Raw genomic sequence first — 68,598 nt, forward strand, 5'->3', positions numbered from 1 at the left:
TGAAAAAAACAGATCCGGCGAAACCTGTCGCCGAATCCGTTTTTTTCTCATAGACTTGTATATGCGCCGAATTGCGCCGGATGGCCTCACGTTTCATCTGTTTTTCGCAGGAAACTGTTTTTCCAGCATCTAAAAAAAAGTACAAATTTATGTGTTTTGTCTGTGGCGAAAATCCGGACACCGCCGGATCCGGCGCTTCCGGCTTTTTGCTACAATGGAAGCCTATGGGCGCCAGAAGGCGAGGGATACGGCAAATAGCTGATCCGGCGCCGTGTCATTTTTTTTTTCTATTTTAGTCTTCGGATTCTGTGGCTCAATCTAGAGGTCCTCAAAGCGCCTCCCAGGGTCTTCGGCATGAGCGTCATGGCGGTCATCATCGAGTAAATATTTTAAATTTTTTTTCCTCTTTATGTTGTTTTGAGTCTAATGTCTTTGTTTTTTGTCTTTTTTAACAGGCTTCACAGCGTGCTCCTGACTCTTACGGTGAGGAGGCCGGGCTAGATATCGACCTCCTCATTGATCTGATCCGAGAGCGAGAGCCGCTGTGGAACATGGAGGACCGCCGCCACGCAAATCTTGGTGTGACCCGACGGCTCTGGAAGGAAGTATGCCAACAACTTGTGGACATCTGGGAGGACCTCGATGTTTGGGCCCAGAATCAATTGTAAGTAAGTATTCACAGTTCAGTTATGTTCCTGGATGTTATGTTGTATACTAAATAATTTGTGCTTTCACTTTTCAGGCGAGAGAGTTGTCAAGCGGTGGCGGTCAGTCAGGGATCGCTTCAAGAACGAGTTTAACAAGGAGATGCGGGCCCCGAGTGGACCAGGAGGACGCAGGAGCAAATATAAATATGCTAGAGCCCTGTCGTTCCTCCGGTCAACGATGGTGAGCCGAAGGTAAATATTACCCACCCCATTCAATAAAAAATGTTTACATGTCTAACACTTTTTTTAGGGTTTCAGCCAGGGCCAAGCAATACCAATATATTAATTACATTTATTTCTTTTTTCCATAGCACTGTCTGCAGCACTCGGGAGCCTGCAGTGTTGAACCCTTCTGGGGCGATCCCTCAGGAGTCCGCCACTGAGGGACACTTTGAAAGTCCCGACCCCTCTGCACCTTCCCAGCCTTTCCTCACAGCTGATCCCTCGGTCCCATCCATCAGCGCTGGAGCATCCTGGCCGACTGCGTTACATGAAACTGCTGGTGAGAATATAGCTTTTCCTTTACCCCACCCCGCTGACACTGCTACCACCTCTAGAGCACCTGTGGGTTCTGGGCAGCAGCACCAGAGGGGTCAGGAAAAGAGCTATGCGCCCGAGTTCTTGCATCTGAATGCAGCCTTCCAGAACTGTCTGAAAATGTTGTCTGAGCAAATGACTGCAGGATTTAATTTGTTCACTAACAGTATTCTTGAGTTGCGCACACGCCTGGATAGGATGCATTCAGATGCAAGTAAATTGCCAAACCACTCCTTTGCAAGGCAGTACTCGAGCGCATGGACAAGCTATCTCCTGATCAGCAGATGCATGTAATGCAATCGTGCCACTTTGCTCTAGTGCATGTTATCTCCCAAGCCCCTCCACCCGCCCCGGTAGTTCCTCCACCACCTGCCCCCTACAGCCACTGTCCCTCCTCCCCCTCCTATACAATACCATAATTCTGCCCCATACCAGCACTGCCCCGTACCAGTACGCTGCCCCGTATCAGCACTCTGCCCCGTACCAGCAATCCGCCCCATACCAGCAATCCGCCCCGTACCAGCAATCTGCCCTGTACCAGTTCCCAACCACATCACCTGTGCCTCCACTCCCTGCCCAACCTCTACTCCCTGCTTACCACTAGTCTCCTTCCATGCTCATCATGCCCCCAACACAACCCTCTTCTCCACCCACCACCTCTTCTGCCTCCCAATCCTTCCACTCCACCCCTCAAAACTTACAAAATCCCAACACTACTCCCGCTTTTATGTCCACACATTCTATTTCTTTCTCCACCCCTTCACCTTCTGTTTTTCCTCCTGATCCGTCACCACCACCACAATCCTCTCTCCACACTCCCACTGTCGGTGTCCCAATCTGACAGCTCCTCAAGTATTATCTCCACCCCACACTATTTAAATTTATGAAACTTTTGTAAATTTGTAAATAAAACAGTTTTTTGGTTTTAACATTTTTGTCTTTCATTTATTAAATTATAAGGTCAAATACTTTGGGTAAAAGAAGGTACAATACTTTGGGTAAATCCCAACCAGGTACAATGCAACCAAACAGGTACAATACTTTGGTAAAACATGTAAAAAAAACTTTGGGTGAATCCCAACCAGGTACAATACTTTGGGTTAAAAAAATGTCAAATACTTTGGGTAATAAGGTCCAAGACAATTTTTCACACTCTCTCATCCTGCAGTCTACCTTTCCTTGAGGTGAAATAAAATGTTCAGCAACTTTGTCCCTCAGTCTGGAAACTGACACAGAACTTCTATAGGTAATGTTCTGATAATCAGGCAAGGTGGTTTCTTCAAAGTTGACATTAATGGAAATCTGTTCCTTGCATATAACAAAATTGTGCAGGACCACACAAGCTTTAACTACTTTGTCAACAGTTTCAGTCTTCAGGTTGATAGCAGTTAACAGAACGCGTCACTTTGCTGTTAGAATCCCAAAAGCGCACTCCACCATTCTTCATGCTCGTGTGAGGCGGTAATTAAAAATTCTTTTAGTTGGCGTCAATCCACTACTTGCGTAAGGCTTAAGCAGGTGTTCCGAGAGTTGGAAGGCTTCATCTCCAACATATACAAATGGCATTGGTGGCCCAGAGGTTTCAGGCAGCGGTCTTGGTGGTGGAAATTGGAATGTGTTTCCATAGAGATGACGCCTCATTGCAGATACTTTAAATACTTGGGAATCATTTGAGCGGCCATAGGCCCCTATATCAACCGCTATAAATTTGTATTCTGCGTCAGTGATGGCCATGAGCATAATGGAGAAATATTTTTTGTAGTTAAAAAATTCAGATCCAGATGCAGCAGGTTTCACAATGTGGATATGTTTCCCGTCCACTGCACCCAAGCAATTGGGAAGCTGACAAATATCTCGGAATTTTTCAGCAATCTCCAGCCAACGCTCCGTTATGGGATGTGGTCTAAACTCGCCATGTAAAGAGTCCCACAATGCACGGCAGGTGTGCTTCACAATTCCCGATACTGTAGAAATCCCAAGTCTGAACTGAAAATGTAGTGAGGAAAGGGATTCTCAAGTTGCAAGGAATCTGTGAAAAAGCAAGCCAAAAATTAATACAAAATACCAGCAATAACATTACAGTTATGTCGGCTTTAACAGTAGGAAATACAATAAAAATAGCTTACTGAAGAGTCACCATCAGACACTCCGCTGGTGAAACTGAGAAGCGGCAATATGTGTCACTTCTGGCGATGAGGGGTCCAATCCGCTCCACCAAAAACGCTGACGCATGATGCACTGCTGTCTCTCTCGCTCCTTCTCCAGAACAATCGCTTTCAGACGATTCGCCTCAACAGTAAAACCTACATTAATCTTCAGAATGTTTGCTATCACGCCTTCCATCTTCGCAACTTGCTCCTCTACAACCTGTCAAATATGGGCTGTAGGAGCACTGTATATACAGTGGGGCAAAAAAGTATTTAGTCAGTCAGCAATAATGCAAGTTCCACCACTTAAAAAGATGAGAGGCGTCTGTAATTTACATCATAGGTAGACCTCAACTATGGGAGACAAACTGAGAAAAAAAAATCCAGAAAATCACATTGTCTGTTTTTTTAACATTTTATTTGCATATTATGGTGGAAAATAAGTATTTGGTCAGAAACAAAATTTCATCTCAATACTTTGTAATATATCCTTTGTTGGCAATGACAGAGGTCAAACGTTTTCTGTAAGTCTTCACAAGGTTGCCACACACTGTTGTTGGTATGTTGGCCCATTCCTCCATGCAGATCTCCTCTAGAGCAGTGATGTTTTTGGCTTTTCGCTTGGCAACACGGACTTTCAACTCCCTCCAAAGGTTTTCTATAGGGTTGAGATCTGGAGACTGGCTAGGCCACTCCAGGACCTTGAAATGCTTCTTACGAAGCCACTCCTTCGTTGCCCTGGCGGTGTGCTTTGGATCATTGTCATGTTGAAAGACCCAGCCACGTTTCATCTTCAATGCCCTTGCTGATGGAAGGAGGTTTGCACTCAAAATCTCACGATACATGGCCCCATTCATTCTTTCATGTACCCGGATCAGTCGTCCTGGCCCCTTTGCAGAGAAACAGCCCCAAAGCATGATGTTTCCACCACCATGCTTTACAGTAGGTATGGTGTTTAATGGATGCAACTCAGTATTCTTTTTCCTCCAAACACGACAAGTTGTGTTTCTACCAAACAGTTCCAGTTTGGTTTTATCAGACCATAGGACATTCTCTCAAAACTCCTCTGGATCATCCAAATGCTCTCTAGCAAACTTCAGACGGGCCCGGACATGTACTGGCTTAAGCAGTGGGACACGTCTGGCACTGCAGGATCTGAGTCCATGGTGGCGTAGTGTGTTACTTATGGTAGGCCTTGTTACATTGGTCCCAGCTCTCTGCAGTTCATTCACTAGATCCCCCCGCATGGTTCTGGGATTTTTGCTCACCGTTCTTGTGATCATTCTGACCCCACGGGGTGGGATTTTGCGTGGAGCCCCAGATCGAGAGAGATTATCAGTGGTCTTGTATGTCTTCCATTTTCTAATTATTGCTCCCACTGTTGATTTCTTCACTCCAAGCTGGTTGGCTATTGCAGATTCAGTCTTCCCAGCCTGGTGCAGGGCTACAATTTTGTTTCTGGTGTCATTTGACAGCTCTTTGGTCTTCACCATAGTGGAGTTTGGAGTCAGACTGTTTGAGGGTGTGCACAGGTGTCTTTTTATACTGATAACAAGTTTAAACAGGTGCCATTACTACAGGTAATGAGTGGAGGAAAGAGGAGACTCTTAAAGAAGAAGTTACAGGTCTGTGAGAGCCAGAAATCTTGATTGTTTGTTTCTGACCAAATACTTATTTTCCACCATAATATGCAAATAAAATGTTAAAAAAACAGACAATGTGATTTTCTGGATTTTTTTTTCTCAGTTTGTCTCCCATAGTTGAGGTCTACCTATGATGTAAATTACAGACGCCTCTCATCTTTTTAAGTGGTGGAACTTGCACTATTGCTGACTGACTAAATACTTTTTTGCCCCACTGTATAGGTTTTCAGTAACCAATCAAGTTGGGGAGCCTCCCATGGGCGTTTTTCAAAACTGGATCCGTCATGAGATGGATCCTCTTTTTAGCCGGATCCACTAGACGGTTCTGGCAAAAAACCGATCTGTCACATCAGTTTTCCACAATTTATGCCAGATCCGTTGCTTCGGCGCGACGTCGGATTTAGCCTGACAGCTAAAACCTGATGTGTGAAACAGGCCTTAAATGAACTCACATATTGACATTTATTTAATATTAGATGGTGGCCCGATTCTAACGCATCGGGTATTCTAGAATATGCATGTCCTCGTAGTATATTGCCCAGCCACATACTATGTTGCCCAGCTACATACTATATTGCCCAGCCACATACTATATTGCCCAGCCACGTACTAAATTGCCCAGCCACGTAGTATATTGCCCAGTCACGTAGTATATTGGCCAGCCACGTAGTATATTGCCCAGCCACGTAGAATATTGCCCAGCCACGTAGAATATTGCCCAGCCACGTAGAATATTGGCCAGCCACGTAGAATATTGGCCAGCCACGTACTATATTGCCCAGCCACGTAGTATATTGCCCAGCCACGTAGTATATTGCCCAGCCACGTAGTATATTGGCCAGCCACGTAGTATATTGCCCAGGCACGTAGAATATTGCCCAGCCACGTTGAATATTGGCCAGCCACGTAGAATATTGGCCAGCCACGTGGTATATTGCCCAGCCACGTAGTATATTGCCTAGCCACGTAGTATATTGCCCAGTCACGTAGTATATTGGCCAGCCACGTAGTATATTGCCCAGCCACGTAGAATATAGGCCAGCCACATAGAATCTTGGCCAGCCACGTAGTATATTGGCCAGCCACGTGGTATATTGCCCAGCCACGTAGTATATTGCCTAGCCACGTAGTATATTGCACAGCCACATAGAATCTTGGCCAGCCACGTAGAATATTGGCCAGCCACGTAGTATATTGCCCAGCCACGTAGAATATTGCCCAGCCACGTAGTATATTGCCCAGCCACGTAGTATATTGCACAGCCACGTAATATACAGCACAGAGCCACGTGGTATATTGCCCAGCCACGTAGTATATTGCACAGTGACGTAGTATACAGCACAGAGCCACGTAGTATATTGCCCAGTCACGTAGTATACAGCACAGACACGTAGTATATTGCACAGCCAGATAGTATATTGCCCAGTCACGTAGTATACAGCACAGACACATATATTGCCCAGCCAAGTAGTATATTGCCCAGTCACGTATGTAACAGGTTAAAAAATAAAAAAGAGACATACCACCCGAAGAGCCCGTTGTAGTTCCGGCGCTTGTGTGCGGTGTCCGGTCCCAGGATTGGTATGAGCGCAGGACCTTCCATGACGTCGCGGTCACATGACCGTGGCATCGCGGTCACATGACCGTGATGTCATGGAAGGTCCTTCTCCCATAGCATCTTTGGAAGCGGAACCTTCCGCTTGCAGTGCCGAGGAGAGGACGCGACGGCGGAAGGTAAGAATAAGGTTTTGTTTTTTTATTATTATTATTTTTAACATTAGATAACGCGGTCCGTTACCGCCGGCATTAACCCTGTGTTAGCGGTGACCGGAGGGGAGTATGTGGGTGACAGGCACTGACTGCGGGGAGTAAGGAGCGGCCATTTTCTTCCAGACTGTGCCCGTCGCTGATTGGTTGCGGTAGCCATGACAGGCAGCTGCCGAGACCAATCAGCGAATGAATAACCGTGACAGAAGGACAGACAGAGGTGACCCTTAGACAATTACGGTATATAGTAGATCAGCCCGGTCCTTCTTAATTTTAGCTCTAGTTGTGTGTATCAATGCACCTCTGAGAAGAGTGATTCCATAGACAGGTCCTTAATTCATTTTAAAGAGGTTTAGTTTCCACAAATGCATGCCCAGTGACAGGGCAAGATATTGGGCAAGAATACTACATGGTATACCCACAGATATAAAGTTTACAAAGGGAAGGATGCCATGATTGGATCCCCAGAATGCTCCCTCACTGGGAAATTGAGGAAAATGGTGCCCCCGCTCTTAGACTAAGGTTACCACCTCTACGTGGATAGCTTCTACAAGTGGTCTTTGATTTGCTTAATTTCCATGAAACACCTACAGGGTTAACAAATTAAATGCCATTCTAAATACAGTGGCGGCAAAAAAATCTTTACATTTGCGCAGCAAAAAAAAAACTTTACATATAAAATCCACATCATAATTTCACTTTTTAAAAGTGTACACAATGGGGGAGATAATAAAAAACTGTCTAATATTAAAGCTGGCTTTGTTGCAAATATCAACCAATCAACGCTCAGTTTTCCCTTCTCTGGTAAAGCGAAAGCTGCACTCTGATTGGTTGCTATGTGCAGCTCAGCCGGTTTTGCTATTTGGCAGTCTGGTAAAGATTTTTTTTTGCCGGCACTGTACTTTGAGGGGTGAAGTTTATAAAATGGAGTGATTTTATAGGAGTTTCTAATATATGGCCCCTGAAAGCCCCTACAAAAATAGCTGAACATTTTTGATGCCTTCAAACAGCCTTAAAAATTGAGAGAATCTTAAAAAAAACTATACCTACATGGAATGGTCAAGGTAAATTTGAAACATTTTTTTGTAGTATGACTATCTGTCTTAAGACATGTAAATTCAAATTTTGAAAACTTCCAATGTTACCATTTACCATTGTAAATTAATTTTTCTTTAAATAACGTAATGAAAAACATATCAGTCAAAATAGACTCCTAAAATAACAAGCAATGTGACATAAAAAAAAGAAAAATCTAAAAATCACTGGGATATGTAGAAGCATTCTAAAGTTATTATCACATAAAGTGACATATGTCAGATTTGAAAACTTGGGCTGGGTCTTGAAACCTAAAATAGAAAGTCTGCTTTAAGGGGTTAAAGTATAATTCCTACTTCAAAGTCACTTGTCATAGGGCATGGGAGATTCATGTATCAGTCATATGCTATATTTGAGGGCAAAGATGGACACTGGTACAGTATGGGGCACAAAGGGGAATTTTCTATTATATTAGGGACATATGGATTAATACTGTATGGAGGCCACAGAGGAAAGAGGGTATTTTATTTTTTGGGGATACTGTTACTGTACTGGGCAACAGGATAGATCTATGGCACTTATATTCTTCTTCTGGCACAGTCTGAAAGTTGGGGAAAAGTGTGGAGAGTTCTATATAAGTTTATCAACCATAGATATCTGTGTGTTACTTTGTACAGAGGCAAGTCTTGGCTGGGCATAGCATAGAAGGTATAGCGAGCTGCACCGGATGAAGAACAAAAGCGAAAATTAATTACCCGTATATAGTTGAGTATAAGCCGACCCGAGTATAAGCTGACCCCCCTAATTTTGCCACAAAAAACTGGGAAAACTTATTGACTCGAGTATAAGCCTAGGGTAGAAAATGCAGCAGCTACCGGTTAATGTCAAAAATAAAAATAGATACCAATAAAAGTAAAATTAATTGAGACATCAGTAGGTTAAGTGTTTTTGAATATCCATATTGAATCAGGAGCCCCATATAATGCTCCATACAGTTCATTATTGCCCCATAGATGCTCCATATAAAGCTGTGCCCCATATACAATGCTCTGCGCCGTTCATTTTTGTCCCATAGCTGTGCCATATAGTGCTCTGCACCGTTCATTTTTGTCCCATAGCTCTGCCATATAATGCTCTGCACCGTTCATTTTTGTCCCATAGCTCTGCCATATAGTGCTCTGCACCGTTTGTTTTTGTCCCATAGCTGTGCCATATAGTGCTCTGCACCGTTCATTATTGCCCCATTGATGTACCATAGAAAGCTGTGCCATTGCTGCTGCTGCAATAAAAAAAACACATACTCACCTCTCTTGCTTGCAGCTCTTCAGCGTCCGGTCCCGGTGTCTCCCCGCACTGACTAATCAGGCAGTGGGCGCCGCGCACGCTATATGCGTCATCGCGCCCTCTGACCTGCACAGTCAGCGCGCAGAGACGCCGGGAAGATAGAGCGGCGCCGGGAAGATGGAGCGACGCCCGGCGTGTGGAACGGGGATAGGTAAATATGACATACTTACCTGCTCCCGGCATCCCGCTCCTTCTCCCGGACAGCTGGTCTTCGGTGCCGCAGCCTCTTCCTCTATCAGCGGTCACCGTTACCGCTCATTAGAGAAATGAATATGCGGCTCCACCCCTATGGGAGTGGAGTCCATATTCATTTTTCTAATGAGCAGTCCCACTTGACCGCTGAAGAGGGGAAGAGCTGCAGCACCCGAAGACCGTGGGACTGCAGGGACAGCATCAGGAGCGCCGGGACTAGGTGAGTATGCCTCAGCGCCCTCTCCCCCTCACCCGCCCACCCTGCCGCCGACCGTGACTCGAGTATAAGCCGAGAGGGGCACTTTCAGCCCAAAAATTTGGCTTATTATTATTATTTATTATTATTTATTGTTATAGCGCCATTTGTTCCATGGCGCTTTACATGTGAGGAGGGGTATACATAATGAAAACAAGTACAATAATCTTAAACAATACAAGTCATAACTGGTACAGGAGGAATGAGGACCCTGCCCGCGAAGGCTCACAATCTACAAGGGATGGGTGAGAATACAGTAGGTGAGGGCTTATACTCGAGTATATACGGTACTTCAATTGGAGATATCACTATACACTAAATACTATATGTTACACTATATACTATCTATACAGCTCTTGTGTATAATGTCACAAGTGATCACTGTATTACCTGTACAGTAACACTATATACATATCTCCTATGTATAATGTCACCAGTGATCACTGTATTACCTGTACAGTATATACTATATACAGAGCTCCTGTGTATAATGTCACTGTTGATCACTGTATTATGTGTACACTTACACTATATTCTATCTGTAGAGCTCCTGTGTATAATATCACCAGTGATCACTGTATTATCTGTACACTTACATTATGTACTATCTATAGGGCTCCTGTGTATAATATCACTGGTGATCACTGTATTACCTGTATACTATACACTATATACAGAGCTGTGTATAATGTCACTGGTAATCACTGTATTACCTGTACACTATACACAGAGCTCCTGTGTATAATATCACTGATGATCACTGTATTACCTCTACACTATACAGAGCTCCTGTGTATAATATCACTGATGATCACTGTATTACCTATACACTGACACTATACACTGTATATTATATACAGAGTTCCTGTGGATAATATCACCAGTGATCACTGTATTACCTGTATACTATACGCTATATACAGAGATCCTGTGTATAATGTCACTGGTGATCACTGTATTACCTGTACACTTACACTATATACAGAGCTCCTGTGTATAATGTCAACACTGACACTATATACTATCTATACAGCTGTGTATAACTGTCACTGGTGGTAATATTAGTGTTAACGTTCATTCAAATGTCAGTGATCTATCTTGCATCAGTGTTTGTATGCCAAAATCAGTAGTGGAACTTACAGAGAAAAGCTTTAATTGAAAAATTGACACCTGTTCTGTGTTTAGGAGACACTCCTGGTTTTGGCATAGGGTGATTTCATATTGCATTTAGGCACCCGTGGCTCACAACAGGTCTTGTGTCTGAAACCTCCGCAAAATAGGATTCGGACGTATGCGCCGATGGAGCCATAGACTATAATGGTGTCCACAGAGCAAATGTTGTCTTTTCCGTACACCTACTGGAGGCGGATATTCAGATGTAATAGACTGTGTCTGAGTGTCCACCTCCAGTAGGCGTATATGACTGAAAATGTGAAAGCGCTCTATATACAAATACTGGTGAAAAATCAATGACATCTGAATTAACCCTTATTGCTGTGTTTTTTGCTAATGATCAGAATGGTAGTATTATTTGGTCATTATATGGTAGTAATTTGTGGTCTTATGATGTGGTACTATTTATCCCTTTTATGTCATATTATTGGTATATTGTGGTAGGCTCAAATTTTGCACTGGGGCCCATAGGACTCTAGTTACACCTCTGCTGGATGAGGCATCATAGAGTGTGTGTGGAACTGTGGGGGGGGGGGGTATCATACTATGTTGTAGAACTGTGGGGTTATCTTACTGTATTGTGGGACTTTGGGGACATCATACAATGTTTATGTTTCTATGGTGAGTGTGGGGGGCATCATATCGTGTGTGCATGGGTCTTTAAGGGCATCCAATATTGTTGGCGGCGTTATGCTGTATTGTGGGGACATTATACTCTGTTGTGGGACTGTGGATGCATCATACTCTGTTGTGGGACTGTGGAGGCATCATACTATGTTGTGGGACATCATACTAACTTTATGTTTTTATGGCTGTGGAGGAATTCTACAGAGTTGGGGGAATACGGTGGCATCATACTGTATGAGAATGAGTGTGGGGGGCACCATATTGTGTGTAGGAGACTGTAGGGCCATCATACTGTTGGGGGTGTCATACTATATTGTAGGGACATTATACTGTGTTGTAGGACTTTGGGGGCGTAACACTATGTAGCGAGTTCTGTGAGGCATTGGACTGTGGAAGGCTGAGGGGCATCATAGTTTGGGGGGGACAGTGAGGGTATCACTGTTGTGGAACTGTCGGTGCATCATACTATGTTGTAGAGACTGGGGGCAACACATTATGCGTGCGTTGGGTGGCAGCATTATTCTCTGAAGAGTTGCTATGGGGGCATCATACTGTGTGTGAAGGAATGTTGGCATTATACTGTTTGTGGGAATCATATTGTGTGGAAATCTACTTTTTGGATCATCATACAGTGTTCGGGGGTCCTAAGACGGTTTCTTAATGTGTGTGGGGGGCATTGTGTGGGAATACTTGAAGGCTTTACTAAATCATTATTTCTCTATGGACACATATAAAGTATTGTCCAAAATTAGGGCAGTGACTAAGGCTATGTGCGGATCCGCAGCGTTTCCGCAGCTGCGGGTCCGCAGCAGTTTCCCATGAGTTTACAGTATAATGTAAACCTATGGGAAATGAAAACCGCAGTGCACATGCTGCGGAAAAAACGTGCGGAAACGCAGCGGTTTACATTCCGCAGCATGTCAATTCTTTGTGCGGATTCCGCTGCGGGTTTACACCTGCTGCAATAGAAAACTGCAAGTGTAAACCCGCAGTAGAAACCGCAATAGAATCCGCGATAAATCCGCAGTAAAAACCGCAGCGGTTTTGAACTGCGGTGTTACGTGTTACGGAACCACTCAGCACCCAGAATATGTTGTGCAGTTATATGTATGTGTAATAGGTTCATGTATAATAGGTTCCATGTGAGATGCATGTCCCTAATGCATCAGCCCACAGGCTGCGCCCCTGGGCAGAGGGGACACGATATTCCCCTTTTGTCCGCCCCTCCCCCCACCTTTGTAATTCCCACAGTAAATATCGACAGGCTCCGGCCACCTGCGGTTATTGTATGTCTGGCCTGCCGCTTTTCAATTGGCCTGCCCTCTGTATCTGTGTGATATATTCTGTGTCCTGTGAGTAAAGTGTTGTCAGACTAGAAATACGTGGAGAAGCAGTGATCTTTTATGTGCATCCATGTAACCAAGGAATTCCAGCAAGCGTCCTTCATTCAGACTCCAGCCAAAGCAGAGTGGACCTCCGGAAACACGGGGTGGTACTGAAAGAGGTACCCCATATTGGTAGACCTCGTTACACTGGTGGCAGACAGCGGGATATGATACCCCTTCTAAAGGAGGAAAGGAATGAATGGAAAACAACTACTAGAAGTTAAAGATGACTACATTAAAAGATCTGGTGGAAGCCCAAGGGTTGATCGCCAGCAACAAAACAAAAGTGGATTTGATAGCAGCCATCATGGAACACGACAGTGCTGCGCCCCCAAATGTGAATGTGGAGGAGACTGAATTCCAGAGGGAGGTAAAGAACAGACTGGCGTTCTATTGCCCAAACCCTGCAGTAGCGATCATACGAGAGGTGATGGCTGATGTGCGTACTGATCTGAAGGAAAAGATGGCCGAGCGGACCAGGATAGAGCTAGCCAAGATGGAGATGACAGAGCGGACCAAAGTGGAGCTGGCCAAGATGGAGATGGCAGAGCGGAGAGAGGAGAGTCAGCGAGCAGGGGGAGCTCTGGCCTTCGACCAGGTACCTTCAACAGTTAGCCACAAAAAGATCCAGTATAATGCCTTCTGACAGTTGGGGGAGGCAGAGGAAGACATTGATGGCTTTCTGCAGGACTTTGAGCGGCAGTGTGCCCTTCATCAAGTGAAGCCGGCGGAACGGGTTCAGATTCGGGCCAGCAAGCTGACAGGCCGGGCAGCGGACACCTATCGCACGGTACCTTATGAGGACTGTATGGACTATGAGCGGATCAAAGTGATCTTGGCCCGGTATGTGCTGACACCAGAGGCATACCGCCAAAAGTTCCGCAGACTTATAAAACGCGTAACCGATACCCATGCTGAATGGGCCTGTAAATTACGGCAGTCACTGCTACAGTGGGTACAAGGGAGCCAAGCACCCACTAAGGAGGACGTCCTCCAGCTCTTCTTTAATGGACTAACCCCCGAGACACAGGAATGGCTTCGGGACAGGCAGCCAACGACTCTTGAGGAAGCCGCTCGTCTGGCCGATGAACATCATGATGCCAGGAGGCCACAGTTGTCCGGATCAAAGATGGTCACTAGGGGCCCGCCCATGGACCTGGAGGGCCCCAAACCACCGAAGATTGTAGGCGGACCAGCTAAAAACCCGGCCTACCACAGTCCCCCTGGGGCGCAATGCCACACCTGCCGTCAGCTGGGCCACCTGCAAAGACAATGTCCCAACCGGACTCAGCATACCCAGTGGCCAAAGGCGGGAACAGCTACCTTCAGCCGGGCTGCTGTGCACTGCTACCAAGGCGAAGCTGACCCGGCATTGGGGGCTACGACTAACCAAGGGGTGGAAGAGATGGAGGAAGTGCTGCATGAAGTAGACCCCGTGCAGGCAGCCCGGGCAGATAATCGACAACCGCATCGACAGGTCGTGTGGGTTAATGGGAAACGCATGCAGGGACTAAGAGATTCCGGAGCAACTTTGACCCTTGTGAAGCCTCATCTCGTCCGGGACCAAGAGAAGATGGACCGGACAGTGGCAGTCCGTGTCGCAGGGGGAGCTATACATCGACTGCCCACTGCCAGGATTCACCTGAACTGGGGAGTCGGGGATGGCCTTGTTGAGGTCGGCTTGATGGAGGATTTGCCTGCAGACGTCTTGCTGGGAAATGACTTGGGGCCCATGTTGTCTGCATTCTCGGTTGCCCCTCTGGCTGAGATATGTCTTGTGACTACCCGGAGACAAGCTCGATCTGCGGAGGCGGAATCACACTCAGAGGAGGCCCAGGTAAGACATGCCAGCCCTACACGTATTCCCATAGCCAGACACATTTCTTGGGTCACCCCAGATGAATTTAAGAGGGAGTTACTTGAGGATCCTTCATTGGAGGGATATCGTGGGAAGGCACAGGAGGGGAGAGGGGTACTGGAAGGGTTACAGTTTGTATGGAAGCAGGGACTACTCTACCGGATCACAGAGCAGCACCACACAGGGACGAGCCCCACTATAAAACGACAGCTGGTAGTTCCCAAGAAGTATAGGCAGGAGTTACTGCGAATCTCTCATGATATAACCTTGGCCGAGCACTTCGGCGTCAGTTGCACCAGGCATCGTCTGACAAAACTTCTTTTGGCCGGGGGTAACCTATGATGTTCGTCAGTACTGCCAGACATGTGACAGTTGCCAGCGCATTGGCAAGAGGGGGGATCGATGCAAGGCCAAATTACGCCCCCTCCCCATTGTGGAGGAACCATTTAGCCGAGTAGAGGTCGATCTGATATGGCCGTTAGCCAAACCCAGTCCGTCAGGGAAAAGGTATACTGTATATTGACAGTGGTAGATTATGCCACACGGTATCCAGAGGCGGTTGCACTACCTAACATACTGGCAGAGACGGTGGTGGCCGCCCTGCTCCAGGTTTTCTCACGGGATGGATTTCCCCGGGAGATTATCTCGGACCAGGGTACCCAGTTTACAGCAGAGGTGACCAACCAACTGTGGAAGCTGTGCGGCGCAGAGTCCATTAGAAGCGCCCCGTACCACCCGCAAACCAATGGGTTGTGTGAACGCTTTAACGGGACATTAAAACAGCTCATTGGGACTTTTACCAGGACCTACAGGGACTGGGAGAAATTCTTGCCACACTTCCTGTTTGCCTATCGGAAGGTGCCCCAAGAATCCACGGGGTTCTCCCCGTTCGAGCTGGTATACGGGAGACGGTAAGGGGACCCCTAGACTTAGTGCTAGAACTCTGGGAAAGGGAGGGCCTCATAGAAGGGGTACCTATTGTACCCTATGTGCTGGAATTCCGGGACCGCCTACAGGAGCTGACCCAGGCTGTACGTGAGAACATGCAGGTGACCCAGTGGCGCCAGCGCGTATGGTACGATCGGAGGGCCAGAGAGCGCACCTTGGAAATAGGACAGAAGGTCCTGGTGTTAGAGCCCACTAAGCAGAACAAGTTCCAAGCTGCATGGCAGGGGCCCTACCAGGTAGTGGGGAAAATAGCCAACACAACCTATAATGTCGCCGATTGTGACGACCCCAGGGTTATCCGCATGTTCCATGTGAATATGCTGAAGCCCTACCGGGAGCGCCCTGAAGAGGTAGTGGCCATCTGTGCACCTGAAGCAGAGGATTTAGCCGGACTTCCCTTGCCGGATGTCTTAGGGGAAAGGACTCAGTCTAAAACATGGGACCAGGTACACTTGGGTGAAGACCTAGGCCCCCCGGGAGAGACAGCAGGCGGAGGAGATGTTGAGGCAGCGACAGAGGATGTTTTCGGGGAGACCAGGGTACACCCGCCTGGCACAACACAAGGTTGAGACCCAGGATCAGACCCCCGTGTGACAAAACCCCTTCCGCGTCCCTGAGTCTATACGAGAGGCGATGCGACAAGAGATACAAGAGATGTTGCGTTTAGGGGTCATTGAAGAGTCAGATAGTCCCTGGGCATCCCCCGTAGTGTTAGTGCCCAAGAAGGATGGGACTACACAGTTTTGTGTAGACTATCGTAAGCTCAATGAGAGAACAGTGACAGATGCATATCCCATGCCGCGTGTGGATGAGTTGTTAGACCGGCTGGCGGGGGCAAAGTATTTGACCACCATCGATCTATGCAAAGGCTACTGACAGATTCCCCTTAGTCCTGACGCTATTCCCAAGTCGGCATTTGTCACCCCGTTCGGCTTATTCCAGTTTCGAGTTATGCTATTCGAGATGAAGAATGCCCCGGTGACCTTCCAGAGGCTGGCTGACCAGTTTCTGGATGGTCTCCAGGATTATGCTTGTGCCTACCTGGACGACATCGCCATCTACAGTGCGACATGGGAAGAGCATCTAAATCACCTAGAGATAGTATTGGACAGAATCCACCAGGCCGGAATCACCCTGAACCCAAACAAGTGTCACGTGGGCAAAGCAGAGGTTCAGTATTTAGGGCATAGGGTGGGAAGAGGGAAACAGTGACCAGAACCAGCCAAGATTGAGGCCATAGCCAAATGGCCCACCCCACGCACTAAAACCCAGGTTATGGCGTTTCTAGGGACAGCGGGGTATTACAGGAAATTTGTTGCCAATTACAGCAGCGTAGCCAAGCCCGTCACTGATCTGACCCGTAAGAACCAACCCCGCCAGGTAACCTGGACCCCAGAGTGTGAGGAAGCCTTCCGCCAACTAAAGGACGCCCTCACCAATACCCCAGTATTGGCCGCACCCGATCCAACTAAACGTTTCCTTGTTCACACAGACGCTTCTATGTTTGGATTGGGGGCAGTACTGAGCTAAGTCGGGCCGGACAGTCAAGAACACCCGGTAGCTTACCTGAGTCGGAAACTACTGCCCCGTGAAGTAAGCCATGCGGCCATCGAGAAGGAGTGCCTGGCGGTAGTATGGGCACTCAAAAAGTTGCAACCATATTTGTATGGACGACAGTTTTCCCTCCTAACGGCCCATAATCCCCTAGTCTGGCTTAATCGGGTCTCCGGAGACAACGCCAGATTGCTGCGGAGGAGTTTCGCCCTACAACCTCTGGACTTCACCATCCACTACAGACCCGGCAAACAAAACGGTAACGCCGATGGACTAAGTCGACAAACTTGTACCAACCCCATAAACTTTGTCATCCCCAAACCGATCCGTTAAGGATCAGACTGTGTATGCCGATCACGTTGCTGAAAAGGGGAGCCATGTTACGTGTTACGAAACCACTCAGCACCCAGAATATGTTGTGCAGTTATATGTATGTATAATAGGTTCATGTATAATAGGTTCCATGTGAGATGCATGTCCCTAATGCATCAGCCCACAGGCTGCGCCCCTGGGCAGAGAGGACACGATATTCCCCTTTTGTCCTCCCCCCACCTTTGTAATTTCCACAGTAAATATCGTCAGGCTCCGACCACCTGCGGCTATTGTAATGTATGTCTGGCCTGCCGCTTTTCTATTGGCCTGCCCTCTGTATCTGTGTGATATATTCTGTGTCCTGTGAGTAAAGTGTTGTCAGACTGGAAATACATGGAGAAGCAGTGATCTTTTATATGCGTCCATGTAACCAAGGAATTCCAGCCAGCGTTCTTCATTCAGACTCCAGCCAAAGCAGAGTGGACCTCCGGAAACACGGGGTGGTACTGAAAGAGGTACCCCATATTGGTAGACCCCGTTACATGCGTTTTTTCCAAATCCGCAGTCCTCCAGAATACGTGAGCACATACCCTTAGCATAAAACAGAGATTACCGTGCCTTGGTCGCCTCAGTATATGTCTCTCTTTTTCCAGTCTTTCAATGTTGGGAGAGTTGAGGGCACGTAACTACTGTTAATGTATCTCTCTAGCTCTTGGTTGCCTAATGGTGGACTTACAGTGAGTTAATAATAGCGCTACCATTTGCTTTTGTTTGTTATGCCTTTTTATGGCGACTGCTCAATTCTAGTTTAGATGACAGATTTATTAGTATTGGATGGGGGACATAATATGGGATTTGTTTAAGGAATCATGTAATCTTGGATTATAAGTAGCAAAAATATTAGGAAAGAAAAATCGCCATCTCCCCCATCCTGGAGGGATTAGGTTTATATATAGAGAGAGTTGTGGAAATAACTTGGCAGACATCTGAATGTAGGGCATCATACCCAAATCCACAGACAAATTGGAACCATATAGTCAAATGAAAAGCCGTTCAATTCTCTTTATTATGAACACAATACTCTAAAATGTGTAATAAAAAATTATAGGGAATGACATCGGGGATTGCCCCCTGGAAACACAGACACTTAGAATATTTGGAGCCTGAACAATACCAGTTCAGTTGTCAGATGTTCTTGAGGTTACTGAAATAGCTTTGTGTTCATTGCGTTCACTACCCCCACCATAATCACACAGCATTTGGTGCTACCCACGATATATCCAACAGGATTAGAAGGGGAATATACTGAGCTGGTATCAAATATTCCTGGGTTCATTACTTCAGGGGGAAGGGGAGGGCGGTATTATGTGTTATTGTGTGTGATGGACATAGCAGGCAGTAATACGTGTAGGTATATAAGGCGGTGGACACAGAGATCCTAATTCAGCATCTCTGAGACTTCACAGCGTGCCAGACCTCATTATGGAGAATAAACGGGTATTCTTTACCATATCGGCAGACGAGATCCCCTTGGGCCAAGTGGTGTTTGAGGTACGGTGTGTACGATATAGCGCGGGTCTATTGGGCTCGGGGAAGTTGGGTTCAAGGATTAGAATAAGTTGGGGTTAGTTTTTAGTCCTTGGGTGTTGAGAAATGAATAGACCACTGCATGTATAGATACTTGGCTACTTAATATATACGTTTGCAATTCTGTTGGCGTGAAGGTATGGATGCTGTTGGGTATAAACGGCTGGGTTTCCAAAGTTATGGTTCAGTTTCTGGTTCTTTTCCCCTGGATAAATACTATATTTATACGCAATCATAGTGTCCTCGACGCAGTGGCTGGTCCATCACTCAATGGACATCGATGGCAACCGATGGGCCATACTTACTTATAACAGGATCTGTTTTTGTCATGGCTTGTTCCATCTCAACGTAAAACAGCACCACATGCAGGGCTATTCTACCCATCCAAACCAATGTAATGTGCGCTGGAGGTGCCCGTAGCCTTGCTGACGACACACAACATGCATTCCTCATCAGCTTATCTGCGTGCCTTGCATAGCCTAGGCCCTTCTTTATGGATTACACTACTTGAGTGCTTTTGAAGAGTCATTAATTACGGTATATTGCAATGTTTTTAATCATTACTAGTATAAATCAACATCATCTACTAATTGCTAAACTAAGTACCCAAATCAGATGCATGCAAACTGTGTGCATACATATACTATGTGTATAGAGTATACCGTACAAATCCTGGAGGCAAGTTACATATAAAGGCTATCTGTATGTGATATACCGAGGAAACACAACATGGCTACCTCCCAATATCCTCAAGATGTTTATGTATTTTATGGTAAGCCCTACAGTTCTGTTCTTGCAAAATCAAAAGGGGGACTTACATTTAAACGAAAAACATTATAGAGGCCAGCGTTTAGGCAAAAAAGTGACACCTGACGATACAGCTTCACACCCAAACAATCCCAGGTCTGGAGGACTCACTTTCCCGTCTTCTGGAAGAACTGGTGCTTCCTTTAGCTAGTGTTCTTTTCCTTTAGGCCCTGTAGCACCACATACTAAGTGCTAGAGTTGACCTTGATCCAGTTGCCACATTGTTAGTCTATGGCCATAAGACCAAAGTCTTGCAAATCTCCTTCGACCTGCTGGCATTTCCAATACTTCTTCTAATTAGAAGACCTGGGTCAACGTCATCAGTGGGTCAACGTCATGAGTGCGTCACACTGCAACGATGATGCTTGCAGAGCCATGGTCCAGCGCCCATAGACTACTGCCGTGGCTGTTGGAGCAGGGTGCTGCAAATATTTTTGCTCAACTAAACTAGGTGCAGAACCTTTTCTATTCTGAAGGCCTTATTGTCGGACTGAGCCAATCCCTTGGGTTGCAATAAGATTTAATGGGGTATGATCATTCGAGATATTTTTGGCATATTGAAAGTTTGTCATAATTGTCCAACCGGTGCTGGTTCCACTTTCAGGATTCCCACCCATTGAAAGAATCACTCAGATCATGTATGACTGTGGCTCTCCATTGTAGCTTATGTGAGTTAAATGCTGTTTGTTCTTTCTTTAAATATAATATTGCATATTTTTGATACCACAGTGTGGATATGGGACGTTGATCCAGGCAATTAGTTTGAGTGCCAATCAAATGCGGTGTTGGCAGTAATTTTTCACCTAATATGGGGCAATTAGCATTTGCCTCACGTGAATTTTACCTTCACCAGGATGTCAGGTTTTACGATGAACTCAATGGACTTGTGTGTTTTTTTTCATCCTCAAAACTATGAAATGTTTAGTTTTTTCACTATTCCGTTTCTGGATCCATGCATGCCCCATCTTCACCTTGACTGCTCTTTTCTGGACTGCAGGTGATGTCATGAGTCCTCAATTTTACCAATATATGTCGAATACATAAAGGACCACTGTGCGCCATACAGTGGCACGTAAACGTTTGGGTACCCTTCATCAAAATTACTGTTATTGTGAACAGTTAATCAAGTTGAAGATGAAATAATCTCTAACAGGCCTAAAATTAAAGATGACACATTTCCTTTGTATTTTAGGCAAAAAATGTTTGCATTGGTCCATTTCCCTTTTTGTAATTTTTAAAATGTAAATGATGAAAATATATATATTTTTTTGCCTAAAATACAAAGGAAATGTGTCATCCTTAACTTTAGTCATTTTAGAGATCATTTCATCTTCAACTTCCTAAATTGTTCACAATAACAGTAATTTTGACCAGGGCTGCCCAAACTTTTACATGCCACTGTAAGTAATTGTCTCACCCTGCTCCATTGCAACGGGCCATCCCTCTCTGGTGTGAGAACATTATGTGAGCCACCATACACACATGAGCATGTCCATAACTAGGTGGTTGGCAGCCTCACTAAAGGGCACCATGGACCTCATGTGGCCCGTAGACGGGTGTTTCTTGCCTTCAAGCCCCATATCATGTCCAATGGTCTATCTGCATGACTTATTGTCCGCTGGTCTCAATAGCTGCCACGTGATCTGCCGCCATCGTGCCATTTGGTACATCTACCCTCGCCTCCACCTGTTGTCCGCCGTCACAAACTAGACACATCAATCATTATCACAGCTCATTCTTGCCGGCTCTCATAGTCGGCCTCCAGCTATCCAATTGAGCTTTACTGTTTACATAGGAAGGTCTTATGGTGATTCCTTCATAAGTAACAGGGGATAACTGGGATAGTTACATGGGCGCTGTTAATTTACGAAGCAGCTGTCTAGATCCGGATGATCCATCCGTCTGTGTCACATGACTCATTCTTAAAACATCCCATGGAGCAATGCATAAGCAGTACGGGGAACGTCAAAGGGAGGAAGAGCTCCTAGAAGCAGCTTGTTTCATGCTGATTATCTACACAATGTGCTCTTTATTCCGGTGGGCGATTCTCTTTCTCGATAATCCGGAGTGGAGCATTGTACTACGCTATATCTGCATCGATGAGCATGCGCGTCTCCTAATAACCACTATGAGCATACGGATAGAAAGCACTTTAGTATCACCCGGTGGTCTTCTGGACTGAGTAATTGGGCTGAGTCGGCCAGCGGGGCCAGTAAGGTCTCTAAATGGGTCTACTGAGGTGACGGAGTTGAACACAAGTCACTGCTTGTTTCCCGGCACCATTCAGTCCAGTATAATCTGTGTCTAATGTAACAGATGACATCCTAAGAAGGAAATCCCATTATTAGGCTCACATTACACTCTAGCTATTCATCCTAATCTCTGTTCAATATTTGCCAAAATTGTAACATTACCGGACCAGAATACAATGTGGCAATAAATATTTCCTCTCCCTTAACCTTTTTTTTTTTTTTCCAACAGACTACTTATCTCCATTATGATAGTAATCATTATTTTTATTTATTTTGCTTACTTACAGTAGATATAAAAAGTCTACAAAGTTTCACATTTTTGTCATTTCAAAAACCAATCATACCAAGAAGAATCATTTCAGAACTTTTTCCACCCTTAATAATGTCAGCTCTAATCTGTACAACTGAATGTAAAAAATAAACTGAAAAATAAATATCTAGAAATAAAAAAATGTTGTTGCATAAATATGCACACCCTTAAACTAAGACTTTGTTCAAGTGTCCTTTGAATTTATGACAACATTCAGTCTTTTTGGTAGGAGTCTGCCAGCATGACACGCGGCACTCTTCCTTGAAGTTGTAATCTACATCTGTCAGATTGTGAAGGAATCTCCTGTGTACAGCGCCCTCTTCACGTCACCCAGAGATTTTCTATTCGATTCAAGCCTGGGATCTGGCTGGGCCTTTCCAAAACTTTGATCTTCTTCTGGAGAAACCATTCTTTTGTTGATTTGGAATTATGCTTAGGGTTATTGTCATGCCAAAACTTAAAATTTCTCTTCATCTTTAGCTATTTAGCACAGGCCTGAATTTTGTGTTGAAAAATTGACTAATATTTGGAACATGTTAATTCCCTTAACCTTAACTAAAGCCCCAGTTTTAGTGGCTGAAAAATAACCCCAAAGCAAAATGCTGCCTCCACCCTGTTTCACTCTGGGTATGGTGTTCTTTTGGTGATAAGAAGTGTTAGATTTGCACCAAACATATCTTTTGGAATTATGGCCAAAACATTCAACCTTAGTCCCATCACACCATAACACATTTTCCTCACACGCTTTTGGCAGACTTGATGTTGGTTTTGGCAGAACATAGCCGGGCTTGAATATTTTTCTTTGTAAGGAAAGCTTTTGCCATCTAAGGCTAGGGTCACATTGCGTTAGTGCAACCCATTTAGCGCTAGTGGGTTGCGCTAACGCAATGTTTTTAATGTGGCCGCGTCCCGGGGTCGCGGTAACGTCCCCGCTCTCGCAGATCCCCGATCTGCGAGAGCGGGGAACGGACCGCGGGCGCGCCTCGGACGCTGCAAGCAGCGTCCGCGGCGCGCCAGGAAACACCGGCGCGTCACTAGCGCGTGCCGAACATGGCACGCGCTAGTGCTGCGCGTTCCCATTGCCGTGAATGGGTGCGCTAACGGACGCGTTGCACGGCGTTAATTTCGCCGTGCAACGCTGTCCGTTAGCGCGTTCCCATTAACGCAATGGGAACCAAGCCTTACCCCACACACCAGACATATAAAGAATATGGGAGACTTTTATCACTTGCAATACAAAACCAGTATATTCCAGAAAATTCTACACTCTTTTATTGTTGCTGTAGGACTCTTGGTAGCTTCCAGAACCATTTTTCTTCTTGTCTTTCCATTAATTTTTGAAGGACATCCAGTTCTAAGTAATGTCACTGTTGTGCCAAATTAAAGCCACTTCTTAATGACCGTCTTCACAGTTTTCCATTGCATATCTAATGACGTGAAAATTATTTTGTACCCTTCTCCTGACTGATAACTTTCAACAATGAGATCCCTTTGCTGTGTCGCCAGCTGTTTATGATCATGGGTTTTGCTGTAAAATGCAACGAAGAAAATATATATAAAAAAAATCCTACTAGAACAGTTAAACTTTATATAGAGTTAACCGGAATCACTGTAAATGAAGGCGGCTGTGTACTGACGACTAACATGAGTTTCAATCTGTTTTGGCTAATTCTGATCACAGCCACATCCCCAATTAGAAGAGGGTATTCAAACTAATGGAACCATATTATTTAAATTTTATGTTTTCATTTCCCCCTCAAAAATTTTTTTTTCAATGGATTTGCACAGATTGTGGGTGACATTAAAGACAGTGCACGGACTGGCTGGCGGCTCTCCTGAAATGCATGGTATCATGCTCGGCTATCTTTTTGCACCCTAAAGGTTGAAAAAGTTTTTAAATAATTTTACTTTGTATTATTTTTTTGCATGCCTTGCAATTTAACAGAGGAAAAAGGTGATGGGGTGGGGGAGAAAGGCTTTTTATATCCACTGTATCTAGCACCACCATATTCCGTGACACTTTACCGACATTATTATCATCACTGTCCCCATTGGGGTTCACATCTAAATTCCCTACCAGTATTTTTCTGGAGTGTGGGAAGAAACCAAAAGAAACATGGTAATGTGTAACTATAAAGGGGTAATCCAGCGCATCTCACTTCCAGAGACTCTGTTGGCATTACACCCTCAGTCCTTGCCAGATATAACACAGTCAACAGGTATTGTTATGACTAGGACTAGTGCGCAATACCTGGAAAGCAGGCACAAGCTTTGCTGATACCTGTCAGCCACCTCTCTACACAGTATCAGGGGTCTTTAATTTTTACGTATGGTTACGACTTCCCCGTCTTCAGAGTGGCTGATCAGAAAATGGCAATTTAAGAGCCCGGTGGGCATTCTGTTCATGTGCCGCTGCCCCTGCTATCTCATCAATGATAACAGCACTGTGGCCAATGCTACACGTGGTCTTTCTTAACTCCGTTGTACGAGGCGGCTCACTTCTTCAACCTCTTCCATCGCTCCAGGCGGTCTCATCAGTCCTCCCTTTTCTCCCTGCTGTTCAGATGAGTCTTGTGAGTCACCGCAGCCTGCTGTGTGACATCTGAGGGAGAAATCAACTGCACAACCACTCGAGAGACCACCATATTCTTCTTCTTATGTCACTTGTTTGATTCTTGCAGGGATTGCCTGTTTGTTAGGGAATGCCCACATGTATTCAGGCTGTCTACCAGCCACAAATCATGCAGCTGCGGGGACTCGAACGTACAGTAATATAAGAGCACGGCCAAGATACTCGGATAACACCGGAGCATGCTTGGACAAGACGTTATCCGAGCACGTTCATTTATCACTAGTCACTTCATTAACACAGGTCCGTGAACAGTCCAAATTGAAATTGTGCCTGTCTGAACTGGCCCTAAATACAGAATTCTGTTCACCAGAAATGAAACAGGACTAAGGGAAGCAGAAAAGGTAATAGAGATACATTACAAAGCAGTGGATTTTTAAATTTTATATCTATTGGCATCAATTTACGTAGCAGCGAACTTGCACTTTAAAGGGTTCCCTAGTATAGATAGGTTATTACCTATCCAATGAATAAGTGATAACTAAAAGATCGATGGTGGGCTAGCCACTGGCACCAGCACTGATCAGCAGAATTGTGAACGCTCTACTGGTATGTGCACCCAACATCTTTTTCATCCAGAACCTGTCTAAGAAAACAAAAAGCGCCATAGAAAGCCAAAAAGAATGAACATGTGCAAAGCAATGTCAAAACAACCTGCTATGCACATGTTCCATCTTTTGTAACTTCCTTTAACAGCTTCAGACTTCATAAGCTGTGAAGCGGCTAAAAAAAAGTGACCAGCCTGTTCTACTGGTGGCTGCAGCTATCTAAGACATTAAATTAAAAAAAATAGTTTTCTACTATAGAAAACGAACAGATCATAGGAGTATAAACAAAGGAGGTGACTGCTGGGTGGCTGAGAGGAAACAACAATGCAAAGACTGCACAGCTATAACAACATCTGCAGTTTTATAACAGATCATTAAAGGGTCTAAGTTGACAAGTCTGCAGTCAATCTGTGTCCCCTTCGACCACAAGTCCAGCACTCTACACCCCATTTCTCTGGTGCACGACTCGATTTGTGCGGTTAGCCATGGAAGAGAGAAATTCCTGTTCTGATGTCTCCTCATACTAGGTCTCAGTGCTGAGTGTTGCAGTATTAGTGGGGGTTCCTCTGATGCTATGTAATTCTCCCCGAATGTCTCATAGATCTTGCTGTAATTCTCAGGCTCAGTCCAGCATTTGGCAACTCGGAGACTGTTATTTCATGGCTTCATACTATACCTGTCATGACTGGGTCCTCTCGTTCTTGAACCATGGCTTCCACCCCAACCTCCAGGAAACTCATATTGAGGTTATAGCATAGGTGCTCCTTCGGGGCCTATCTCAGGTAGCTGTCTCTCAGGCCTGCAACTAGTTGGTCTCTCAGCACCTCGTCCAACATTTCCAGCCCTCGATACTCTTCTTGAGTCTTCTTACTGATATGAGCCATTACTTCCCGCAGAGCGGTACCATACTGGGCCACTGTTTCACCCTTCCTCTGAACCCAATGGAATAGACATATGCATAAGTTACCCATGTCAGTGATGTCACCATTCATGTCCTCTAGAATTTTGATCACTTTGTCTATCATATCATGGTCCCTTGGCTGGTAGAACAACCGTTTGTTGTGCCTCTCCATCTAGGCTCTGCAGGTTCATCTCCCCCTGTAAGGCAGGTGTCATGAGGTGTATGCGTACACACTCCTCAGTCGCTCCACCCAATCCCATAGTAACAAATTGCTCTCCGTAAACTTTGGGAGGTTGCTAAGCATAGCCCCCAGGGGAATGCTTCCACTTGTGGACTCGGTTACTAACTGATCTGCCATTTCTGTGCTGCATATTTGCATCCAGCCGGCCACACCAAATCTGAACAGGTTACTAGAATGCAACGTGCACATAGAAATGAGGCAGAAGTAACCAACTAAGCTCTTTATTTTGCTAACATGAAAATCAAGGTGCTAGTTATGGAAACAATCAGTTGTTTGGGTACAGGGTATGAAATCACACAATATTAGCAGTAATGGCAATAACAATTCAACAGTTTTAATATCTTATCCTCTATTCTAACTATGTTTCAGTGTTACCGGCGCTTTAATGTCCTTCTGCTTTAACTTTCACGGGCAGTACTCGCAACAATAGGCTCGTCATTACAATAGTCCTTCAAGGGGTTTTGATTATTATACTGGCATTAACGGGGGTCATCGTTCTTTCCCGTTAGGCCACAAGTTTTTATTAACCAGTCACTTAATACTCTATGTGCGCTCCTCACACTGACCAGCCCTGGTCCCTTCTGTTTCACGGCCCTGGCCCACATCCTGTACCGGATCATTCTCGTCTCCAACTTCAGACTTCCGGCCCCATACGATAATCAGAGTTCGACATTCGTTGATTTACCTGCAGCGTCCGGACATCAAGTCTTGACCAGCACAGTTTGGACTTCGGGTCTTAACTGGCACAGTCTGGGCTTTGGGTCTTGACCGGTGTAGTTAGTCCCGCTGGTCTTGGTCATCAACCAATGCCCGGTCGCTCTGCCTCTGCAATCCACCGTTCACGCGTCGTTACTCTCTAACTCGTAGGCGTTGACTCCCAGCAGTAATCTAACTTGTTTTGGGGCCCTTTGGCTCATAACAGCACCCAATCCCTAAACTGGGGTCACATCCGGATGTTCCAGCTTCCGAAATTTTTCATCCTCTAGTCATTTCATTGTCTGGAGCCAATGTCTATGCTCCAAGAGCCAGGTGCTGGGACTGTTCCTCATGCAATTGTCCTCGGGAACAAGTTCTAATTCAAGGATTTCTCGATCATTCCGACCAAACAGCAACATATACAGTGTGTACCCGGTGGTAATAATAATAATAATCTTTATTTATATAGCGCCAACATATTCCGCAGCGCTTTACAGTTTAACAGTTTCAAACACAACAGTTATAGGTAACAATGTTAACAATACAGTAATAAAGCAAAATAAGACAAAATAAGACAACCCTGCTCGTGAGAGCTTACAATCTACAATGAGGCGGGGGAGATACAAAGTACAGGTGTGTATTTACAATTATGTATTTACAATGATGGTCCAGCCATCTTCATGGAGTGGGGGGTAGATGGAGATACTGAATGGGCTACACACACACACAAACATAAAATGAGTTTGATTAGGGAACGTGATAGGCCGCTCTGAACAAATGAGTTTTGAGCGAGCGCCTAAAACTATGCAAGTTGTGGATGGTCCTAATATCTTGGGGTAGAGCATTCCAGAGGATTGGCGCAGCACGGGAGAAGTCTTGGAGTCGGGAGTGGGAGGTACGGATTAGTGCAGAGGTTAGTCAAAAGTCGTTTGCAGAGCGCAGTGGTCGGCTAGGCCGATAGACAGAAATGAGGGAGGAGATGTAAGGGGGTGCCGCACTGTGGAGAGTTTTGTGGGTGAGAACAAGTACTTTGAATTGTATCCTGTAATGAATGGGCAGCCAGTGTAACGACTGGCGAAGAGCAGACACGTCCGAGTAACGATTAGCCAGATGGACGACCCTGGCTGCTGCATTAAGGATAGACATCCTTGGTGGTAGCATGGACTCGAGTGTTGTACGACCACACCAACTCCGAAATGAATTTGGGCCACCTTATCTTCCGATCTTCCTCCAATGTTCATAACATTTGAAGCAACATTGAAGCATTTCTGGAGGACGAATTTGAAGAGAGCACTGGATCAGGTGTTAGCTATGCCACAATTATCAAATATAAAAGGGCGGAGCGGCAAGGCGGGAAAGCAGTTGGCGCCAACCAGTTAGACAATAAGGACGTGTGAACGGTGGAACACAGAAGCAGAGCCACCAGAGAGTGACTGGGGACCAAGACCACTGAGACATCGTGGGTCAAGCACGAAAGTCAAGACTACGCCGGTGAAAATCTGAAGCCCAGACTATGCCAGTCAAGACCTGATGTTTGGAAGCCACTGGTCAAGTCCTGAAGGTCCAACTCTAATCATTGTACTGGACCAGAAGTCTGCTGTGATGAAAAGGAAACATGAGTCAACCGGGTCGTCACTTTCATTGTAGACATACAGTACAGGGTGTGGGCTGGAGTTGTGCAACGGAAGGGACAAGGGCCAGTCAGCGTGATGAACACACATAGAGTATTAAATGACTGGCTACTAAAGACTTGTGACCTACCAGGAAAGACAGGTGACCCCGTTAGCTTAGTTGATTTCATCCGTCTCATTTCTATCTGTGAGTTGCATTCTAGTAACCTGTTAACACATGTAAAACAGATCATGAATAGTGTTGGACAGATTCATTCACAGGACTCAAGTCCAGTGACTTGGTCAGTAGTCTCTGGCAGCTGGATGGAAAGCTAGCTAATCTCTAACCTTCTTGGCTCTACAATGCCACTTTTGATTAGTCGGGCTGGTGCAACTTCATCATTGCCCATGTCATGTGATGCACAGATGATGTTGCGCAAACCTGGCTAATCTATGTCGGTGCTGGGGTTCCTAGAAGGTAAGAGATTCGCAAACCTCCAGCCTAGTGGCCAGGGACTACTGACTTGGTAAATGGATTAGGGTCCTGTAAATTGATCCTTCAGGTTGTTGCCATGATTGATGCCTGGGCTGACCACGGGTCTCCTGATCTGAACTTGACAGCCTCATATACTCCTTTGAGGCTGTAAAGTTCAGGTCAGGAGACCTGAGGTCAGTTTTACATTGATGTCTGAACTTTTTTCTTGGCTTGACAAAGGCCATGCGTGGCCGAAGTGTTGCTAATTTTCATGTGTGTATACTGGTGTCAACAAAAATAATAGTTTTGGAAGGAAGATACCGGGTGCCTTGGATTTTTGGAGTATGAGGATGTCTGAATTTCAGTCTTTGTGTTTTATTAAGGTGTTCCAAAGTGTTTGTAAAATGATAATGGCTGTTTGTGATTTTTTTTGTCAAGCTATCGAGAAATAAAAACTAAAGTTGGCATCCCTGTTGTACCTGCATAGTAAGTAAGGCAGCAATTAAAGTGATAACAGTTCCAGAGATAGCGGATAGAGCACATATGTTTATATGATATAATAAATCGCATGATATTAATATCCACATATTCAACATATATGCAACATGAAGACATTGGGATTCCAGACCACACACTGCCCAAATACAAAGGGTCCTCGTAAATTCCTTTGCATTATCTAATAATAGTAGCAGCGTCGGCTCCAATGATCCATAGTCGCATGGACTTAACACAAAGTCATATGTGTCACGAAGACTATGCCAATGCTCTAAATCCTATAACGCTACAGAAGACAAATAAATTCCATCCTTTATCAGGGATGTCCCTGTGGCTGCTTAAGCCTTGAAATAATTGGGAATACATTCTTTTCAAGGATCAAAGGCATGTCAGTGTGAGCTCTGTGATACCTGCTCCTCAGCTATCTGTTACACATCCCTAATAAAATGTAAGCTCCTGGGGACAGGAATCTGAGCCACGGCTCTTTTATCTCGATATGTCTCTGCTTTTGTAGTTTATAATATAAGGTATATAGATGTGAAATAGTTTTGTCCTGTACATACACATATGAGGAGGGGGACTTGTCTCATAAAATGTCTCATAAAGCTAGATGACTGGGTCGCATACGGCATTACTTATGACTACATGAAAGTCTAGTAAATAGGATGAATGAATATATGGAAATTTAATTTGTTGGATTCAGTAAAATTCGCAAATCAAATTTATTTGAATTAGATTTATCTCTCCAGATCCCAGAACATAATTATTGGAGGGGTTAAAAAATAAAAATCATTATACTCACCTCATCCCTCACTTATTGGGATCACTGGATCTCTTCCTTACTCACGCTTCAGTCTTTTATATTCCATCTTCAGTCTTCTATTCCATCTTCAGTCTTCTATTCCATCTTCAGTCTTTTGTATTTCATCTTCAGTCTTCTATTCCATTTTCAGTCTTGTATTTCGTCTTCAGTCTACTATTTCATCTTCAGTCTACTATTCCATCTTCAGTCTTCTATTCCATCTTCAGTCTTCTATTCCGTCTTCAGTCTACTATTCCATCTTCAATCTTCTATTCCATCTTCAGTCTTCTATTCCGTCTTCAGTCTACTATTTCATCTTCAGTCTTCTATTCCGTCTTCAGTCTTCTATTCCATCTTCAGTCTTCTATTCCATCTTCAGTCTACTATTCCATCTTCAATCTTCTATTCCATCTTCAGTCTTCTATTCCGTCTTCAGTCTTCTATTCCATCTTCAGTCTTCTATTCCGTCTTCAGTCTATTATTCCATCTTCAGTCTTCTATTCCATCTTCAGTCTTCTATTCCATCTTCAGTCTTCTATTCCATCTTCAGTCTTCTATTCCGTCTTCAGTCTACTATTTCATCTTCAGTCTTCTATTCCATCTTCAGTCTTCTATTCCATCTTCAGTCTACTATTCCATCTTCAGTCTTCTATTCCATCTTCAGTCTTCTATTCCGTCTTCAGTCTATTATTCCATCTTCAGTCTTCTATTCCATCTTCAGTCTACTATTTCATCTTCAGTCTTCTATTCCATCTTCAGTCTTCTATTCCATCTTCAGTCTTCTATTCCGTCTTCAGTCTTGTATTTCTTCTTCAGTCTTCTATTCCATCTTCAGTCTTTCGTATTCCTTCTTCAATCTTATTTATTCCTTCTTCAGTCTTATATTCCTTCTTCAGTCTTCTATTCCATGTTCAGTCTTTTGTATTCCTTCTTCAGTCTTCTATTTCATCTTCAGTCTTGTATTCCATCTGCAGTTTTCTATTGCATCTTCAATCTACTATTCCATCTTCAGTCTTCTATTGCATCTTCAGTCTTCTATTCCATCTTTAGTCTTCTATTCCATCTACAGTTTTCTATACCATCTTCAGTCTTCTATTCCATCTTCAGTCTTCTATTCCATCTTCAGTCTTTTGTATTTCATCTTCAGTCTTCTATTCCGACTTCAGTCTACTATTCCATCTTCAGACTTGTATTCTATCTTCAGTCTTCTATTCCATCTTCAGTCTTTTGTATTTCATCTTCAGTCTTCTATTCCATCTTCAGTCTTCTATTCCATCTTCAGTCTTCTATTCCATCTTCCGTCTTCTATCCCATCTTCAGTCTTCTATCCCATCTTCAGTCTTCTATTCCATCTTCAGTCTTTTGTATTTCATCTTCAGTCTTCTATTCCGACTTCAGTCTACTATTCCATCTTCAGACTTGTATTCTATCTTCAGTCTTCTATTCCATCTTCAGTCTTTTGTATTTCATCTTCAGTCTTCTATTCCATCTTCAGTCTTCTATTCCATCTTCAGACTTGTATTCCATCTTCAGTCTTCTGTTCCATCTTCAGTCTTCTATTCCATCTTCAGTCTTCTATTCCATCTTCAGTCTTTTGTATTTCATCTTCAGTCTTCTATTCCGACTTCAGTCTACTATTCCGTCTTCAGTCTACTATTCCATCTTTTTTTTTTAATCAGATATTTTTATTGAACAGTAAGGATAGTACATGAAAATTGCATTACTGTTAACAGTAAACATATATAATGTTTAAATTTTTAAAACCTTTTAGCCCCGAGCCAAACTCCCACCCTCCCTCCCCTCCACCCTATAGAGACCTGTCGTGAGCCGCACTCGTTTGCAACATCGTACATGGAGAAAAATGGAAGATGACATATTAATAACACTCCCAGGAGGACCAAAAGGCCCAAGCATGCGAATAAAGCCCCTTAAATTAAATTGACTCAAGCCAAGGATTCCACAACCTGTGGAAGAGGTCCATCTTGTTTCTCTTGAAGTAGATACTTTTCTCCAAAGCAATAATATGGTCCGCTTGTATCAGAAAGTCTCTCCTTGTTGGTGGTTCTTCCCTGATCCAGAACTTGGCGATCAGCTTCTGCGCGATAAACAGCAATCTGGCGATAGCCATTTTGTACATATTATCAGTTACAATCTCTTCTACATAACCCAGAATACTCACCAAGGGATCTCGTGGTATAGAACAATTGTATGACAGTCCCACTCTATTCAACACCACAATCCAAAAGGAGGATAGCCTGGGGCATTGCCACATCATATGAAGGATACCCGCCTCGGACTGCGAGCACCTAGGGCATTCTGAATTAGGTCTCAGACCAGCCTTGAATAACATGTCCGGAGTTCTGTAGGTCCTATGGATAACAAACACTTGTGACAACCTCCCAGGCTCACTCATTGAGATTCTGGGTACGTATTCCAATATTGAATCCCATCGGTCGTTATCGATCACCCCCAGGTCCTTTTCTCATTTCGCTCTGATAGGGTGGCCCTCCAAGAAAGAGTATAAAAGGTATTCGTATATACCCGAGATCACCCCCTTCGTACCGCCACCCATAAGAATAAAATCCAACATGAGATCTACCTGTATCTCCACAGGCCCTCTCTTACACTGTGCTTGGAACTTCAGTCTTCTATTCCGTCTTCAGTCTATTATTCCATCTTCAGTCTTCTATTCCATCTTCAGTCTTCTATTCCATCTTCAGTCTTCTATTCCATCTTCAGTCTTCTATTCCATCTTCAGTCTTCTATTCCATCTTCCGTCTTCTATCCCATCTTCAGTCTTCTATCCCATCTTCAGTCTTCTATTTCATCTTCAGTCTTCTATTGCATCTTCAGTCTTCTATTCCATTTTCAGTCTACTATTCCATCTTCAGTCTTCTATTCCATCTTCCGTCTTCTATCCCATCTTCAGTCTTCTATCCCATCTTCAGTCTACTATTCCATCTTCAGTCTTCTATTCCATCTTCTGTCTTCTATCCCATCTTCAGTCTTCTATCCCATCTTCAGTCTATTATTCCATCTTCAGTCTTCTATTTCATCTTCAGTCTTCTATTCCATCTTCCGTCTTCTATCCCATCTTCAGTCTTCTATCCCATCTTCAGTCTTCTATTCCATCTTCCGTCTTCTATCCCATCTTCAGTCTTCTATCCCATCTTCAGTCTTCTATTCCATCTTCAGTCTTCTATTCCATCTTCAGTCTTCTATTCCATCTTCAGTCTTCTATTCCATCTTCAGTCTTCTATTCCATCTTCAGTCTTCTATTCCATCTTCAGTCTACTATTCCATCTTCAGTCTACTATTCCATCTTCAGTCTTCTATTCCATCTTCAGTCTTCTATTCCATCTTCCGTCTTCTATTCCATCTTCCGTCTTCTATTCCATCTTCAGTTTTCTATTCCATCTTCAGTCTTCTATTGCATCTTCCGTCTTCTATTCCATCTTCAGTCTTCTATTCCATCTTCAGTCTTCTATTGCATCTTCCGTCTTCTATTCCATCTTCAGTCTTCTATTCCATCTTCAGTCTTTTATATTCCATCTTCAGTCTTCTATTCCATCTTCAGTCTTCTATTCCATCTTCAGTCTTCTATTCCATCTTCAGTCTACTATTCCATCTTCAGTCTACTATTCTATCTTCAGTCTTCTATTCCATCTTCAGTCTTCTATTCCATCTTCCGTCTTCTATTCCATCTTCAGTTTTCTATTCCATCTTCAGTCTTCTATTGCATCTTCCGTCTTCTATTCCATCTTCAGTCTTCTATTCCATCTTCAGTCTTCTATTCCATCTTCAGTCTTCTATTCCATCTTCAGTCTTCTATTCCATCTTCAGTCTTTTATATTCCATCTTCAGTCTTCTATTCCATCTTCAGTCTTCTATTGCATCTTCCGTCTTCTATTCCATCTTCAGTCTTCTATTCCATCTTCAGTCTTTTATATCCCATCTTCAGTCTTCTATTCCATCTTCAGTCTTCTATTCCATCTTCAGTCTTCTATTCCATCTTCAGTCTTCTATTCCATCTTCAGTCTTCTATTCCATCTTCAGTCTTCTATTCCATCTTCAGTCTACTATTCCATCTTCAGTCTACTATTCCATCTTCAGTCTTCTATTCCATCTTCAGTCTTCTATTCCATCTTCCGTCTTCTATTCCATCTTCCGTCTTCTATTCCATCTTCAGTTTTCTATTCCATCTTCAGTCTTCTATTGCATCTTCCGTCTTCTATTCCATCTTCAGTCTTCTATTCCATCTTCAGTCTTCTATTGCATCTTCCGTCTTCTATTCCATCTTCAGTCTTCTATTCCATCTTCAGTCTTTTATATTCCATCTTCAGTCTTCTATTCCATCTTCAGTCTTATATTCCATCTTCAGTCTTCTATTCCATCTTCAGTCTACTATTCCATCTTCAGTCTACTATTCTATCTTCAGTCTTCTATTCCATCTTCAGTCTTCTATTCCATCTTCCGTCTTCTATTCCATCTTCAGTTTTCTATTCCATCTTCAGTCTTCTATTGCATCTTCCGTCTTCTATTCCATCTTCAGTCTTCTATTCCATCTTCAGTCTTCTATTCCATCTTCAGTCTTCTATTCCATCTTCAGTCTTCTATTCCATCTTCAGTCTTTTATATTCCATCTTCAGTCTTCTATTCCATCTTCAGTCTTCTATTGCATCTTCCGTCTTCTATTCCATCTTCAGTCTTCTATTCCATCTTCAGTCTTTTATATTCCATCTTCAGTCTTCTATTCCATCTTCAGTCTTCTATTCCATCTTCCGTCTTCTATCCCATCTTCAGTCTTCTATCCCATCTTCAGTCTTCTATTCCATCTTCAGTCTTTTATATTCCATCTTCAGTCTTCTATTCCATCTTCAGTCTTCTATTCCATCTTCAGTCTTTTATATTCCATCTTCAGTCTTCTATTCCATCTTCAGTCTTCTATTCCATCTTCCGTCTTCTATCCCATCTTCAGTCTTCTATTCCATCTTCAGTCTTTTATATTCCATCTTCAGTCTTCTATTCCATCTTCAGTCTTCTATTCCATCTTCAGTCTTTTATATTCCATCTTCAGTCTTCTATTCCATCTTCAGTCTTCTATTCCATCTTCCGTCTTCTATCCCATCTTCAGTCTTCTATCCCATCTTCAGTCTTCTATTCCATCTTCAGTCTTCTATTCCATCTTCAGTCATGTATTCCATCTTCAGTCTTCTATTCCATCTTCAGTCTTCTATTCCATCTTCCGTCTTCTATTCCATCTTCCGTCTTCTATCCCATCTTCAGTCTTCTATCCCATCTTCAGTCTTCTATTGCATCTTCCGTCTTCTATTCCATCTTCAGTCTACTATTCCATCTTCAGTCTTTTATATTCCATCTTCAGTCTTCTATTCCATCTTCAGTCTTCTATTCCATCTTCAGTCTTTTATATTCCATCTTCAGTCTTCTTCACTTTTGAGTTCTTGCATGGCATCATGTTGGCACCAAAGAGTGAAGATGGAAGAGAACACTGGATGCGGAGGTAGGAAGCAAGCTAGCAGAGAAACGGGCAAAAAGCAGGGACACAAGGACAGGCAAGAGGTGAGGAAAGTATAATGTATTTTTTTTAAAACTACTTTCAAGACCTTTAAAAAAAAATTGAGCAAATCTCAAAAAATTAGGTTGTGGAAAAATCTGGATTATTGGTGAAATTTTAAGCAAATTTAATTAACCTCAAATCGATTCCCTTATCTCTAAGGGCAAGTGCAGATGAGCTTATTTTCGGTCTGAGTGCGATCCGACAAAACATTCGTATCAGACTCGGACCAATGTATAGAGCTGTGCGCATGCGTAATATTTTACTCAAACGGCGTCTGTCCGAGGAAAAAATTGCTGTATGCCCGAGTTTGATCCAATATTCAGATCGCACTCGGTCATGCAAGTCAATGAGTCCATGGAAGACACTGCACTCAGATGACATCTGAGTGCAGTCTGATTTTCACAGACTAGCAGAATGGAGAAGATGGAGACATTTTTTTCCCATCTTCTCCACATCTGAGAAAATTGGATCACTCTATGATCACACTGTGATCAAACTCTGATCAGAGCGTGATTAGCACTGTTGGACCGATTTTCTCATATGGTCGTGTGACCCTAGCTTAATAGTGAAGCAATTCTATGAATAGGGCATATGCTTATATCTCAGTTTTAAGTTAAGAATTAGCCAACCCTCTCCACAATGACAAATTTTATAGATGAGCTCCATAGTAATAGATGCTGTAATAACAGGATGATCTACGGTGATGAATATAGTAAAGTAGCGCTTGCAAGGGATATAGAGGTGCAGAAGATTTAAGGAGGACCAGCATTCTATTGTAAGTGCATGCTCATTGTAGGTATCAAATAAGAATCGCAGTGATATAAGAGCAGACATCAACTGATTAAAACAAGGGACAAAGGGAATTACGTCCCAAATCTGACTAATCCCCAGACAGACGCATTGGAGCCGTTTTTAAACTCCTACTGCCGAAGCATGCCTCGTTACAATCCCAGGATTATTGTACTAGCAGATCAAGGGTTAAATAATTGTTGCCCCATCCAGCCGTGTGCATCTAGGTCTCGGTGGCATACGTTCTTATGATGTGTGAGTTTTATGGTTTCCACCCACAATGATGGGTCATTTGACTTCCTATGAGACTGGTTTGTGAACCCCACTGGGGACAGGGACTGATGTGGGTGAATGCACTGTGTATACGACTGTAGAATATAAGGGAATAATGGAAAATAATGAAATAAACCATGACAGCATGAAATATCTCTGCAGCGAGCAGGCGGCTGCCTGTACGCTTACTGCAAGATGTAGGCCGAGCACGCTGCAGAGTCTGTCGCCCCAGGGATGCTGCGATGGCACAAAGCTGTCCGCGGGTGGAGTAATGACGTCACCGTGTGTGGGAGCAGAACGCCGCACTGCAAGATGTGCGAGCGTCTGACAAGGCAAGACACCCAGAATGTGTCATCGCCAGAGAGACAGCAAGACCAGAAATATGGTCAGCAGTGAGAATATCTTGTCTTTATTGTAAGCCATATAAAAATATCAAGCCATTCAGTGCAAATGTGAGGAGATGGACATGCTGCCCACGTTTCCCTCTTGAAAAAAACAAGTTTGTTGTTATAAAATGTTATGCAATGTGAACTGTGATGTATAGTGTGACTTGTGATGTACGTTAAAGATGTTAGCAATACTGAAAGTGTGTGCAGTTCGACCATGGGGACATGTTATGACCTGGTGGTAAGGACAATAATGGACCTGGTGGTTAAGAGCACACGGAATGACCTGATAGTTACTAATAATATAGGACGAGCTCTGAGACGTGGGAACTCTGCTGACCGCAATCCCTGATCCTATCACACACACTAGAAATAGCTGTGGATTGCTCCTAACGCTCCCTATGCAACTCGACACAGCCTAAGAAACTACCTAGCCCTAGAGATAGAAAAATAAAGCCTACCTTGCCTCAGTGAAATTCCCCAAAGGAAAAGGCAGCCCCCCCACATATAATGACTGTGAGTAAAGATGAAAATTACAAACACAGAGATGAGATAGATTTAGCAAAGTGAGGCCCGACTTACTGAACAGACAGAGGATAGGAAAGGTAACTTTGCGGTCAGCACAAAAAACTACAAAAAGACCACGCAGAGGGCGCAAAAAAAACCTCCACACCGACTCACGGTGCGGAGGCGCTCCCTCTGCGTCCCAGAGCTTCCAGCAAGCAAGACAAAAATCAAAATAGCAAGCTGGACAGAAAAATAGCAAACCAGAGAAAAACAAGTGGAACTTAGCTTCTGCTGGGAAGACAGGTCACAAGAACGATCCAGGAGTGAACTAGACCAATGCTGGAACATTGACAGGTGGCATGGAGCAATGATCTAAGTGGAGTTAAATAGAGCAGCCAGCTAACGAATTAACCTCGTCACCTGTGGAAGGAAACTCAGAAGCCGCAGCTCCACTCACAACCACCAGAGGAAGCCCATGGACAGAACCAGCCGAAGTACCATTCATGACCACAGGAGGGAGCTCGACAACAGAATTCACAACAGTACCCCCCCCTTGAGGAGGGGTCACCGAACCCTCACCAGAGCCCCCAGGCCGACCAGGACGAGCCAAATGAAAGGCACGAACCAGATCGTAAGCATGAACATCGGAGGCAAAGACCCAGGAATTATCTTCCTGACCATAACCCTTCCACTTGACCAGGTACTGGAGTTTCCGTCTCGAAATACGAGAATCCAAAATCTTCTCCACCACATACTCCAACTCCCCCTCAACCAACACCGGGGCAGGAGGATCAACGGATGGAACCACAGGCGCCACGTATCTCCGCAACAATGACCTATGGAATACATTATGGATGGCAAAAGAAGCTGGAAGGGTCAAACGAAACGACACAGGATTGAGAACCTCAGAAATCTTATACGGACCAAGGAAACAAGGCTTAAACTTAGGAGAGGAAACCTTCATAGGAACATAACGAGACGACAACCAAACCAAATCCCCAACACGAAGTCGGGGACCCACACAGCGCCGGCGGTTAGCGAAACGTTGAGCCTTCTCCTGGGACAATGTCAAATTGTCCACCACATGAGTCCAAATCTGCTGCAACCTATCCACCACAGTATCTACACCAGGACAGTCCGAAGACTCAACCTGCCCTGAAGAGAAACGAGGATGGAAACCAGAATTGCAGAAAAACGGCGAAACCAAAGTAGCCAAGCTGGCCCGATTATGAAGGGCGAACTCAGCCAAAGGCAAAAAGGACACCCAATCATCCTGATCAGCAGAAACAAAGCATCTCAGATATGTTTCCAAAGTCTGATTAGTTCGTTCGGTTTGGCCATTTGTCTGAGGATAGAAAGCCGAGGAAAAAGACAAATCAATGCCCATCCTATCACAAAAGGCTCGCCAAAACCTCGAAACAAACTGGGAACCTCTGTCCAAAACGATGTTCTCCGGAATGCCATGTAAACGAACCACATGCTGGAAAAACAATGGCACCAAATCAGAGGAGGAAGGCAATTTAGACAAGGGTACCAAATGGACCATCTTAGAGAAGCGATCACAAACCACCCAAATGACCGACATCTTTTGAGAGACAGGGAGATCCGAAATAAAATCCATAGAGATATGCGTCCAGGGCCTCTTCGGGACCGGCAAGGGCAAAAGCAACCCACTGGCATGAGAACAGCAGGGCTTAGCCCGAGCACAAGTCCCACAGGACTGCACAAAAGAACGCACATCCCGTGACAAAGACGGCCACCAAAAGGATCTAGCCACCAAATCTCTGGTACCAAAGATTCCAGGATGACCAGCCAACACCGAACAATGAACCTCAGAGATAACTCTACTAGTCCATTTATCAGGGACAAACAGTTTCTCCGCTGGGCAACGGTCAGGTCTATCAGCCTGAAATTTTTGCAGCACCCGCCGCAAATCAGGGGAGATGGCAGACAAAATTACCCCCTCTTTGAGAATACCCGCCGGCTCAGGAACACCCGGAGAGTCGGGCACAAAACTCCTTGACAGGGCATCAGCCTTCACATTCTTAGAGCCTGGAAGGTACGAAACCACAAAATCAAAACGGGAGAAAAATAGTGACCAACGAGCCTGTCTAGGATTCAACCGTTTGGCAGACTCGAGATAAGTCAAATTCTTGTGATCCGTCAAGACCACCACGCGATGCTTGGCTCCTTCAAGCCAATGACGCCACTCCTCGAATGCCCACTTCATGGCCAACAACTCCCAATTGCCAACATCATAATTGCGCTCAGCAGGTGAAAACTTTCTAGAAAAGAAGGCACATGGTTTCATCGCCGAGCCATCAGAACTTCTTTGCGACAAAACAGCCCCTGCTCCAATCTCAGAAGCATCAACCTCGACCTGAAACGGAAGCGAAACATCTGGCTGGCACAACACAGGGGCAGAAGAAAAACGACGCTTCAACTCCTGAAAAGCTTCCACACCCGCAGAATTCCAATTGACCACATCAGCACCCTTCTTGGTCAAATCAGTCAACGGTTTAGCAACACTAGAAAAATTACTGATGAAGCGACGATAAAAATTAGCAAAGCCCAGGAACTTTTGCAGACTCTTCACAGATGTCGGCTGAGTCCAATCATAAATGGCCTGGACTTTAACAGGGTCCATCTCGATAGTAGAAGGGGAAAAAATGAAACCCAAAAATGAAACCTTCTGAACTCCAAAGAGACACTTTGACCCCTTCACAAACAAAGAATTAGCACGAAGGACCTGGAACACCATTCTGACCTGCTTCACGTGAGACTCCCAATCATCCGAGAAGACCAAAATATCATCCAAATATACAATCAGGAATTTATCCAGGTACTCTCGGAAGATGTCATGCATAAAGGACTGAAATACTGATGGAGCATTGGAAAGCCCGAATGGCATAACCAGGTACTCAAAATGGCCCTCGGGCGTATTGAATGCTGTTTTCCATTCATCGCCCTGTTTAATGCGCACAAGATTATACGCACCACGAAGGTCTATCTTGGTGAACCAACTAGCCCCCTTAATCCGAGCAAATAAATCCGACAGCAGCGGCAAAGGGTACTGAAATTTGACTGTGATCTTATTAAGAAGGCGGTAATCAATACAAGGTCTCAAAGAACCATCCTTCTTGGCCACAAAAAAGAACCCTGCTCCCAATGGTGACGACGACGGGCGAATATGACCCTTCTCCAAGGATTCCTTTACATAACTCCGCATAGCGGAGTGCTCTGGCACAGATAAATTGAACAGTCGGCCCTTAGGAAACTTACTACCAGGAATCAAATTGATAGCACAATCGCAATCCCTATGAGGAGGTAGGGCACTGGATTTGGGCTCATCAAATACATCCCGGTAATCTGACAAAAACTCCGGGACTTCAGAAGGGGTGGATGACGAAATAGACAAAAATGGAACATCACCATGTACCCCCTGACAACCCCAGCTGGACACAGACATAGATTTCCAATCCAATACTGGATTATGCACCTGTAGCCATGGCAACCCCAAAACGACCACATCATGCAGATTATGCAACACCAAAAAGCAAATATCCTCCTGATGCGCAGGAGCCATGCACATGGTCAATTGGGTCCAGTACTGAGGCTTATTCTTCGCCAAAGGCGTAGCATCAATTCCTCTCAATGGAATAGGATACTGCAAGGGCTCCAAGAAAAAACCACAGCGCCTAGCAAACTCCAAGTCCATCAAATTCAGGGCAGCGCCTGAATCCACAAATGCCATAACAGAATAGGATGACAAGGAGCAAATCAGAGTAACGGACAAAAGAAATTTCGACTGTACCGTACCAATGGTAGCAGACCTAGCGAAACGCTTAGTGCGCTTAGGACAATCGGAGATAGCATGAGTGGAATCACCACAGTAAAAACACAGCCCATTCCGACGTCTGTGTTCTTGCCGTTCAGCTCTGGTCAAAGTCCTATCACATTGCATAGGCTCAGGTCTATGCTCAGATAATACCGCCAAATGGTGCACAGCTTTACGCTCATGCAAGCGTCGATCGATCTGAATGGCCAAAGACATAGACTCATTCAGACCAGCAGGCATGGGAAATCCCACCATGACATCCTTAAGGGCTTCAGAGAGACCCTTTCTGAAAATTGCTGCCAGGGCACATTCATTCCACTGAGTGAGTACAGACCACTTTCTAAACTTCTGACAATATATTTCTACCTCATCCTGACCCTGACACAGAGCCAGCAAGATTTTCTCCCTGATCCACTGAATTAGGTTCATCATAATGCAATCCGAGTGCCAGAAAAAACGCATCAACATCACGCAATGCCGGATCTCCTGGCGCAAGGGAAAATGCCCAGTCTTGAGGGTCGCCACGTAACAAAGAAATAATGATTTTCACTTGTTGAACAGGGTCACCTGAGGAGCGAGGTTTCAAAGCAAGAAACAATTTACAATTATTTTTGAAATTCAGAAACTTAGATCTATCCCCAAAATACAAATCAGGAATTGGAATCCTAGGCTCTAACATCGGATTCTGAACCACAAAATCTTGAATGTTTAGTACCCTTGCAGTGAGATTATCCATACAAGAGGACAGACCTTGAATGTCCATATCTACACCTGTATCCTGAACCACCCAGAGGTAAAGGGGAAAAGAGAGACAAAACACACTGCAAAGAAAAAAAAATGGTCTCAGAGCTTCACTTATCCCTCTATTGAGATGCATTAATACTTTGGGCCACCTGTACTGTTATGACCTGGTGGTAAGGACAATAATGGACCTGGTGGTTAAGAGCACACGGAATGACCTGATAGTTACTAATAATATAGGACGAGCTCTGAGACGTGGGAACTCTGCTGACCGCAATCCCTGATCCTATCACACACACTAGAAATAGCCGTGGATTGCTCCTAACGCTCCCTATGCAACTCGACACAGCCTAAGAAACTAGCTAGCCCTAGAGATAGAAAAATAAAGCCTACCTTGCCTCAGAGAAATTCCCCAAAGGAAAAGGCAGCCCCCCACATATAATGACTGTGAGTAAAGATGAAAATTACAAACACAGAGATGAGATAGATTTAGCAAAGTGAGGCCCGACTTACTGAACAGACAGAGGATAGGAAAGGTAACTTTGCGGTCAGCACAAAAAACTACAAAAAGACCACGCAGAGGGCGCAAAAAGACCCTCCGCACCGACTCACGGTGCGGAGGCGCTCCCTCTGCGTCCCAGAGCTTCCAGCAAGCAAGACAAAAATCAAAATAGCAAGCTGGACAGAAAAATAGCAAACCAGAGAAAAACAAGTGGAACTTAGCTTCTGCTGGGAAGACAGGTCACAAGAACGATCCAGGAGTGAACTAGACCAATGCTGGAACATTGACAGGTGGCATGGAGCAATGATCTAAGTGGAGTTAAATAGAGCAGCCAGCTAACGAATTAACCTCGTCACCTGTGGAAGGAAACTCAGAAGCCGCAGCTCCACTCACAACCACCAGAGGAAGCCCATGGACAGAACCAGCCAAAGTACCATTCATGACCACAGGAGGGAGCTCGACAACAGAATTCACAACAGGGACAGTTAGAGTTAATGATTGATGGTTAGGAATAGCCCAAATGTGAGGGGTTGAGTTGCAGGGAAAGTGACTATTTCCTGTCAGATAGGACATGGAGTGCATAGCAAGTGGTCCTAAAGGTCAAAGGAGAGCATTGCAGCATTCTGGGGTGACCTGAAGTCAGAGGAGACCAAAAAAAGTGATAGTGAGATCTGGAGTGAAAAGTGACTAAGAGACAATGTGACCTTCCGGAGACGGGTCTTGGGACAGGACGCCTAGCCACAAGGCCCTGAGTTTATAATGCTTGAAGGTAACAAGACTAAACAGGACTGAGTATGTGAGATGAGTAAAGTGTCCCTGGCAGTAGTTCCAGAGCACAATCATTACCGGCCATACTGGCACCCTAGAACGAAAAGAGGACGTGGAAACCGTGGGACAAGTAAATGACTCTTGCTAAGCAGGACTCTAGTGTTAAAGCTGGGTTGTGGTGAAGTAGTGAGAAACAATGGATATAGAGAACAAAAGAGAAACAAAGGAAGGAAACTGTGTGGAAAATGCTTCGAGTTGTAAAGGAAATGTTCATAAGACTGTGTACCTGCTATCTCTTGTATATATTCCCTACCGAGTTCCTGTTCAGTAAAGAGCTTATTTTTCACTGGTGGTCTCCCTCATTGAAACATCTGGTCCTGGCAAACCAGCAACATCGGTTACATGCACCCTGCACAGGCGTATCACCCTCAAAGCACAAGTTCACATACCCAGTCACGACTTGAATTTTTATATAAAGTGCTGGGACATGAAAGACGAATGCCTCGCCCATGGCTACTGCCCCGCACCACGTTACACATCTTACATGTACAACAAGTCCAAGAAAGGGGTCAGATAATATTGACGCGTTTCAAACCTATACAGTTCTTACTTATAACCTATTATGTCAGGCTGCATGTTAAACCCATCTTTCACTGCAGCTCTATTAGAGACTTGTTTTGGAGCAAGCCCCTGATAAAGCTGTCTGACCCCCCTCCCCATCCTGCTTGACTCCCTATCTCCCTGCATGTCTAGCAGTGAAGAAAATTGGAGATGTAATTTCATGTCAACCATTTGTATGCTATGTGGCTTGGGATTATAAAAAACATCTTCAGTGTTCAGCTGTAACAGAACACCTACCAGCAGGGGGGAACAGGCCTCAAAGACTGTGAGTGGCAGGCCTCACAGTTTGAGCAGCTTAGCTCAGGACAAAGACTTGCTTGCAATATACTCATGCTGAAAAGCTGCAAATACCTTCTAGAACATTCCAGAAACATAATTCCATAAGTTATGGAGATACTATACGTCCTAGTCATACTTTGTGTATATTTCCGAGATCCCCAGAACATGGCGAACGCCTGCATGGGTCTCGACCCATTCTAGCACCCAGGGCCATGGAGAACATAGAACAGCTAATAGGAAACAGATAGCCAAGATGTGTTTAGTCTATGTCAGGAAATAGGAAGAATTTCTCATTACTTCAATTACACATACAGCTCTCAGCTGCAGTTTTCTCTGCCTGCATGTGCCTGTGTGCGATTTCACCTTTCCCCCTCCCTCCCCTGCTATATAGCTGCAATGTGAGACCAGCGTGCCAGCAACCTTCACTGAGCAGCTTATGGCTTTATGCTGGGAAAGGCAGCCATAGTGCCATGTGCTCTTTTGTTCCCGTAGAAACTTAATAGTAAGGCATAACTCGACCGAAATTAGTGACAGAGATATGAAAGTTAAAAATTTGGTATGTGCGACAATATGGCTACACGCCGGTGCGTTTTCTGAGTGCAGTGCCTCGCAGGGACCAAGAGATGGATTGCAGTTTAAGTGGGTCATATATCTACCTCGTGTTTACACTCATAGGAACCACTATGATGTGGGAATCATCATGATCATTGTGTCATCTTTCTACGAGGTTCATACACCAAGATATGCGGGATAATGGTTTTTCATATCCTCAAGAAAGAGGAGTGCATTCCATAGCTCTGCCCACCCCATGAGGTCATCCAGGGGGAGAGACCGTTAGGTTTCGGCAAAGGTATAAAACTCAGACGCCCAGACAAAGGGGGGGTCTTTTGCCAGGGGATTCAGCTACGACAGGCTGTGCAATCTGACCTGAAGATAAGTCGGGAAGGTCCCCTTCCCAGCCACCACACGGCGTACCTTTGAATGATATGAGCGAACCATAAGTCGATTTTCACCGTTAATCCCTTTTTATTTGTAATTGTTTGTACATACAATACTTGTCTTCTTTTATAATATCTTTTCTACTTTTGTAAACACTGCCTGTTAGGAGTAAAATATATAAAATTACTAGCTTCGTTTCTCCTTTTGTCCTGCCACTATTGTATTTTCATATCTGACCATTGTATATGTATAGCTATTGTGTATATAGTGTATTGTCTAGTGAGCCCTTAAGACGATTAAATATATAATTTATCCTTGGGGTATTCTTTTATTTCGATCCATGAATCCACACATCCGTTTCTGGGCTAAACTTTCCATGGTACCTGGGCTGGTTTCTGGCCCGATATAATCTCATTAAATGACCGTTTTTATCTCTAGCGAGGAACTGGTGGCAGTCCTACCGGGCTCGCAGCACTGTTTTATTGGTGCTAGTGAAAGGGGCCTCTCAGCCTGTCAGGGTTGTTAGTGAGAGTGGTGTCACGTCAGTAACTGCATGGGCCACACCCTCTTGCTCTCCATGCCTCCCTGGGCCAATGTGGACTTGGACGTCTGTGTAAGGCCGGGATCACACATGCGGGAAATACGTCCGAGTCTTGCATGGTAATACCCGGCATTGACGCCGTCACTCAGGAGCGGAGAGTGCAGCCGCATAGCAATGCATGCAGCCGCACGCTCCGCTCCAAAGAGACGGCGGCAGTGCCGGGTATTACCATGCGAGACTCGGATGTATTTCTTGTACTGTATGTGTGATCCTGACCTAAAACTGTAGCAAGCTGACCTTACGAGTCCGCAGGGGGTGCAAAACGTCACGTTGGTGGAAGTGGGGATACCGCATTACGTGATCCAAATGACGTAATAATGACATCAGGTGGGGTTGCGAGATGTAGGTTCTTCACAAGTGGTGGCAACAGTGGAACTGTGGGTGATCTCTCTGGTGCCATCCTTTACACTTCCCATGCAGCTATTATATGGGCAGGGCTTCCACCAGAAATTTCATGCCCCAATACTGGCAACATTTTTGGACCTCCTTGAGACTCTGCCAAGGCTCCACCCCAGCTCTGCCTCCACCCCTCAAACCTCCCACGGTCCCACCATCCACTATTGGAAAATCTCCACTTCTGCACCACGTCCTCACCAATCACACATTAACAGTTCCCATTGAACACCATATCACATACATAGCCATCAGCTTTTTTTAATACAGTAGTCCAATCCTCCTGAAATTGACATACGTTTGACCATTTTTGGTCTAATGTGTATGGTCACTTTTACTAAATTATGATTACAATTCAATTACTACAAGCAGAGATCTTGAAAACTGACAACAATTAATGGCCAATATGTTAAAAAGCTGTATAACTTTTACATATACAATACAGTATCAGTCAAATGTTTGGATACACCTGTTCATGCAATGATTTTCCTTTTTTTGGTTGCTGAACATTCCCTATTGTAGATTAAGAAGGCAACAAAACCATGGAGGGACACATATAAAAACAAGGAGTAAAGAAACATGTGTTTAACAAATCAGAATATAGATAAACCTTAGATTCATCAAAGTACCCCCTGTTACTCTGATGACAGCTTTACACCTACATGGCATTCTCTCAAGCAGCCATATCAGGTCAACATTGTGCAATTGTTGGGTGATTGTGGTAGCCGTGTCATTTGATGCCATGCTCCATCGCACTCCTTCTTGATCACACAGCCTTAACATAGCCTGGACGTGTGTTTTGATGATCATGTCACAATAATGATGTAATGTCATTACAGAATGCTGAAATAGTCAGGTTGGGTAAGTTTGCATTGGATTTAGAGTAAATTACCAACAGTGTTAACATAAAAGCACCCCTACACCATCACACCTCTCCCGCCATGCTTCAGCGTCGACATCACACATGTTGGAACTCATCCGCACACCTTTATGCTTATCAGAAAGGCATGGCAGTTGGTTACCAAAAGTCTCACATTTTGATCATAGTACAGATTTCCACTGAACTATTGTCTAGTGGCAATTTGATCATAAAGGCCTGCACCTCATAGTCTCCTCTGGAAAGCTAAGATTGAGATCTCTCTTGATGTCTGTTTCTGATGTGCTGTAAATTTGAGTTTTCTGAGGCTGGTACTATAACTCTAATGAACTTATCCTCTGCAGCATAGGCAATTCTTAGTCTTCCTTTACTGGGGCAGTCCTTACCATAGAGTTTGATAGGTGCATAGAATCCTATAATGTTAGAGTTGGAAGGGAAATCCAGGGCCACCATGTCCAAACCCCCTGCTCAATGCAGGATTCACTAAACCATCTCAGACAGATGTCTGTCAAGCCTCTGTTTGAAGGAGAACTCAGCACTTCTCGTGGCAGCCTGTTCCACTCATTGATCACCCTCACTGTCAAAATGTTTTTTTTCTAATATTTAAAGGAAACCTTTCACCCCGAAAATCGCGGGTGAGGTAAGCCCACCGGCATCAGGGGCTTATCTGCAGCATTCTGTAATGCTGTAGATAAGCCCCCGATGTTACCCATCTTCATTACAAGACGTCCTCTTCTGATCTTCAGCCACGGCTCCGGCGCAGGCATACTTTGCTCTGCCCTCTTGAGGGCAGAGGATAGTACTGCAGTGCGCAGGCGCCGGAAAGGTCAGAGGCCCGGCGCCGTGGCTGAAGATCAGAAGAGGACGTCTTGTAATGAAGATGGGAGGCGCCGCAGCGGACTAGAGACACCCATCCGACCTGACCAGCAGCGGGACCGCCCCTGGGTGAGTATAATATAACGTCTTTTTCTCCTTTTTCAGGTAACATCGGGGGCTTATCTACAGCATTACAGAATGCTGCAGATAAGCCCCTGATGCCGGTGGGCTTACCTCACCCGCGATTTTCGGGGTGACAGGTTCCCTTTAATCTGTATTTTCTCCCTTTCAGTTTCATTCCATTGCTTCTTGTGTTTCCGTGTGCAAAAGAGAATAAGGATGATCCCTCTACACTGTGACATCCATTCAGATATCTGTAGACAGCTATTAAGTCTCCTCTTAGGCTTCTTTTTTACAATTTAAACATTCTCAGAGCCTTTAACTTTTCCTTGTAGGACATAGTTTGCAGTCCTCTCACCATCCTGGTAGCTCTTCTCTGAACTTGCTCCAGTTTCATGACTATACTTGATGATACCTTCAAGGTTCTAGAAATTATCTGTATCAACTGCCCTGACTTATGTCTTTGATGGACTGTTATTACACTTTCCATAGTTTAGTGGTGTTTGCCTTATTCAGGCTTAGACCGGTTGTATGATAGGGCTTAGCACTGTATGGAGCTATGTACTAATACTGCCTCGCAAAACACACCTGTGATTGCAAACATATCCTGTAGGCCAGTGGTTCCACAAATTAACTCTTGAAATGTCATACCTGTTCATTGGAAGCCTTTCCAGATGACTACCTGCTGAAGCTGTTTGAGAGAATGCCAGGGGGGTGTAAAGCTACCATGAGACTAAAAGGTGGGCACTTTGAGGGGTCTAAGGTTTGAGAGATATTCTGGATGTGTTTGACGTGTTTCTATTCAACATTGTTTCCATGTGTAGTTTTGCTGCCTACAGTCTGAATCTACACTGTGCACTTTACAACAAAAACAAGGAAAATCATTGCATAAATAGTTGTGTCAAAACTTTTGAGCGTTACTGTTTTATTGAAACTGGAATACCCTTCTAACAGATCACTGCCACAACACAGTGTGTCTTTGGATAGGCATCTATAAAATATCTAAGAGTGGTAAGAATAGTATCTGTGTAGGGTCCACTGTACAACTGGATTGCTGAGCACTCTGCATCCGCTTTTCCAAAAATATTTACATTGGAGAAACTAGTGTGGGAAGAAATGGCTTCTGTAGCTCAATGATAAGTCTGTGCATACTGTATGTAATGTGGTGGACTAATCGGTGTTTCTGTTTCTCCTTAGCTCCGGTTTGATGTAGTGCCCAAGACTGCAGGTAAATGGCACATTTAGATTTTAGATCAATGATATATTAAAGTGTATTTGTGCACATCAATACATGATCTGATTCCAGTACATGGTATAACCAGATGATATAAACTGTACATTTATATCCTATACATAGGTGATCAAATGTATGATCCCAGTGGTCGGCCTCCCCACCAGTCAAAAAAATGAATGAGGGTTCAGGTACTCCCATGTATAAGAAACGGTAGCCTATATGCATGACCACCACTCCATTCACTGTCTATGGGAACAGTGGTCAAATACTTGCACTTCTGCTCCCATAGACCCATAGAAGTGGATGGAGTGGTGGTCATGCATGCACACTACCAGTTCTTTCACACAGAATTTTGAGATTACTGGGATCCCCCCAATAATACATTGACCACCTATCCGGTGGTATTGTCATAGATGATTGTAGTGAACTATGTATAGGTCTATATGTGTGACTAGCAATAATTTAACATCTGTCCAGATACTGCAGGTCTCACAGTGGGTCACAACATATGGTATCCTGAGCAAGCAGTCTACTGTCTCCAATCTCGCCAGGGGGTCTTGCTGGGAACCAGGAAGGGAAACATTTCACACCTTCTAGCTCTTTTGAAGAGAGATGGCAATTACAGCCTGACACTATCTATCTATGAGAAATGTTATACAAAGAGTTTCAGAGAAAATAATATATTCATTAGGGGAGCGGCCGTGGTTTAATCAAAAACAAGCAATTATATTATTAACATGAGAGGCTGTTCTAGAAATCTGACCTCCGAGTTAACTCTATCAATTAGGCTTGTGCGCATACAAAGTTGTTCACAGATTGAGGGCAGCCGAGCTGATGTGTTCCAGTCCATATTCATCCCCCCTCAGGGAGCAGAAAGCAGACCACAAAGTTAGATATTTCTGTAAGTTTTCTCCTGTTTATTTTTATAACTGTTTTGCATATTTGGACTGTATGTCTTTTTATTACCATATTTTTATACCTTTTTTTATTGTAAGCACTGTACCTTTTTGTATAAAAGCATAAAACTTTAACAAGTTGAACCTTGTATGTTCCAAAGAATCCATAGTCTTAAACTGTATGAGCCTTATGATTGTCAGACAGTAGTAGTAATATTTCTGGGACTCATCACCCGTGTGTTCAGTGAGTGGTGACAGCGTGTATGAGCGGGTGTGTTGCCTGGGTCGGTGTGTGATTTATGCTCCCATTACAGCATAGGACAAAGGTTGAATGCTGGACTGAGAGAGGGAAGATAGATTAACTCTTGCAGGCATAACTCCAAGTCGCATGCTGAGAGTGGGTACGTGACAAATTGGTGGCAGCACGGTGGGATCCGTGACAACGATAGAAAAAGAATGTTCCAGCTCACCATGAGATTATTCCCATGTAGTCTTAAGCACGGAGAGCGGCTCTGCCTTGGCACAAGGCAACTGTGATAGAGGAAGGATAATCCGGTCTAATGGACATGCAATCTTATTCAAGTAGGGTATCATAGAGAGGGTAACTGACAAAATATTTATGCTAGGATAAAAGATGACGTCAACGCGTTTCTAGTGCCGCAGCATCCTTAATCATGATGTATGATACCTACTTGAATAAATAAGATTTCAAGTCAGATGGGCTGCATTATCTTTCCTCTATTATAGCCATAAATGGCCATACAACGCTAAGCCCAGTCCAAAGACCAGATAAAGACCTGAGCCATCCATGTTAATATTTTACAAATATTTTGGAGGACAAGAAGTCATTGGACTTAGAGTAACATAGAGATGATAAAAAGATTTTCATGACCCTGGTCCAGTGGCCACATCAGTAGTCTATGGCCATTGGACACCTCTTCTGATTTATAAACCTGGCTCGATGTCATCATTGCGGCACTATCCACGTATAACAACACTCTAGTCATACTAATCAGAAATAGCACTAAGGATTCTGGCAGGTAGGAGGAGGCTTTCAGCTCTCTGGTCCGGCGGCCATGGACAACATACCCTGCCACGTTGTACCGAGCTCCTCATCATTCACATTCACTGTCCTCAATAAATATCGTAGTCCCATTAGCTGCCACTGGAGACTTTTTCTTTGAAAACTAGATAACCTATCTATATGTTTAGAGGACGTTATAAATTGAGATACTCAGAGGAAACGCACAAAAAATGGGGAGAAGATACAGATGTCTTGGTCTTAGCTCCAGATGTTGTGGTCTTAGCAGCTCTGTAAGGAAACTGTGCCCACCAATGAGACACTGTGTTCCTCCAAATATTAATATGTTGGCTTGTTTTTCCCTGGAGACCTACAGTAATGTATTCTAAGCCTTTGAATGGGCCATTCATTGCATTCATTTTGTTTCCTGTTTGTAGAAAATTTCCTTAAACTCTGCACAGGCGAAGTCGGCTTTGGATACAAGGGCTGCACTTTCCACCGCATCATCCCTAACTTCATGTGCCAGGTAATTAACTGTGGCTTAAAAGTGGTTGTCACACCATTACATATCACATTCATCACACAGATAATATGTATGAACAACATTTTCCATTTACAGGCTCTTAAAGAGAATATTTCTGTAGGCTGAACCCTCCTCATCCGTCTATATGGGCATGTAGGTCATAGCAAGCTGAATAAAATGATACCTGCGATATCTGCGATCCGATATCTTATTTCAGAGAAATCCATGTTTTTCTTAATAGAGCTGTTTAGATCTATGGGCCGGACAAAGATCTCCCTGAGAATCTGCTTCCAGATCTAATTATAAATGAAAGGGGAAGATTCCACAAACGATAAAAAAGGAACGTGTCAGCAAAAAATTATTTGCAAACTATTTTTTATGCTAGAAATACCATGAAACAGTTATTGCCAACCTTTTAGGCCCTTCAGTATGAAAATGGTTCTTGAAATACCCCATTTTATTTTTCATATGTTTTTATATACAGGGAGGGGCCGGCCATTTATATGGATACGCCTAAATAAAATGGGAATGGTTGATGATACTGTATCCCCCCATTCTGGTCCTCTGTGTATCCCCCCATACTAGGCCTCTATGTATCCTCCACCAGCCTGGGCCTATATGTACTCCCCATCCTGGGGCTCTATGTATCCACCCCATCCTGAGCATCCATGCATCCCCATACTGGGCCTCTATGTATCCTCCCCATCCTGGACCTCTATGTGTCTTCCCATATTTGGCTTCTATGTATTCCCCCCAATCCTGGGCCTCTATGTATCCCCCATACTAGGCGTCTCTATGTACCCTCCATCCTGGGCCTCTATGTATTCCCCATACTAGGCCTCTATGTATTCCCCCCACATCCTGCGCCTCTATGTATCCTCCCCATCCTGGGCTTCTATGTATCCTCCCCCATCCTGGGTCTCTATGTATCACCTTCCCATCCTGGGTCTCTATGTATCCTCCACCATCCTGGGCTTCTATGTATCCTCCCCCATCCTGGGCCTCTATGTATCCTCCCCATCCTGGGCATCTATGTATCCCATTTTGTGCCTCTATGTACCTCCATTGTGGGCCTCTATGTATCCTCCCCCATCCTGGGCTTCTATGTATCCTTCCCCATTCTGGGCCTCCATGTATCCCCCCCATCCTGGGCCTCTGTGTATCCACCCCCATCCTGGGCCTCTATGTATTCCCCCAATCCTGGGGCTCTATGCATCCACCCCATCCTGAGCCTCTATGTATCCCCCCATACTGGGCCTATATGCATACTCCCCATTCTGAGCCTCTATGTACGGTATCTCCCCATCTTGGGCCTCTATGTATTCCCCTCCATCCTGGGCTTCTATGTACCCCCATCCTGGGCCTCTATGTATCCTAACCCATCCTGGGCTTATACCGTTTGTATCTTCCCCCATCCTGGGCTTCTATGTATCCTCCCCCATCCTGGGCTTCTATGTATCCTCCCCCATCCTGGGCTTCTATGTATCCTCCCCCATCCTGGGCTTCTATGTATCTCCCCATCCTGGGTCTCTATGTATCCTCATCCATCCTTGGCTTCTATGTATCCTCCACCATCCTGGGCTTCTATGTATCGTCCCCCATCCTGTGCTTCTATGTATTCTATGTATCCTTCCCCATTCTGGGCCTCCATGTATCCCCCCCATCCTGGGCCTCTGTGTATCCACCCCCATCCTGGGCCTCTATGTATTCCCCCAATCCTGGGGCTCTATGCATCCACCCCATCCTGAGCCTCTATGTATCCCCCCATACTGGGCCTATATGCATACTCCCCATTCTGAGCCTCTATGTACGGTATCTCCCCATCTTGGGCCTCTATGTATTCCCCTCCATCCTGGGCTTCTATGTACCCCCATCCTGGGCCTCTATGTATCCTAACCCATCCTGGGCTTATACCGTTTGTATCTTCCCCCATCCTGGGCTTCTATGTATCCTCCCCCATCCTGGGCTTCTATGTATCCTCCCCCATCCTGGGCTTCTATGTATCCTCCCCCATCCTGGGCTTCTATGTATCTCCCCATCCTGGGTCTCTATGTATCCTCATCCATCCTTGGCTTCTATGTATCCTCCACCATCCTGAGCTTCTATGTATCGTCCCCCATCCTGTGCTTCTATGTATTCTATGTATCCTTCCCCATTCTGGGCCTCTATGTATCCTCCATACTGGTCCTCTATGTATCTCCCCATCCTGAGCCTCTATGTATCCCCCATCCTGAGCCTCTATGTATCCCCCCCATACTGGGCCTCTATGTATCCTCCCCATCCTGGGCCTCTATGTATCCCCCCAATCCTGGGTTTCTATGTATCCATCCCCATCCTGGGCCTATGTGTAGCCCCTCATCCTGGGCCTCTATGTATTCCCCCCAATCCTGGGCCTCTATGTACTGGGCCTCTATTTATCCCCAATACTGGGACTCTATGTATCCACCAAAAGTCTTCCACACAGGAAGACATCAGTGAAGTCTTATTCACACATCAGTGTTTTTTATCATACGTGAGATGTCCATTTTTTCAACTGACACCAGGCGGACACACTACATTTTATCGTGTTATTCCACTGTTTTTTTGGGTGACCCATGTTCTGCATAAAAATAATGATGGCCTGTTCTGATGTCTTACTGGGCCGTCTTACCAGAACTCATATAATAATAAAAATTATAGCGCCAACATATTCCGCAGCGCTTTACAATTATAGAGGGGATTTGTACAGACAATAGACATTACAGCATAACAATAATCACAGTTCAAAACATATACCGATAGGAATGAGGGCCCTGCTCACAAGCTTACAATCTATGAGGAAAAAGGGAGACACGAGAGGTGGATGGTAACAATTGCTTTAGTTGTTTGGCCAGCCATAGTGTAAGGCTCGGGTGTTCATGTAAAGCTGCCTGAACCAGTTAACAGCCTAAATATGTAGCAGTATAGACACAGAGGGCTAATTAAGTGTATGAGAACATGATGCGAGGAATCTGATTAAGGTTTAAGTTTTTTGAATGGGCCACACAGGGATAGTTGGGTTAATGCGTTGAGGCGGTAGGCCAGTCTGAACAAATGCATTTTTAGGGCACGCTTAAAACTGTGGGGATTGGGGATTAATCGTATTAACCTGGGTAGTGCATTCCAAAGAATCGGCGCAGCACGTGTAAAGTCTTGGAGACGGGAGTGGGAGGTTCTGATTATGGAGGATGCTAACCTCAGGTCATTATCAGAATGGAGAGCACGGGTAGGGTGGTAGACTGAGACCAGGGAGGAGATGTAGGGTGGTGCTGGGCCATGGAGTGCTTTGTGGATGAGGGTAATAAGTTTTGCACTGGATTCTGGAGTGGATGGGTAACCAGTGTAATGACTGGCACAAAGTAGAGGCATCGGAATAACGGTTGGTGAGGAATATGATTCTGACTGCAGCATTCAGGACAGATTGGAGCGGGGAGAGTTTGGTAAGAGGAAGGCCGATTAGTAGGGAGTTACAATAGTCCAGACGAGAATGAATAAGTGAAACAGAAAGAGTTTTTGCAGAGTCGAAAGTAAGAAAAGGGCGAATTCTAGAAATGTTTTTGAGATGCAGATAAGAGCGAGCCAGTGATCGGATGTGGGGGGTGAATGAAAGCTGGATAGCAAGTATGACCCCAAGGCAGCGGGCATGTTGCTTTGGAGTAATGGTGGAACTACACAGGAGTTGGCAATGTCAGGCAAAGGTAGGTTAGTAGAGAGAGGGAACACGAGGAGTTCAGTTTTTGACAGATTCAGTTTCAGATAGAGGGAGGACATGATGTTAAGACAGCGATAAGACAATCACTGGTGTTTTCTAAAAAGGCAGGCGTGATATCAGGAGAAGTGTATAATTGGGTGTCATCAGCATAGAGATGGTACTGGAACCCAAATCTACTGATTGTTTGTCCAATAGGGGCAGTATGCAAAGAGAAGAGGAGGGGGCCTAGGACTGATCCTTGAGGAACCCCAACAGTAAGGGGAAGGTGAGAGGAAGAGGAACCAGCAAAAGATACAGTGAAAGATCGGTCAGAGAGATAGGAGGAGAACCAGGAGAGAACGGTGTCCCTGAGGCCAATGGAGTGTAGCATAGTGAAGAGGAGCTGATGATCCACAGTATCGAATGCTGCAGAGAGATCCAAGAGAATTAGCATGGAGCAGTGACCATTAGATTTAGCTGTTAGTAGGTCATTAGAGACTTTAGCGAGGGCAGTTTCAGTAGAGTGTAAAGAGCGGAAACCAGATTGAAGAGGGTCGAGAAGAGAGTTATCTGAGAGATAGCAGATAAGACCGGAGTGGACCAGGCGCTCGAGGAGTTTAGAGATGAAGGGAAGATTAGAGACAGGTCCATAATTAGCGGCACAGTTTGGTCGAGGGATTTTTTTTAAGCAATGGATGTATGATGGCATGCTTAAATGAGGAGGGAAAGATACCAGAAGAGAGAGAAAGGTTGCATATTTTTGTTAGGTGACAGCAGGGGAAAGGGACTGGAGGAGATGTGACAGAATGGGTCACTGGTGCAAGTGGTCGGGCGAGAAGATGCAAGGAACCTTATTACTCTTCTTCTGTAACTGGTTCAAAGTGAGAGAGTGAACTAGATGCAATGGGGAGGGAGGACAGTGTATGGTATGAAGGGATTGGGAGATAATTTCCTGCCGGATGTGGTCAATTTTTTCTTTGAAGTAATTGGCAAGATTGTCAGCGTGGAGATCCGTGGTTGGGGCCTGCACACTTGGGTTGAGTAGGGAATGAAAAGTGTCAAAGAGATGTTTAGGGTTATTGGACAGTGACATGATGAGGGTGTTAAAATAGGTTTGTTTGGAGAGGTGAAGGGCAGAGTTGTATGTTTTAAGCATGAACTTATAATGGATGAAATCTTCTGGTAGATTAGATTTTCTCCACAGACGTTCGGCACACCTGGAGCACCGCTGCAAGAAACGTGTTTGCAGTGGGTGCCACGGTGGTCACCGTCTGTGCCGCATTCTATGTATAGAAGGTGTAATTTCATCCAGGGCACTTTGAAGGGTTTCATTATAATACTTCAGTGCAGAATCAGGATATGAGATGGAGGAGATAGGGACCAATAAGGACTGCAAGTTTTTCATAAGTTTCTTGGTGTTAATGGTCTGTATGTTTCTATAAGTGTGAAAACTGGGGGTGACCTGAGCGGGATGGCAGTTCTTGATAGAGAATGAAAGAAGGTTATGGTCAGAGAGCGGGAGAGGGGAATTTGTGAAATCGTCCACTGAGCAAAGCTGGGAGAAGACCAAGTCGAGGGAGTTTCCGTCTCCATGCATTGGAGAGTTAGTATGCTGCGAGAGGCCGAAAGAGGAGGTTAGAGATAAAACGTGAGAAGCAGATGGGGAGAGGGGAAAAGCAATGGGGATGTTGAAATCACCCATGATGAGGGTGGGTATGTCACAGGAGAAAAAGTGTGGAAGCCAGGTGGCAAAGTGATCCAAGAACTGATGAGAAGGGCCAGGAGGACGAAACACCACCGCCACTCGCATGGAGAAGGGGATGTAGAGTCTGACAGCTTGGACTTCAAGTGCATAGGTTCAGCCTAAAAATCAGACAGCAGACAGATGGTCTGTATGTTCTATCTGTTTTTCATGGATTGATGTCTAATAAAAGCATGAGTGACCTCTATCAGATCTGGTTAGTGTATGAGAAAAATAGATACAGGTTTAGGTCCTGGAGAAGAAGGGGTAAAAGAGCTTATAAGATGGCACTGTAAGGTAAGAGGGTACAAAGAAAAGCATTGTGAATTTGCACCAATTTATTAATCATTGTTCACCTACTTTGATAAATTTGAAACAAAGTCCACCATTGCAAAAAGAAAGATAAGAGACAAAAATTTCTTTAAAAAAATGATTAATCCGGGACAACTTTTCTTCTTTCTTTGCCTCCAGTCTTCTCCATAACCACCAGCATTACATATTCTCACACCCTCGTCTTTCTGTTTTGTTTCCCTCTCTCCAGGGTGGTGACTTCACAAATCACAATGGCACGGGTGGTAAATCTATATACGGTGGTAAGTTTGCAGATGAGAACTTTATCTTAAAGCACAACGCTCCAGGTACTATCTCTATGGCCAATGCAGGACCCAACAGCAATGGCTCCCAGTTCTTCATCTCAACCATTAAGGCTGATTGGTAAGAAGAAAAAACTTGAGTGACATATTCAATTGTTTTATAAAAATGCACACAATATCTAGTATTGCCCACCATAATCCGTGGCTCTCTCCTTCCCCGCAGGCTGAATGGTAAACACGTGGTGTTTGGTACCGTAGTAGAAGGGATGGAGGTAATAAAGAAGATGGAAAGTTATGGCTCCAACAGTGGAAAGACAAGCAAGAGGATTGTTATTGATGATTGTGGGGTGCTAGAAGAGGCACCCACTGCTTAGTAGCCCTCCATTAAACCATACATTGCATACCACACTATACAATAATGCATTCATTGTTAAAGAGCTGAGCATAATGCTTCTTGGCATCACATGCCCATCTCTTAGCTACGTCCTAATGTGGCTAGGACTCATCATCTCATTCTACTGACCACTGTAGCCTTACCATTATCAACGACGTTGCCTTCTACAGGGGTTGTCCATATTTAGCAAGTTATCACCTGTCCAGGGGTGGAGACATACAGAAGAGGGCCCCTGTGCAAGAACAGTATATGGGTCCTTAAAGCTCCAATAATAACTAGCTAAGTTGGACAGGATTGCTCAACACATTAGGATTTTGGTTTAATGCAATGTCTTTTTTTAAAATTGATAACTTGGAAATCCATTTAAAACCATAGTAGCCATAAAGTAGTTTTAGCAGAAACATCATTTATTCACAGGGTTGGTGATAAAAGTGTGATTACTGGGGGGTCCACCGGCTGCAAACCCCACCGATAATTCTTCGAATGAAGAAGTAGTACGCAAGCAAGACCATCAGTGCAATGTGGACTGACCATTCAGCTCTCCTTTTCAGTTAATAGAGCGGTGGTCATATATATAAACCACCACTCCACTAACTCATTAGACTCGTGGACTTCTGTTTTCAGGATTGGTAGGGGTGCCGGTGATCGGACTCGCAGCAGTCATATATCTATTATCTATTCTGGGATAATAACTGATTTGTAAAGATTTTCCCTTTGAGTAAATGAATGTCCTCGGCTGCAGGTTACTATAAAGCAGTGTTCCCCAACTCCAGTCCTCAAAGGCCACCAAACAGATCATTTTTTCAGGATTTATTTAGTATTGCCAAAGTGATAATTCCATATCCTTTGCAAATACTAAGGAAATTCTGAAAACATGATCTGTTGGACTGGAGTTGGGGAACACTTCTATAAGGAAGCAAACCTCTCTGTACCCATCTTACCATGTCCGCCTGTGAGTCTCCGCCACTGCTCCTGGTGTCTGGCATTGGCTTTGGCGCTTATGTTACGTCTATACTGGTGGAGCCGCTCAGCTCACCAATTTGGCTACTGCCCTGTGGACGTGGTGTGAGCGCCACAGTCAAGGCCAGACACCAGGAGAAGCAGTGGAGACTCGCCGGCGGACCCAGGGAAGGTAAGTACAGTGTGGTCAGAACCGGTTTTAGGCAAAGTGGGGCCCTAGGCAAAGTTTAAAATGGGGCCCCAAATGCTGACATATTGCACATCACACAGAAGAATTTTGGTTGTATTTACATGCGCTGATCTCAGGCCGTTAAACCAGTGTGATCGACAATACTGAAGTCGTTGGACGCTTGTTTGCCGGCCTCTTTCCACCGTCTGAGAAAGAATAATGGGGACAGAACGATCACTAATAGATCACTAACAGATCACCATACAGTATCATGTTATCAGCAGCACATCTACAGTTTACATCGGCGATGTGCTGCTGAGAACAATGATTTTTATTCTGGCATAAACAATCCAATCACTCAGTGAATATGCAACATTTTGCTTGTTTAGTATAATACACCCCATACTCCTCCATATATTATAATGTGCACCACAGTCCTCCATATTGTAAAATGCACACCCCATGGTCCTCCATATAATATAATGTGCCCCATAGTCCTCCATATAGTATAATACACTCCTCGTAGTCCTCCATATAGTATTATACACTTCCCATAGTCCTCCATATAGTATAATACACTCCTCATAGTCCTCCATATATTAAAATATACTCCTCAGTCCTCCATATAGCATGATACACTCCTCACAGTATTCCATATAGTATAATGCACCGCCATAGTCATCCATGTAGTACAATTCACTTCCCATAGTATAATGCACCTCATAGTTCTTCATATAGTATAATGTATTCCCCATAGTCCTCGATACAGTATAATTCAGCCCAGATATAGTATAATGCAGCCACCACCCCACAGAATATAATGCAGCCACCCCACAGAGTATTATGCAGCCACCCCACAGAGTATAATGTAACTCCCCACAGAGTATAATGTAACCCCCCCACAGAGTATAATGTAACCTCCCCACAGAGTATAATGTAACCTCCCCATAGAATACAATGCAGCCCCCCCATAAAGTATAATGTAGCCCCCTCATAGAGTATGATGCAATCACCCCTCATAGAATATAAATATAATACAGCCCCCCCATAGAATATAATGTAGCCCCGAACAGGATATAATACAGCCCACCTCCCCATAGAATATAATGTAGCCCCAACAAAGAGTATGATGCAATCATCCCTCATAAAATCTAATAAAGCCCCCCACAGAATATAATGCAGCCCCCCATAGTATATAACACAGCCTCCTCCACAGAATATAATGTATAATGTACCCCCCAAATATATAACACAGCCACATAGTATACAACACAGCCTTCCCCATAGAATATAATATACCCCCATAGTATATAGCACAGCCCACATAGTAGTATATAGCACAGCCCACATAGTAGTATATAGCACAGCCATGTAGTATATAGCACAGCCCACACAGTAGTATACAGCACTGCCCACACAGTAGTATACAGCACTGCCCACACAGTAGTATACAGCACTGCCCACACAGTAGTATACAGCACTGCCCACACAGTAGTATACAGCACTTCCCACACAGTAGTATACAGCACTGCCCACACAGTACTATACAGCACTGCCCACACAGTAGTATACAGCACTGCCCACACGGTAGTATACAGCACTGCCCACACAGTAGTATACAGCATTGCCCACACAGTAGTATACAGCATTGCCCACACAGTAGAATACAGCACAGCCCACACAGTAGTATACAACACAGCCCACACAATAGTATACAGCACTGCCCACACAGTAGTATACAGCACTGCCCACACAGTAGTATACAGCACAGCCCACACAGTAGTATACAGCACAGCCCACACAGTAGTAGACAGCACTGCCCACACAGTAGTATACAGCACTGCCCACACAGTAGTATACAGCAGAGCCTACACAGTAGTATACAGCACTGCCCACACAGTAGTATACAGCAGAGCCTACATCCCCCTTCCCTCCCCTCCTCTCCCCTCCCGAGAATGGCCCCACAGTCCAGTAAAAAAAAACAAAAAAAACACAAGCTCCTCACCTCTCCTGATACCCGCGCTGCCTCCTGCTCCTGTGTCGGCGGCTGCAGCTGCACTGCCTGGTACACAGTGAGCGCGCAATGACGCGCACCCGCTGTGTCAGAGGCAGAGCGGGGAATAATGGGAGAGGGAGCGTCAGGTGACGCTCTCTCCTCCATCATTGCCTTGAACTGTAGCGGCAGACGCCGGTATAGTTCAATGCGGTGGGGGAGTCGGCGCTGGGGGCAGGCGGGCCCCCGTGCCTCACAGGGGCCCCATAGTGGCTGCGTGACTTGCCGCTAGCTTGGGTCCCCTAGGGGAGTGGGGGCCCCAGGCAGCTGCCTGGTCTGCCTGCCCCTAACGCCAGCCCTGAGTGTGGTTTGTGTCTTTATAATAATCTGCAGCCAGGGATGTTCCTTTACTGACAGGGAACATCCCCTTTAATAGACAACCATTTCACACATCAATATTTGGTCAGTATTTTACCTCAGTATTTGTAAGCCAAAACCAGGAGTGGAGCAATCAGAGGAAAAGTATAATAGAAACATATGCATCACTTCTGCATTTATCACCCACTCCTGGTTTTGGCTTACAAATACTGATGTAAAATACTGACCAAATACTGAACGTGTGAACGTGGCCTAAGTGCAGCTAATCATGTAGTTGATATTCGGTAGTTCCCTTAAGAGTTTTCTCAACTTCTTAAATAGGTAAAATTGGAAAAAACGAGCAGCTCTGCACTCTACCTCTTTTTACAAATCAACTCTGTTCCCAGGAACACAGGGATTCTCTATTATGAAGTTTACTGCTAGTTGCCTAAAGAGGTGGCCGGTTTTCTAAGTGAGGAGTGTTTGCTACACATCTTGCTCTGAAGCTAGCGGATCGTTAAATCCTGCCATCTTCGGTGTCCCTGCTCTCCTCCGATGCTGCTGAGGCAAAGCTGCCTCCGCTTGCACCATGGGAGAGTGCACGGTTCAGACCAGCAGGGCGACCATGTGGCTAATCTCAACTATTCAATTTCCAAAAGCGCACCCTCCTCCCAGCAAGCGGGGACATAGAGAAGCGGTGTGCGTCTGAAGAAAGAAGATTAAACAACCCCTTGCATATCTCTATTGGGTTACGTTCACACCTGAGCCCTTGTCACACATTCTGGGGGCGATTCATGGAGGCGGTGTAACGCACGCCAGTCTCAATGAAGCATTTGGTGGACTGCAGTCACCTGACTCTATAAGCGGAGTGTCCCGCTTAATGAATTAGACGCGTCTGTTACCCAACATGCACCACAGCGACAAATGTACACCAGTCGGGGGCTACCATACATTTCTGGAGGAAGTTATGCCACTTTAGTGGTGTAACTTCTGAAAAATTTGTCGGGCGTGTCCATGCTACGTCCATGTTGACAAGGCTGACCGGGACTGGCATGTAAATGCCACAAGTTGCGCAAAACTATTGCGACTTAATATTGTGTTTATCTCAAATTTCTTAAACGAATCGCCCCCATCGTCCTCTGAGATAGGAAGAATAGCAGGGCGATTGTCGCTACTTTTTTCTTCAAAAAAAGATGGGCAAAGCTTCAGAGCCTGACGGACCTCGTTCTAGGTCAATGGGATCTATAGGTCACAATCAATGTCAATTGACTGACAGATCTGTTGTTAGAAACCATGATTCAGGTGTGAATTGAGCCTTAGAGTCTTGGCCACCTTTGCAATCAGGACCTACATATAAGCATGACGCCAAAGACGAATCCTAGCCTTCTGACTCCACCATGTCGCTGTATAATGGGCAATGCCATGCAAGTCAACTGTTTACGTCTAGAAGACCCATCTCAGGGTTCTCTCTAATTTAATGTTTATTTGATGTGTAAACTTACGGTATAAATAAAGTGCTGAAATAATGATATAACCCTATATCTAACATATGTCCTTGTTGCTACAGTACATGTATATGATGGGGATGTGTGATATACAATTACAGCTAGTATGGAAAAGGCCAGAAAGGCAACATGGCTTCTACCACTGGAGTAGATGGTCAACGTTGCGTTAGGTGAAGCATTGTCATAATTTATGTGTACACTATGAGAACACAGAACTTCCAGTTTATGAAGTCCACCCTAAGGTCTATGCATATAAAAATCAGTCCTATTCTCATCCAGGAAAAGTTGGACGAGTGGAATCCATATGATTTACCTTTTGTCATGCGAGTGCAATGTGAGTGTGCGATTATTAACTTGGCTCACATCCATATGACATACGTATGAAATGTGTTTTTTACTTCATATTTTACATTCTATGCTCTGTGTAACTTAAAGTTCGTTATCATAAATAATTAAGCAATTTTATATAGAGACTAGCTGAAGAGCCCGGCGTTGCCTGGGCATAGTAAATATCTGTGGTTAGTTATAGCACGTCACTTCTCTTATTTTCCCATCACGCCTCTCATTTTCCCAATTACATCTTTCATTTTCCCCCTCACATCTCTCATTTTCTCCCTCACATCTCTCATTTTCCCCCTCACTCCTCTCATTCCCCCCTAACACTTGTCATTTCAACCTCACATTTGTCATTTTCTGATCACTCCATTATTTTTCCTCACTCCTCTCATTTTGCACTCACACCTTTTCATTTTCACCTCACACCTCTCATTTTCACCTCATCACCTCAGTATATACATGTTTGTCATCTCCCTTATATATAGTATACATCTGTATGTCATCTCCTGTATATAGTATATACCTGTATGTCATCTCCCCTGTATATATTATATACCTGCTGTGTGTCATCTCCCCTATATATAGTATATACCTGAATGTCATCTCCTCCTGTATATAGTATATACCTGTGTGTCATCTCCCCTGTATATAGTATATATCTGTGTCATCTCCTCCTGTATATAGTATATACCTGCATGTCATCTTCTATATATAGCATATACCTGTATGTCATCTCCTCCTGTATATAGTATATACCTGTAGGTCATCTGCTCCTGTATATAGTATATACCTGTGTGTAATCGCCTCCTGTATATAGTATATACCTGTATGTCATCTCCTCCTGTATATATATGTACCTGAATGTCATCTCCTCTTCTATATAGTATATACCTGTGTGTCATCTCTCCTGTATATAGTATATATCTGTGTGTTATCTCCCCTGTATATAGTATATACCTGTGTGTCATCTCCTCCTGTATATAGTATATACCTGTAGGTCATCTCCTCCTGTATATAGTATATACCTGTAGGTCATCTGCTTCTGTATATAGTATATACCTGTAGGTCATCTCCTCCTGTATATAGTATATACCTGTGTGTCATCTCCTCCTGTATATAGTATGTACCTGTATGTCATCTCCTCCTCTATATAGTATATACCTGTGTGTCATCTCCCCTGTATATAGTATATACCTGTAGGTCATCTCCTCCTGTATATAGTATATACCTGTAGGTCATCTGCTCCTGTATATAGTATATACCTGTGTGTCATCTCCTCCTGTATATAGTATATACCTGTGTGTCATCTCCTCCTGTATATAGTATGTACCTGTATGTCATCTCCTCCTCTATATAGTATATACCTGTGTCATCTCTCCTGTATATAGTATATATCTGTGTGTCATCTCCTCCTGTATATAGTATATACCTGTGTGTCATCTCCTCCTGTATTAGACCTCGTTCACACGTTATTTGCTCAGTATTTTTACCTCAGTATTTGTAAGCTAAATTGGCAGCCTGATAAATCCCCAGCCAACAGGAAGCCCTCCCCCTGGCAGTATATATTAGCTCACACATACACATAATAGACAGGTCATGTGACTGACAGCTGCCGTATTTCCTATATGGTACATTTGTTGTAGTTTGTCTGCTTATTAATCAGATTTTTATTTTTGAAGGATAAGACCAGACTTGTGTGTGTTTTAGGGCGAGTTTCGTTTGTCAAGTTGTGTGTGTTGAGTTGCGTGTGGCGACATGCATGTAGCGACTTTTGTGAGATGAGTTTTGTGTGGCAACATGCGTGTAGCAACTTTTTGTGTGTCGAGTTGCATGTGACAGGTTAGTGTAGCAACTTGTGTGCAGCAAGTTTTGCGCATGGCGAGTTTTGCGCGTGGCGAGTTTTGTGTGGTGCCTTTTGAGTATGTGCAAGTTTTGTGTGAGGCAAATTTTGCATGTGGCAATTTTTCCGCGTGTGCAAGTTTTGCGTGTGGCGAGTTTTCAATGAGGTGAGTTTTGCACTTGTGGCGAGTTTTGCAAGAGCCTAGTTTTTGCATGTGGCGAGTTCTGCGCGTCGCGAGTTTTGAGCGGCGACTTTTGTGTTTCGACTTTTATGTGGCGAGGTTGGAGAATGTGTGGTGAAATGTGTGCTGAGGGTGATATGTGTTCAAGCACGTGGTAGTGTGTGGCACATTTTGTGTGTGTGTTCATATCCCCGTGTGTGGTGAGTATCCCATGTCGGGGCCCCACCTTAGCAACTGTACGGTATATAGTCTTTGGCGCCATCGCTCTCACTCTTTACGTCCCTCTTGTTCACATCTGGCAGCTGTCAATTTGCCTCCAACACTTTTCCTTTCATTTTTTTCCCATTATGTAGATAGGGGCAAAATTGTTTGGTGAATTGGAAAGCACGGGGTTAAAATTTCACCTCACAACATAGCCTATGACGCTCTCGGGGTCCCGACGTGTGACTGTGCAAAATTTTGTTTCTGTAGCTGCGACGCCTCCAACACTTTTCCTTTCACTTTTTCCCCATTATGTAGATAGGGGCAAAATAGTTTGGTGAATTGGAAAGCGCGGGGTTAAAATTTCACCTCACAACATGGCCTATGACGCTCTCGGGGTCCAGACGTGTGACTGTGCAAAATTTTGTGGCTGTAGCTTCGACACCTCCAACACTTTTCCTTTCACTTTTTTCCCCATTATGTAGATAGGGGCAAAATAGTTTGGTGAATTGGAAAGCGCGGGGTTAAAATTTCACCTCACAGCGTAGCCTATGACGCTCTCGGGGTCCAGAGGTGTGACTGTGCAAAATTTTGTGGCTGTAGCTTCGACGCCTCCAACACTTTTCCTTTCACTTTTTTCCCCATTATGTAGATAGGGGCAAAATTGTTTGGTGAATTGGAAAGCGCGGGGTTAAAATTTCACCTCACAATATAGCCTATGACGCTCTCGGGGTCCAGACGTGTGACTGTGCAAAATTTTGTGGCTGTAGCTGCGACGGTGCAGATGCCAATCCCGGACATACATACACACATACACACATACACACATACACACATTCAGCTTTATATATTAGATATAGACAAATAGATGATAGAAAGATATTAGATATATAATAGATATATAAATATGAAATAGATAGATAATAGATAGATACATAGATAGATAGATAGATAGATAGATAGATGATAGATATGAGATAGATGATAGATAGATATATAATAGACTCGATTGTGGCCCGATTCTAACGCATCGGGTATTCTAGAATATGCATGTCCCCGTAGTATATGGACAATGATGATTCCAGAATTCGCGGCAGACTGTGCCCGTCGCTGATTGGTCGAGGCAACCTTTATAACATCATCGTCGCCATGGCAACCATTATGACATCTACGTCGATACTGTGCCCGTCGCTGAATCAGAAACGTGAGATGTCTACATCCTTTATGACATCATCGTCGCTGTGCCCGTTGCTGATTGGTCGAGGCCTGGCGGCCTTGACCAATCAGAGAACCGGGATTTCCAGGACAGACAGACAGACAGAAAGACAGACAGACAGACAGACAGAAAGACAGACAGACGGAAAAACCCTTAGACAATTATATATATAGAAGATAATAGATAGATAATAGATATATAAATATGAGATACTGTAGATGATAGATATTAGATGTATAATAGATAATAGATAGATAGATGTGGGATAGATTGATGATAGATAGATAGATAGATAGATAGATAGATAGATAGATAGATATGAGATAGACTAGATTGTGGCCCGATTCTAACGCATCGGGTATTCTAGAATATGCATGTCCCCGTAGTATATGGACAATGATGATTCCAGAATTCGTGCCAGACTGTGCCCGTCGCTGATTGGTCGAGGCAACCTTTATGACATCATCGTCGCCATGGCAACCATTATGACATCATCGTCGTTGTGCCCGTTGCTGATTGGTCGAGGCCTGGCGGCCTCGACCAATCAGAGACGCGGGATTTCCAGGACAGACAGACAGACAGAAAGACAGACAGACGGAAAAACCCTTAGACAATTATATATATAGACTAGATTGTGGCCCGATTCTAACGCATCTGGTATTCTAGAATATGCATGTCCCCGTAGTATATGGACAATGATGATTCCAGAATTCGCGGCAGACTGTGCCCGTCGCTGATTGGTCGAGGCAACCTTTATGACATCATCGTCGCCATGGCAGCCATTATGACATCTATGTCGATACTGTGCCCGTCACTGAATCAGAAACGTGGGATTTCTACGTCCTTTATGACATCATCGTCGC

General features: G+C 44.4%; 1 protein-coding gene across 1 annotated transcript; it reads left to right on the forward strand.

The window, feature by feature from the left end:
- The first annotated feature begins 18,899 nt into the window (after nt 1-18,899).
- LOC138676980 (peptidyl-prolyl cis-trans isomerase-like) lies at nt 18,900-60,026 on the forward strand. The gene is made up of 5 exons (XM_069766715.1): nt 18,900-19,036; nt 50,064-50,094; nt 52,455-52,543; nt 58,532-58,704; nt 58,807-60,026. Exons 1-5 carry the CDS (start codon nt 18,968-18,970, stop codon nt 58,955-58,957), a joined length of 513 nt encoding a protein of 170 aa, XP_069622816.1. The 5' UTR covers nt 18,900-18,967; the 3' UTR covers nt 58,958-60,026.
- The last annotated feature ends 8,572 nt before the right edge of the window (nt 60,027-68,598 follow it).

Source organism: Ranitomeya imitator, chromosome 4 (assembly GCF_032444005.1).
Source record: "Ranitomeya imitator isolate aRanImi1 chromosome 4, aRanImi1.pri, whole genome shotgun sequence".
Classification (NCBI taxonomy): Eukaryota; Metazoa; Chordata; class Amphibia; order Anura; family Dendrobatidae; genus Ranitomeya; species Ranitomeya imitator.

What these genes read in the sequence shown, in the direction of transcription:
- LOC138676980 (XM_069766715.1), top strand. Translation starts at nt 18,968, where the DNA reads ATGGAGAATAAACGGGTATTCTTTACCATATCGGCAGACGAGATCCCC. An exon ending in TGGGCCAAGTGGTGTTTGAG is followed by an intron (nt 19,037 to 50,063) that starts GTACGGTGTGTA and finishes GTTTCTCCTTAG; the next exon opens with CTCCGGTTTGATGTAGTGCC. An exon ending in TCCCTAACTTCATGTGCCAG is followed by an intron (nt 52,544 to 58,531) that starts GTAATTAACTGT and finishes CCCTCTCTCCAG; the next exon opens with GGTGGTGACTTCACAAATCA.